Source organism: Canis lupus, chromosome 9 (genome assembly GCF_011100685.1).
Source record: "Canis lupus familiaris isolate Mischka breed German Shepherd chromosome 9, alternate assembly UU_Cfam_GSD_1.0, whole genome shotgun sequence".
Taxonomy (NCBI): Eukaryota; Metazoa; Chordata; class Mammalia; order Carnivora; family Canidae; genus Canis; species Canis lupus.
The window spans coordinates 28,107,191-28,179,279 of NC_049230.1; the positions used below are offsets into that span (position 1 = coordinate 28,107,191).

At 36.9% G+C, this 72,089-nt stretch overlaps 1 long non-coding RNA gene and 1 other non-coding gene across 4 annotated transcripts; one reads left to right on the forward strand and one right to left on the reverse strand.

Annotated features, from left to right (window-relative positions):
- The first annotated feature begins 7,702 nt into the window (after positions 1-7,702).
- Positions 7,703-58,113, forward strand: LOC111097383. Of its 3 annotated transcripts, XR_005364516.1 has the most exons (7): positions 7,703-7,762; positions 10,063-10,257; positions 10,866-10,941; positions 13,645-13,725; positions 24,309-24,375; positions 55,999-56,110; positions 57,377-58,113. It is a non-coding gene; the product is annotated as an uncharacterized LOC111097383 (long non-coding RNA). The 3 variants fall into 3 exon arrangements; XR_005364515.1 differs by lacking the exon at positions 13,645-13,725 and having other exon boundaries at positions 10,866-10,968; XR_005364514.1 differs by lacking the exon at positions 13,645-13,725.
- LOC119873536 lies at positions 40,331-40,437 on the reverse strand. Its single transcript, XR_005365034.1, has one exon. It is a non-coding gene; the product is annotated as a U6 spliceosomal RNA (small nuclear RNA).
- Positions 58,114-72,089: the final 13,976 nt, after the last annotated feature.

Consider the following 72,089-nt stretch of genomic DNA (forward strand, 5'->3'; position numbering starts at 1 on the left):
TAGAGATACGGAAATTCAAAAATGTTAGCTGTATTTTAAAGAATTCACAAAATAAAAGGAAGTAGAGTATGACACCATATACCTAAAATGCAGGGAGAAGAGAAGTAAAGAATGAGTTCAAACTTAAATGACCATCAACTTAAGATAGACGGCTATATGCAGAAGATATTATATACAAACCTAATGGTAACTGCAAATCCAAAACCAGTAATAGATAATAAAAAATAAAGAGAAAGGAATCCATGTGTATCACTAAAGAGAGCCAAATTCTGGTGAAAGAAGGGAGCAAGGGAAGAAAAAACAGAGAAGATCCAGAAAAAACACACAAAACAAATAATAAAATGGCAATAACTACATACTTATCATAACTACTTTGAATATAAATACATTAAATGCTCCTATCAAAAGACAGAATGGATTAAAAAAATACCCATCAAGACCCATCTATATGCTGCCTACAAGAGATTCACTTCAGACCTTAAGACAAATGCAGACTGAAAGTGAAGGGATAGAGAAATGTTTATTATACAAATGGATATGAAAAGAAAGCCAGGGTATCAATAGTTGTATCAGACAAAATTAACAAGAAACAAAGAAGGACACTATATAATCACTGAGGCGACAATCCAACAAGAATACATAACAACTGTAAATATTTACACACCCAACATGGGAATATTCAAATACATAAAACAGTTAATAACAAACATAGAAGAACTGATAGATAGGAACACAATAATAGTAGGGGACTTTAACACTCCAGTTACATCAATGGACAGATCATTTAAACAGAAAATCAATAAGCAAAAAGTGGCTTTGAAAGACACATTAGATCAGATGCATTTAACAGATATAGTCAGAACATTCCATTCCAAAACAGTGGGATACACATTCAAGTGCACATGGAATATTCTGCAGAATAGATCACATAGTAGATCACAAAACAAGTCTCAACAATTTCAAGAGCAAAATTATGCCATCTTTTCTGACCACAACACAGTGAACCTAGAAATCAACTACAGGAAAAAATCTGGAAAGAGCACAAATACATGCTACTAAAAAAAGAATGTAGGTTAAATAACATGCTACTAAAAAAAGAATGGGTCAACCAGGAAATTAAAAAGGAAATTTTAAAAATATATGGAGATAAATGAAAATGAAAACAAAATGATCTAAAATCTTTAGGATGCAGCAAAAGCAGTCCTACCAGGGAAGTTTATAGCAATACAGGCCTACCTCAAGAAGCAAGGAAAACCTCAAATAAAGAAACTAACATTATACCTAAAGGAGCTAGAAAAAAAATAAAAAGGAATAAACTAAACCAAATCCAACAGAGGGAAGGAAATAATAAGGATTACAGCAGAAATAAATGATATAGAAACAAACAAATAATAAAAACATAATAGAACCGATCAATGAAACTAGGTGGTGGTTCTTTGAAAAGATCAAGAAAAATAATAAACCTCTAGGAAGAGTCAGAGAGAGACAGAGAGAGAGAGAGAGAGAGGGAGAACTCAGATAAAATCATTAATGAAAGAGGAGAAATAACAACGGATCCCACGGAAATACAAAGAACCTTAAGAAACTATTATGAGAAATTATATGCCAATAATTTGGGAAACCTAGAAGAAATGGATATACCTCTACCAACAAGAAAGCTACAAAAATTGAAGCAGGTAGAAACAGAAACATTTGAACAGACTGATTACCAGCAGTGAAATAGAATCAGTAATTAAAACACTATCAACATTGGGGATTTACCCCCAAAGATTCAGATGCAATGAAACGCCGGGACACCTGCACCCCAATGTTTATAGCAGCAATGTCCACAATAGTCAAACTGTGGAAGGAGCCTCGGTGTCCATCGAAAGATGAATGGATAAAGAAGATGTGGTTTATGTATACAATGGAATATTACTCAGCTATTAGAAACGACAAATACCCACCATTTGCTTCAAGGTGGATGGAACTGGAGGGTATTACACTGAGTCAATTGGAGAAGGACAAACATTATATGTTCTCATTCATTTGGGGAATATAAATAATAGTGAAAGGGAATATAAGGGAAGGGAGAAGAAATGTGTGGGAAATATCAGAAAGGGAGACAGAACATAAAGACTCCTAACTCTGGGAAACGAACTAGGGGTGGTGGAAGGGGAGGAGGGCGGGGGGGGTGGGGGTGAATGGGTGATGGGCACTGAGGGGGGCACTTGACGGGATGAGCACTGGGTGTTATTCTGTATGTTGGTAAATTGAACACCAATAAAAAATTAATTTATTAAAAAAAAAAAACTATCAACAAATAAAAGTCCAGGACCAGATGGCCTCATATGTGGTGATTTCTACCAGAGGTGATATGTGGTGATTTCTACCACCTCTGGTGATAGAAGAAAGATTATTCTCAATCTTTTCCCAAAATAGAAGAGGAAGGAAAACTTCCAAATTCATTCTATGAGGCCTGCATTACCCTGATTCTAAAACCTGAGAGGCACTACAAAGAGAGAGAGAGGGAGGAGAGAGAGAGACAGAGAGGGAGAGAGAAACTACAGGCCAATATCTCTGATGAATGTAGATTCAAAACTCCTCAACAAAATATTAGCAAACAAAATCCAACAATATATAAAAAAAATTATTCACCACAATCAGGAGGGATTTATTCCTGGGATACAAGGGCAGTTCAATATTTACAAATCAATCAATGTGATATAACTCATCAATAATAGAAAGGTTAAAGAACATATCATTTCAATAGATAAATAAAAAGTATTTGACAAAGTATGACATCCATTAATAATAATAAAAAAAAACCCTCAAGGAAGTAGGTTTAGAGGGAACATACCTCAACATAATAGAGGTCATATATAAAAAATCCACAGCCAACATCATACTCAATGGTGCAAACCTGAAAGCTTTTCCCCTAAGGTCAAGAACAATACAATGATGCTCACTCTCACCACTTTTATTCAACATAGTACTGGAAGCCCTAGCCACAGCAATCAGACAAGAAAAAGGAATGAGAGGCACCCAAATTGATAAGGAAGTACTAAAACTTTCACTGTTTGCAGATGACATGATTCAATATGTAGAAAAGCCTAAAGACTACCAAAAAACCTACTAGAACTGATAAAAGAATTCAGTAAGGTCACAGGATACAAAATCAATGTACAGAAATCCATTGCATTTCTATATACTACTAATGAAGTAGTAGAAAGAGAAATTAATAAAACTATCCCATTTACAATTGCACTGAAAACAATATCTAGGAATCAACCAAAGAGGTGAAAGGTCTGTACTGTATAAACTATAAAACACTGATGAAAGAAACTAAAGACAACAGAAACAAATGCAGACACTCCAGGTCACAGATTGGAATAACAAATATTGTTAAAATGTCTGTATTACTTAAAGCAATCTGCAGATTTAATACAATCTCTATCAAAATACCAATTACATTTTTTTGCAAAACCAGAGCAAATAATCCTAAAATTTGTATATAACCACAAAAGACCACATAGCCAAAGCAGTCTTGAAAAAACAAACAAAAAAAAAAACCTGGAGATATCACAATTTCAGTCTTCAAATAAGAAATCAAAAAGCATGGTGCTGGCACAAAAACAGACATATGAATCAATGGAACAGATTAGAATGCAACAAAATAAAATCACAATTATATGATCAATAAATCTTTGACAGAGGAAGCAAGAATATGCAATGGAAAAAGTGTATTCAACAGATGGCGTCAGGAAAACTGGACAGCTACAAGCAAAAGAATGAAACTGGATCACTTTTTTACACTATACAGAAAAATAAACTTAAAATGGATTGAGGACCTAAATGCAAGATCTGAAATCATAAAAACCCAACAGGAAAGCACAGGCAATAATTTCTCTGACATTGGCCATAACAACATCTTTCTAGATGTGACTTCTGAGGCAAGGGAAACAAAAACAAAAACTATTGGGACTACATCAAAATAAAAAGCTTCTGCACAGTGAAGGGAATAACCAACCAAACTAAAAGGCAACCTACTGAATGGGAGAAAATATTTGCAAAAAACTTACCTAATAAAGGATTATATCCAAAATATATAAAAAAACTTATAAAACTCAATCCCCCACCCAAATAATCCAATTATAAATGGGAAGATGATATGAACAGACACTTCTCCAAAGAAGACATCCAGATGTCCAACAGACACATGAAAAGATGCTCAACATCACTCATCATCAAAGAAAGGCAAATCAAAACCACAATGAGGTATCACCCCATACCTGACAGAATGGCTAAAATCCAAACCACGAGAAACAAGTGCTTAGCATAATGCTAAGCAAAATAAGACAGTCAGAGAAAGATAATACCACGATTTCAGTCATATGTGGAGTTTAAGAAATAAAACAAATGAACAAAGGAAACAAAAGAGACAAACCAAAAAACAGACTCTTACCTATAGGGAACAAACTGATGGTTACCATAGGGGCAGGGATAGATGGGTAAATAGGTGAAGGGGATTAAAAATACACTTATCTCTCTCTGTCTGCCTGTGTCTCTGCCTCTTTCTCTGTGTCTCTCATGAATAAATAAATAAAATCTTAAAATAAAAAGAGGGACACCTGCGTGGCTCAGTGATTTAGCACCTGCCTTTTGCCCAGGGCGTGATCCTGGAATCCCAGGATCAAATCCCACATCGGGCTCCCTGCATGGAGCCTGCTTCTCCCTCTGCCTATGTCTCTACCTCTCTCTCTCTCTCTGTGTGTCTCTCATGAATAAATAAATAAAATCTTAAAGAAAAAGAATACACTTATCTCATTAAGAGCTTTGAATAATAAATAGAATTGTTGAATCACTATATTGTGCATTTGAAATGAATATAGCACTATACGTTAAGTACACTGAAATTAACATTTAAAAAATCAAATATACTTTAAGGACAAAACAAATCTTACCTGTGTTATTCACTAACAAAGAAAAAAATGATAATCAGTAAGAAAATGGAGGTGGAAAAGTCTCTAGTATGTAGGAACTGCTTTGCAATACATTTAGAATATGTCTTTAAGTAAAAAAAAAAGAATATGTCTTTATGCATTATAATTTTGAGTAGAATAAAATAATAAGTAAAATAATAAACAATAATAAATACTTATGGAAGGATCTTTCTGATCATGGTAAATACGGGAAGGTGATAAGAGAAGATGCAAATCAGCCACACACATCAGTTAAGAAATAGTTGTAATAGCTGCGATTAGTGGATAAGAACTGCATAAGGACAGTGATAGATGGGGGCTGGGAGGGGATGTTTACAAGCTCTTTAAAATTAAAAAAAAAAGAAGGAAAAGGTAGAGTAAAATCTCTGTGGTAAGTAGTTTCTAAAATGCCTCCCAATGATCGCAGTCTCTTGGCATTTAAATTGGGTAATCCCCTCTCCTTGAGTATGGGCTGGACCTAGTGACTTGTTTCTAAAGAATGGAATAGCATGAACTTACTCTAAAGAATGGCAACAGTGACTGAGTGTCACATAGAGATTGTTATAAAAGACTGTGACTTCATTCTTGATCCTTCTTTTTCTTATTCTGTCTTTATATCTGGAACTTCTTTACTCATTCTGATGGAGCAATGTGCCAGGATATGAATTGCCCTAAGAACTGAGATCCTCAGTTTAGTTGCCTAGGAAGAGGTGAATTCTACCAAGGACCACATGTGTGAGCTTGGAAACAAGTTCTTTCCTAGCTGAGCATTGAGATGGCTATAGTGCTAGCTGACGTCTTTGTTGCATCCTCATGAGACACACTAAACTAGAAGGCACAGCTAAGCTAGGACTGGATTCCTGACCCACAGAAACCATGAGATGATAAATTGTGTTGGTTTAAGCTTCTAACTTTTGGAGTAATTTGGTCTGAAATAATTGATGACTAATATAGTATCTAATTTACTTCTTCTCCCTCAATGCCTTCAAGAAATAATATATTAAATATCCTTTTGAGAATTTTGATGCTTAGGACAAGATAAATGTATCTCTTTGGTTTTCTTTCAGTCTAATTTATAATAGCATTCCATTATTTGAATAGCATGTGATGATTTTCACAGGGCTTTCACAGACATCTATAATAATACTATAACCTGGACTTTATTATCTCTATTTTACACTGAAGAAACCTTGGCTCAGTATTGTTAGAAGATACAGTAGTCATAACTGTCAGGGAAAAGAGATTAACCAAGAAAGAGCTGGTTCAACTCCCAGCCATCAACACAATAGTGCATCACCTCTGAAATTACATAACAGTTAATGCTATGAAAATCATGGCAGAGGTAACTTTTGTTCACCAAATATAGGCCTCTCCACATTGCTCAGGCTTCTTTTAGTCATATGGAGCTACTTTATTGATACTGATTCTAGCTAATGCCCTGTTAAGAGAAGTGGCCTTCCCATCTCTAGTTTTAATCATCCTAACCCTGACGCCTAAAACTTCATTGCTCTCTTCTCGAACCACAGAGAGCCCTCGTACTTCAGAGGCCCTGGTTCCAAAGGGCACAGCCACAAAAAGGTATGGCCCCTGCTAGCCTGGATCCCTGAGTACAGTATGGATCAATGCTTCCTGCTGACTCCTGATAAGTATACACCATGAGTAAGAAATCAATGTTTTGATGTTTTACTGCTGAAATTTCAGTGAAATTTAATTGCTGAATAAATTTACCTAGCCTAAATATAGCACAGAACTGAAGATATATCATCCCAAATGAGCAGGAAAAGTTCTGTTTTCTCCTTTACCTGAAGATGTATAGAGTATGTTATTCTCCCAAAGAAGATCTTTCTCCTTCCTTCCTTTCTTTTATTGATGTCGGTCTTTTGGTATTGACTGCTTCTGCGGTCTTTCGTGCTTTCTTTCGTCCAGGCCTTACGTCACGGCCTTCCTTCCTTCCTTCCTTCTTCCTCCTTCCTTCTTTCCTTTCTTTCTTTCTTCTTTCTTTCTTTCTTTCTTTCTTTCTTTCTTTCTTTCTTTCTTTCTTTCTTTCTTTCAATTAGCATATAGTGCATTATTAGTTTCAGAGGTAGAGTTTAGTGATTCATCAGTTGCATACAAAATTCAGTGCTCATCCCATCAGGTGCCCTCCTCAATGCCCATCATCCAGTTACCTTATCCCCCACCCCACCCCCTCCAGTAACCCTCACTTTGTTTCCTATGGTTAAGAGTCTCTTATGATTTGTCTCCCTCTCTGATTTCATCTTATTTTATTTCTCCTTCCATCCCCTATGATCCTGTTTTGTTTCTTGAATTCCACATATGAGTGAAATCATATGATATTTGTCTTTCTATGACTGACTTTGCTTAACATAATACCCTCTAGTTCCATCCATGTCATTGCATATGACAAGATTTCATTCTTTTTGATGGCTGAGTAATATTCCATTGTATATATGTTAAAGTAGATTTTCTTAAAGACGATTTGTTTAATGACATCACTTCATCTTCAAATTCTGACATACACCATATCACAACCTCAATTGCTGGTCACCACTCTAACATGGCTGACTGATGGCAGGAAGACCACTTCCTAAAGAAGGAAGGACACCAATAGTGGTTGCACAGAGTCTGACACCAGAAAGACTCATGCTTAGGGTTTGGTGTTCTGTTGTTGCTGTTTTGAAATTCTTAATAATTTTACCTTTAAATTTGTGTTTCAGTGTAAGAGGGTTCCCATTTCTCCACATCCTCTCCAACCATTTGCTTCAACGTGGATGGAACTGGAGGCTATTATGCTGAGTGAAGTAAGTCAGTCGGAGAAGGACAAACATTATATGTTCTCATTCATTTGGGGAATATAAATAATAGTGAAAGGGAATATAAGGGAAGGGAGAAGAAATGTGTGGGAAATATCAGAAAGGGAAACAGAACGTAAAGACTGCTAACTCTGGGAAATGAACTAGAGGTGGTAGAAGGGGAGGAGGGCGGGGGGTGGGAGTGAATGGGTGACAGGCACTGGGGGTTATTCTGTATGTTGGTAAATTGAACACCAATAAAAAATAAATTAAAAAAAAAGATTAAAAAAAGAAAAAAAAATTTGTGTTTCATGAACAGAGCCCAATAGAATAATGGAACATGAGCCTGACCCTCTTAGCTCACATGGTCCTGCCTTTACCTGTCTTTTCAGGACAAATTCTCAGCTTTCCTCATCCTAGTCCCCTGCCTTGCCTGGCCTCTCCTTTCCCATGCTGATTTCCTTGCTACATTCTGGCCCTGGTATAAACAGGGTTTTGGAGTTAGGCACAGATATTCCATGGCTTCTAAAAGCAGGAGTTAGTGGTTACTGTCTCTGCCCTGATAGCTCAGTGGAGTGTAAGTGGAGAGCTTTGGTCAGGTACGAAGGGCATACAGGTATTCAGGTTATGATATCCTTGAGAGTTGCCTATAACATCAGGCTGGAAAGGTAGACCTATGGGAAGGGGAGATACCTGGCTCAACTTCTCAAGATGCTGTCCTGGCCGGTGCATGGTAAGTAATTCTGGCAGCTGTTAGGCAGAGCAAGTATGCACATGGCCTGTATCATCTGGCAGAGACTGGATGCCTGAGAGAATCTGGCTCACCCTGCAAATATCCTCCATGCCTGAGGGGTGCTTCCCTGGATTGCTCCAGGCCTAAGAGCATCCCTTATCCCTCATTACAGCCTTCCTGAGTCTCGCTTTTAATTTTTATTTTTGCCAGTTCTAGGCATTCTCTGGGAATAAGCCACAAATAAGAATTGTGTAATTTTAGTGATTCAGCATACAAGTTAAATGCTCTGATATTTGCATGTGAAAGTGGCATTTCACAATATAAAGATGGATGGTAAGATCCATGCTAATAATTTAGAATTGTAATTTTCCTTTACTTAAAATTGAATAGCAAATAAAGGGGGGAAAACAAAGAAAGGGAAAAAATTTATATTCTAATATTTCTAATGACGCTTTTCCCTTGATTTTTGAATAAGAGGATCAGCATTTTTATTTTGCACTGAGTCCTGCAAATTGTGTAGTAGGTCTTGAGGAAGAACCAGCAATGGAAAACAAAAACAAAAAACAAAACTAAGATGTGAATAAATCACACAACAGTGTGATCTCTTCCAATACAAATCTCCTACTGTAAACTCCTGGTGCCTTAAGATGCTGTTTAGTTGTCCAAATCTCTTTAAAAATCACAACAACCTACAGCTGGCTTCACCAAGCCACTTCTGAAGTCTTTCTGCTTTGAATTGGGTCCAGGTATACACAAAAGGCATACATCCCTTCCTTAACTATAATGCTAAAATAAAACATATGAGGTCTAAAAAGGAATTGCTGAATGAGTTTATCAGATCCCGGCAGCGGTGGGAAGTCACAAAGAAAGACAAAACAGTCTTTCGCTTCATACTTGCTTTTGAAATTCCATCCCTCCAGCTCCTCTGTGCTTCTTTCTTGCAAAGGGCAGACTTTATTTCTGCCAAAATCTTTGCAACAGAGCCAACAGAATTTATCTTGAGCTTGGCAGCCAATATACATTATCCACAGGTTTCTGGCTAAACTATTAAAATTAATCAGGTGGCAAACTTTCATTTTAGCAGCTCTAATAAACAAGAGAACCAGATTCCCAGGAGGTAGAAATGTCAGTATATGGCAGCTTTAAAAGGAAGAAATTCTTCAAAATGTCTAAGGATGTACTCAAGTTTTAGTCAAGTGGACCTACACTATAGTTACAGTATAGGTACAACCATTCATTTTTATTGAGACGTGTTTCACTGCAAGAGGAATCAAGTCCATTCTCATATGGAATTTTAAGCAAACTTTCAGGTAGCATGAGAAGATGTTCCATTTGCAGGGTGGGAGTGGAAAAAAAACCCGTCTTTATGGATATTGTTTTCCTTGTGGACACTAAAATAATTCTGAAGCAACAGCTTCAAGCAATAGACCTGATGTTGGATTTTTAGAAGGCACACGTGGCAGAAACAGAGATGCTCACCAAATAATTCAGATGTTCTCTGCTTTCCAGTACTTGTGCAGTTAAGCAGATCCATATATAACTTGTTCTGAGCTAACGTGATGTGTATTACTTCCAGGCTAAAGCACAGAAGAGCCATGTGAATCCTCCAGGCTTCTCTCTTCCCCTGTAGCAGTGACAGGTTGGATTGCAGACTTCACTCAATTTGGATTCCTGAGAGACCACATGGAGCAAGCCCCTTGCCAAATTGTGTTGGATATGCAGCCTGTAAAGGAAACAAGCACTTGTTGTGTGAAGCCACTGGCATTTGGAGGTTAATGTGTAATGCAGTATATCTAGCCTGTCCTCATTAATGATAAAATTAGTACCAGTGGTGGGATGTGGTTACTGAAAAACTAAAAATGATAAAGGGCAAGGCCACTAAGAAAACAGGCTGGAGTAATGCGATCTTTGTTCTGCAGTGGCCAAACATTTGATAAAACTGTGCTCTGCAGTAAACTTGCAAGGAAGATGATACACCTGATGAACTATAGCTCTGGGGGAAAAGCGGTGGAAAACAAAATGATTGTAGTGTGTACTTGTGGTTATTTTCTGCATTTGGTTTGGGATTATAGAAAGAAAGAGATAAACCCACAAAAGAACTGGCTGGTTGCAAATAGAAATTGAAGCACATAGAAAAATTCCAGAAATGCATGACCTGCCAACATCAAAAAAGACAAATTTGAATGGCAATTTCAACCTTTGGGAAAGATTAGTTGAAGGGCATGACCTTCAAAACAGCTGTCACAATCCTTCAATGGATTAATGTACCACAGGAGAAATATCAGATTAAGGATATGATATGCAGAAAAGCTTAATAATTGATTAAATATTTCAAGACAAAGCTCATGTTAAACAAGTCATTTCTATCTACTATTTTAGGTAAACTCGATGTACCACCACTAACTGTCAGGAGACAAAAGTTTTGGTGTCAAGAAGATAAAGAAATGTAACAAATGTGAGGACCAAATTTCTAAAAAGGCCTGTATGTTATGGGAAAGGAGGTGTTCTTTGTGTTTGGAAATGACTGGAAACAAACAAATGAAGTCTACTACATCTTTGAGTGACAGAGAAACCAAGAGCTTGGGCTAGCACATAGTGGGCCACAACCTTCTAATGGATAGGGAGTAGATTACCCCAACACTCATTTTTGTATGTGGTGTGGAGGATAAGGGACAGTAGAGAACCTCCCAGTGAACAGGGATCACAGAGAACAAATGAGAGTACTCCAACCAGAAAGCAGAATTTGAGCCAAATTGAAAATTCTTTCCTATCCCTTGGGATGCTATTCTTTACATCTGCCAGTGGTGTTGCAGCACAGACCTGAGAGCTGCATTGCATGAGTCCCATTTTAATCAGTCACTGTGATTATTTGGCACTTTGTATTAGGTGGGTTCACTGGAGGACTGTGGATTTCCTGGCCACATAACCAATAGGAACTTAGACTATGAAGAATTACCACTATATTTGATGCCAAGGCTATTATGCATTGCTAAAGACCTCAGGACTTTTGGATTCTCTGTATTGGGAGGATAGAAGCATGTTGTAGGTGTGAGAAGAAGAAAGTAGAGAAATTTTGATTACCAGAAAAACAACCTGTAGCGAAGATGGTAAAACAAATATTTCAAGCATTCCTCCACATTTTCCATGTAGGAGTCATGTGACTAATTATGTGTTAAAGAATATAATACCATGTTCAATACTTTCCATTATTCTTCCTCTGCCATAGTGACCAGTGTCATATCCAGTGGTGGAAATTCTGATCAGGTTGTATCCCTGAGGGAGCACGTGAAGCAGTTCTACACCCATATAACCACATTGCCTATGTAACATGAAAAAGAGAGATTCATTGACTTAAGCTGAGATTTGGGGGTTAATTTATTACTGCCACGTAATCTAACTTAACTGAATGCAGGAAGATATATGGAATTTCTAACGAATGTAAAAATGTGGGAATGAAAGCAGGGAGTTTCAATAGTAGAGAGGGAGTTTGTCACTAGTGAAATTGATGTGGGAAGGACCTAAAACGTGGAATCCAGTAGACCTGATTTGAATCTGTTCTTTTATCTCAGTAATTCTATGACTTGAACTTGTTATTTAAACTCTTTAGGCCTAATATCCTCACATGTAAAGTGGAGGCAATGAAACCTACCTCAGGTTGTTATAAGGGCTAAATTATATAACTTTATACAGAGGAATCAATGACTACACAAGTGCCAGCTAGTTTTCCTCCACACTCCCTCCCCTGCCAGCCCTACCATACCTTATTGGATGAGCATGGTAAAAATTCATCAAATGAGGCATAGGAATATCTCCAAAAATTCAATTGCTTTTCAGAGAAAGGTCAGAAAGATAACACAAATTCTTGAAGCAGCTGGGCATAAAACTATTGAATTGGTGTCAAATTCTGGTGAACTTGAAAGCTCATAACTTTAAAGCAAATTATAAAACAAAACAAAATGAAAGGAAAGAAAGAAAACAAATAAAAGCTCCAAGCAGGTGAAAAAAAAAGAGTCAGTGGCTAGAAAATTAAGATTCAGCCATAGGTATGTCAGTATCTACCCTAGAATGAGAGAAGCCTTAGGTCTCTTACATCAGATTGCCTCATCTGAATCTCATTCTATCCACTAGTTTTGGAGTAAGTTTCTGGACATCTCTAAGGATCAGTTTCCTGTGTATTAAAATGGAATGATGATAGTTTCTACTTCATAGGTTGCATGCATTCCTCATATCTGTATCATACTGCCTGGCAGGTATGACTACCATCACCATCATCATCATTACCATGGTTCAATATGAGGTCAAAGTGAAGGGGACCTTGAAAGTTAGAACAGTGGGGATGAAATTGGTAGGCTGAGAATATGAATCTGTTAGTATTGTTTAGGAAGGTTTGAGCTAATTTTCTGATCCCTCGGTACACATTCAACAAGCAGATACACTTTCAATTTTCATTCTTAAAAGGATAGATAATCAAATTAATAACATGGAAACTAAAAGTTGAATGCTGACCATTCAAGGTTTCAAGAAATCTTTCAGTAGTTACAGGGTAAAGATAATGTTCTGAGATAGCTACTATGGCTAACTATAAATGATTGTCTTTTATTAAACATATATCTCATTTGTTGCACAAGTACTTCACTGATTACCTTAGTCATTTTATCTTAACCTAGGAGGTGAATACTATGCCATGTTCTGGGGATACATCAATAAAAAGAACAGACACTGAGTATCTTAGCCTTCATGGAATTCACAAACAAAAGCTCCAGAACAAATGAATCATTCATGATTCCCCAATATCTATTACTGTTCTTATCATCTTGCTCTCCCCTAATTTGTTTGACCTCCATGATAGCAATAGCTATCTGTCACTTGAGGGCAGTGACAATGCCTTATTCATCTTGATAACAAGTGCTAAAAATATATTATTTTTATTAAAACTTTCTTAATTAATTAATGAATGAAAATGAATTAGCCTCAGAATAATCTATATATTTATATCCCCAATTTTATGTATAAATACACAGCTTGTTTTAACCTTTGACTGATGAGTTCTGAGATTGGGTTGAAACTTGCATACATAATACCTTTAAAACTTAAATAATATTTGATTTCCTTAGTCTGAAATAGATTCAATTTTACTTTTTATATTGATTTTATGCAGGTGTAGAAAGTCTGGATATCTTTCTGTCTTATAAGAGTCAAATGATTTCACAAATTTTGTGTTGCAAATAATGTAATTAAGGTAAGGAAACCCTACTCTGAACATTCGTTCTCACTTTTAAATTAAATTACAAAACACTGGCATTGCCCATATACATTAAGAATCTTTTCTCTTGAGTATGCAATGCATTCAACAAATAGGCAAGGTTGTCTATTTACAAACATCCCTTCCCCTGAGACACCATAACCAACCACTATGGGCACAAGAGCTGGGTTAGGTAGGAGCGGGATTTAGGTTCCTACAGAGAGATAGCTGAGACAAACTCCTATCAAAGGCAACTGGAGAAAGCAAGTGTGGATATTAAATTCAAAGGAATTAGAGTAGGAGGAGATCAATATTGGCTTCTTGAGGCCAAGAGATGAGTACATCAGCAAAGCTCTCATCGTAATACAAGACTCAGGGTCTTACACCAGCTCAACCATTTATAACCCACATTATATTTAACAGATTATTTAACCACCTTGAGAACTAGTCCTTGAACCTCAGTGAATTCATTAGGGTAGAACTGTACTCTTTCCTGGTGGCTTATTGTAATCCTTCTCTGAAAACCACATAGATGATATTTTTATTATGGCTCTATTTTCCTATTATATTTCTAAATGAAACATTTAACACCAGCACTAATATGTACAACTAGTAAGAATGTAAAATGGCATGTCCTTCCCAGAAAATAATTTGTCAATAGGTTAAAAACAACAACAACAACAACAAAAAACTTAAAGTAGGCATACTTTTGACCCAATAATTCTACTTGTAGGAGTTAGACCTAAAAGCATTTGTGATCAAGGATTTATATCCAGCCTTTTAATTATAGCATTATAACAATGTGATAAAGCAGATACAATTTAAATGTTAAGTAGGAGAATAAGGGGTACCTCAATTGGTTAAGCATCTGCCTTCAGCTCAGGTCATGATCCCAGGATGCCTCACATGGCCTCCTTTCTCAACAGAGTCTTTCTTATCCTCTGCCTCACCCCCCAGTTTGTGCTCTCTCTCACACACACTGACTCTCTCTCTCAAATAAATAAATAAAATCTTAAAAAAAAAGAGTAATATAGATAAATGAAAGCATGTTATGCAGCCATCGAAAATTATATTTTCACAGAATATTTAAAGATATGTGGAAATAATTGTCATAGAGTATTATAAGAAAATAGATATTTTAAGTATTTTAATCCAAGTTCTATTTGTTTATGTGCATATGCACTTTAAATATGTATTTATGTAATACTAAAGAAAGAAATACACCAAAATGTTAAAGTGTGTTCCTATTATGGGCTAAATTGTGTCTTCCCCAAATTCATATGATGATGTTCTAAACCATAGTACCTTAGAATATAACTGTATTTGAAGATAAGTTCTTTAAGGAAGTAAAGTTAAATGAGGTCATTAAAGTACGCCCTATCCAATATGACTGGTGTCATTATAAAAACAAGAGATGCATACACAGACACACAAAGAAGAAAGACTATGTGAAGGCATCGGAAGAAGGCAGGTCATCTTCAAGTCAAGGAGAGAGGACTCAAAAGAAACCAACTCTGCTAATACCTTAATATTGGTCTTCCAGCTTTTAGCATTGTAAGAAAATAAATTCCTGTTGTTTAAGTCACCTAGACTGTGGTACTTTGGTTTGGCAGCCCTAGCTAACTAATACAATTCCTCTGGAAAGTGGGCTTTTAAGTAGTTCTTATTTCCTTTTTTGAATGTGTTTATGTAGTTCCCAGCATTTTTGCCATGAGACCAAGCCCTGAGTATAGACACTATTTACTCAGAGAGAGATACATCCTCCCCCTTTTTAAAGATTTTATTTATTTATTCATGAGGGACACAGAAAGAGAGAGAGACAGAGGGACAGAGAGACAGAGAGACAGAGATAGAGACACAGGCAGAGAGAGAAGCAGGCTCCATTCAGGGAGCCTGATGTGGGACTCGATCTCAGGTCTCCAGGACCACAACCTGGGCTGAAGGCGGCACTAAACTTCTGAGCCACCTGGGCTGCCCTTTTCCCCCTTCTTTATTTTTGCTGAGTTATGGGTCCAGATCGTACTTTTGTAAGCAGTTTATCTATGTGTGTGTCTCTACGACTTGGCTGTGAGCCCTTGGAGGGCAAAGACTTTGTCCACATAAATGTTGTAATACTTCTGCCTGCTGTTGCAGTTGGTACATATTGGACTCAGACATATTGGACACAGACAAATGTCTGTGGAATGATATTTAGGTAGTACTGATTTATAATATGTTTGGTCTGTGCTCTACAATTATAGAACAGTTTACTCTGTAGCTATGGTGAACATTCTGAGTGTTTGCATCACCTCTAAAGAAGCACCATTTATGGATGCTAAGTTGAGACTTCCCTTCAACATAAGGAAAAATTCAACCTGCTGTTCTTTTGGCTTCTTACTAGTGCTGCCTAGTTTCTACTAACTTTCCATCAGCAACCCTTCTCCTCCCATACCTCTTTGTAGTCTCTTTTCCTCCACAACCACTTAGTTTCACACACACACACACACACACACACACACACACACACACACACACACAGTCTTTGTCCAAAGGATGGGTCAAAGATACTTTGAGCTCACTAAAAAGCATTTCATATAAAAGGCTATTGATCTAAACTCTGAACTAGAATACAGTTTAGGGAAAGTAGAAGGTCAAAAAATGGGTTTCTTTGTCTATTTGGAGAGAGAGGATGGAAGTTGGAGAAGACAAAGAAATCAAGTATGAGATCAGGCATCAATACTTCCTGTCTCATTTTAGTCACTTCACAGAAGTAAATTGGTCTATTTTTTAGAAAAGAAGAGGAATCCCTTGGAGGTTTGGAATCAAGGCTAACCCTCTTCTATCCACTGAATTTTCCCTTGAAAATGTCATTATTTTAAGACATTGATATACTTTTCTAGATACTTTTGAGCACCTACTAAATCCAGGGTACTTTGCTCATATAATATTCCTAATCCAGAAATCATCCCTGAAAAATAGTAGTATCAATATTAGATAAACCAATTCCTAAAGATTAGCTAGCTTACCTAAGATCATAGGAAATGTCTTGGGATAGGCAGTCATCTTAGAGAAAGTTATTAGGATCATTGCAAGAAGAAAAGAATCACATTTATTGCAGTTCTAATATGACAGTCATTTTTCATACATAGTCTTGTTTGATTTGCCCAGCATTGCTAACAGGTAGGAATTAGCATTGCTAATCTTACATGGCAGGAAAGGTGGAGTAATCTGCCAATGAGCACAATTTTAACTGATAGAACTGAAATTTAAACCCAATTTCATCTGATTTGGAAGAAATCTAGATAGAGACTTTTAGGAAATGATTAAGAGAGTGCCTTCAAGTAGAAAAAGGTGTGAGGAGTATAATGGACCCTACACCATTACTGTCTCAAATTCAGTGAATTTCTCTTGGTTTAATAGAGATAAGAGATAGTTCCATATCTCCAGCATGGGAGTAAAGCTACTGCACATTTTGTTTTTAACAAGTTGTGCTGCTCTGCTTTTAAACACCAGCAAAAAAGACACTTAAATTCAGATCATATATTAATAATATTTTCTCTGTTCCTGAGCAAATAAGAATCTGGCATTCACTGTTATTCAGGTTATGCTTTGTCTACATCTAATCAGTCTAATATAGTAGCCACTGGCATGTGTGGCTATTAAAATTAATGTAAACTAAATAAAGTTAAAAACTCAGTTTCTTAAATGCACCAGTCACATTTCACATACTGGAGAGTCAGATGTGGCTAATGGTTACTGTATTGGACATTGCAGGTGCAGAGTCTTTCCATCATTGCAGAAAGATCTATTGGATAACACTGGTTGATATTAAAATCTTACAGAGGGTTATAATGTCTTCTTTGCCAACAGAGTATATAGTATAAAGAGCTGTTTTATTAAACAAATGTCATTGAGGTCTCATATTTTAATCTCCTCTATTCACGGAGGATGATTTTTCAAGGTTAGCATCAAGACCTACTGGTAGATGAATGAATTGTGAGAAGGAACCCAAGCAAAAATTGTGGATTGAGATACCCATATTCATCTATATTTCATAAAAATCACAATCAATGAGCTATTAAGGCACTAAAAGATGAAAATTGGAGAACTTGCAGAGCTTTGATTTACTTGTTGATTCATTTATTCTTTCAAGTAAATCATTCAACTTCTGCTACTGATACGGGTATTGTAGAATTTATCATAGAATACCCTCAAAGATTTCATAATTGGTTGCAGAGGCAGAAATAGACAACTGTATCTGAAACCCAATGGGATAACTGCTAGTGGATCATAAGCATTTTGTTCATAGTACAAATTTTTGTGGGAGCTTGATTCAGGCTTTGTCTAAATAATGGAGGAGAGAAAGGACAGATCTGCTGGAGTGCGTGCTCTTGTGGGGAAACAGTGGTTGTGCTGGTCATCCTTAGCTTGCCACCCCAAATCTGTTCTCCCCCAATTTTTGTCTTATTCTTAGCAAGAAGGGAGGCTGACCTCAATGAATATATTACCTACACCCCTTACTAGCTAGTTTTCAGTTGAGTTTGACTAATAGAACCTACCTATCAGATATCAGAGGTCAGGAGGGGAGAGAACTAGGTTATTTTCTTCTGGTTCCATGGCAGGAGCTAGAACTCTCAAAGGTTACAACTCCCAGGTTTATCTCTTGGCTGGGAATTTACAATCTCCTCACCTGTCCCTCAGCTACAGGGCGTCTGCTAGCTCTCAGCTCTGGGTGTTTAACATTGGATTTTACTTCCTTAACTCTACCCAAATTCTAGAAGGAGTTCCTTCATTAAAGTGTCTCCATTTGAAACATCAGAGTTAAATTCCATGTCCATCTGGGACACTGACTTAATACAGCAAAAGAAGAAAAGAAACTGGTAGCTGAGAGCCAGAAAATGGGGCTTTTGAAGGAAGGTACGTTTGATGAGGATTTTTAAAAGCTAGACTTAAAAAAAAAAAAAAAAAAGTGGGAAACACCTGGGTGGCTCAGTCAGTTAAACATCTGCCTTCAGCTCAGGTCGTGATCCTGGGTCTTGGGATGAGTCCCAAGTCAGGCACCCTGCTCATCAGAGAGTCTACTTCTCCCTCTCCCTTTGCTGCTCTCTCTGCTTGTGTGCTCTCTTTTTCTCTTACTCTCTCCATCTGTCAAATAAATTTAAAAAAAAATAAAGAGTTGGACTTCACATAGTGTGCTAATGCCTTTGGTGTTAGAGGGATTATTTGAAGAGTTTACAAGATCTGTGTCCTACTTCCCAGCTCCCCACCCTTCATTCCCACTCCTTACAGATTATCTTAGTGAACAATTTCTGTATGACCTTCTAAAGATTCTGCACTGCATGCTCAAACATATGGTTTGAGCACCCAACCATGCTCAAGCACACTGAAAGAAAATAAATTCACTTCCTATCTCTCAAGGAGAATGGTAAACACCATCATAACTTTTCCTCCTTTGAGTACACACTAGAGGTTCTCAAAGGGTGATGCCATGACTAGCAGCAGCAACAGCAGCAGCAGAAACATCTGGGAACTAGTTAAAACTACAAATTCTCAAGCCTTTCTCAGACCTATTGAATCAGAAACTCTGGAGGTGGAGTTCAGAACTGTAGAGTTTTAATAAGCCCTCCTGGTTGCACACTTAAGTTTGAGAATCAATGAAATACACAGTTCTGAATTCCTGTCTTCCTCACCCATCTGATGGTCATTACTGCTTCACAGAGAGTTGGGTGGTCCTCCTGAACTTAGGCTCTGACACTGTCAATTGCTCAAACAGGCATTCTGTGCCAAAGTGAGTTTTGAAGTCATGGTGTTTTGCTTTCCTCTTTAAAAGTGAAAGTCTATGTGATATTTCCCTCTGCCTTGACTTTCTTCATGACTCACACAATTTAGCTTCAGTCTTCTCTAGAAGCCCAAGACCCATTGGTTATCACATCTTACCACATCTTAAAATTGTATTCAATCTTCTAGTCCTCTTAATGTATTTCAAGAAATTTTGGCCTAAATTCAACAATCTTTCCTATGTTCTCAAACACCTCTCAGAATGATCCTAACAGATACATAGATGTTTCCTGTAGTTCTCATGAGTCAAAGCTGATTTTCATTTCATACTCCACATTCCTATAGTTCTTCCCTTTACTGTTTTCATGGTACATATTTTTCTATTTCCACCAAAACTCACAGTTTTCGGCCATTACAACTTAATATTTGGTAACCTCCCTTTTGTTTTTGTCTAGTAACCTCTTTAATTTATGTTTAGCATTTGACTCATTGCCTTTCTCTCTGCCACTAATTTCTTTCCAGCTTTAGTAACTTCAGGATCCAAATGGATTATTTTTCAAGCTCTTTGGAGCTAGCCCTAGACTCCCTTACTTCTGATTTTCTTTTCCTTTACCCCACTTCAACCACCAACTCCTGTAAGACCAGACTTAATATTTTCATCCACAGTAACTACATTCAAATAATAAATTATAAGGATGCTCATGTATAACTACAAGCTCCCATCCTTCTAGAAGGTAATTATGATAGTTCAGAAGTTCAGATAGTTGTTCTAGTCTGCCAATTCTATGGAGGTAAGACTAATGAAGGATATGATTCTTGCCAGAGCCTGGAAGCATGGAAATTAAAGGAGTGTGCAGAGTTGCAAGTGAGGTACAGCAGGAAACCAGAAAAGAAAATCCACATTGGTCATTGAAACAAATAGGTGCTCTAGAGTAGACATCAGTGGTTGGGATTAGGAAATCAGTAATCCAAAATGATACAAGCAAAGAGTGATAGATCTGATAGGCATATAGGAAGATTCATAGTAGTAGCAAATAATCATCCAGAGGTTGTTATCTCAGCTGGTTTCCATGGAGGTATGATTTTTTTTCAAGAATCATGTGTTGAGCAAATGCTATCAGAATTATTCCCAAGATCAAATACAAGCATGGTGTGGGTGCAGAGGAGCTTTCCAATGAAAATATTGGTTGTTACTACTATTCTTGATTTAAATGACCCACCCTGACATTATAGGAAGTACTGATATTGTGGTCCCTCCTTTCTCTTTAAACCCAGCAAATGTTTCTTCCCTTATTTCTTCAGTGGTTAAGAGAATTATGCAGAAGCTAGCTGGGGTTGGTTAATTATTCAAATGTGCTTATTATACAAAAGCAGCATATTTGTTCTGTCCCTATTTGTGCATATATATTTATTTTTTATGAACCTTATTTCCCGTCAGTGAAGACAAGAGAATAGAATTAGCACATCTGTCCCATTTGTTGTGACAAAATATGAACTTAAGATCTGTATACTGATTTAGGGAAGCATATTCCTAGGAGTACATGGTGAGTCTGATGGAATAAAATTTCAGTAATAAATACAGTTGTGGGAATCTGCATTAAAAAAAGCAGCACTAAAACCAAATGACATGAAAGACTGTTATGGAAGCTTTTTAAAGAGAATCTGAACAGAAATAGAGCCATCTCTAGAGAGGTGGAGCATTGGGACAAATCATTTGTGGAAAGGGGTTGGGAAGAATAGAACAAGGAGGAGGCTTCTCCCTGCCACGTTTCAAATTTGTGAATGCCAGCACTTTGGAGGAGTCATGAGAAAGATGCTGAAGAACACAGAAAGGAGGAGAAAGCTACAAGATGTATGCATTGCTTCGTAGGCAGGATATACACAGAATTCTGTATAGCTGCGGAGATAGTAAGAGAGGAGACATGCCTAAATGTGTTGGAGCTAATTGTATTTGCCAATTACATTTTCTTCTATTGACACTCTCTCACCCAAGTCACAATGCCTAAGGACAGACACTGCTATTGCTTTTTGAGACAGCCAGAGGAGTGTCCAGAGCACATGCTGGGCTCCTTGCTGCCTTATAGGGAATATATCTTCCTTGGAAAGCAGGTCCATTTGCAGCATACCCCAAATTCCTCCTTGTAAGGTATAATTAGGAACAGGAGGGAGGATGCCCTTTGAGATATTTTTCAACATAGATTGATTGTTCCAAAAAAAAAAAAAGATTGATTGTTCCTCGGTGTGACATACGCTAGACCTGAAATACGGATTTAAGTAGGACACAAACAAATAGTGTTAATTTTAATATCTGTACATTCATCTTTTGCTTATAGCAACTGATACTGGTCTTCCATTTTCAGTAACCAATATAAATATTGTTATTAAAGACAATATACTTAAATGAATAAAATGAACTACCTACTTAAAAAAATAATTACCTATTTAGTATTATTAGGTCAGGCAGCATTATATGCAAAATTTGTGAAGGTAGTTCTCAAATGACTGACATTTGAGAATCACAATAAGAAAACATGCTGGGGCAGAAAGAAGATAGGACAGAGAATCAAAAGTTATGGGTGCTCACCCTCACTTATAATTACCTGTGCATTTTGGACAAGTAGTTTAAATCTTTTTTTTTTTAATTTTTATTTATTTATGATAGTCACAGAGAGAGAGAGAGAGAGGCAGAGACACAGGCAGAGGGAGAAGCAGGCTCCATGCACCAGGAGCCCGACGTGGGATTCGATCCCGGGTCTCCAGGATCGCGCCCTGGGCCAAAGGCAGGCGCTAAACCGCTGCGCCACCCAGGGATCCCTGGACAAGTAGTTTAATGCATTTTGGACAAGTGGTTTAAACTTACCTAACTTTGTTTTTAAAATATTAATAATAAAAAAAATAAAAATAAAATAAAATATTAATAATAATTCCCAATTTAGCCAATTTACAGTATTTTTTGGTGAAGATTCAATGGAATAGTGTATTTGATAGACTCTAAAAAAAAAAAAAAAATTACCCAGTGTTGCAATGGGGAAGTATTTTAAAGGTGGAGTCATGGTCTTAAGTGTCTCCTCATCTTAGTATGACCAGAACCTCTGACTCACTTCTAACAACAGAATATAGATTTCAAAGGTGATAAGATTTTACTCATTGATGAGGTTTGGTTACAAAGGTTTTAGCAGACTGTTGGCGTTGAAGAAGCAAATAGCCCTATTGTGGACTGCCTATGGAGAAGGCCATGTGGCAGAGAACTGTGGGCAGTATCTAGGACCTAAAGTGGCCTCCAGCTGACAGCCAGTAAGAAACTAGAGCCCTGGGACATACAACCACAAGCAACTTAATTCTGCTAACAACCTCAGTGAGCTTGGAAGTAGATCCTTTCCTTTGAGAATTAACCACCCAGATGAGAACACAATCTGACCAACACTGATACAACGTTATGTGTTCCTAGGAAATTAAAAGAAAAAAATCACTTCTTCAGCTATACTAGCCACATTTCAAGCTCATACAGTACAGATACAGAACATGTTCAACATTATACAAAGTTCTATTGGTCAAGACTCCTCTGGAGCTCCCTGAAGAAACAAGCTGAGTTTGAGACTTCCCCTAAAATGTAACCCTGGTTTGGCTGCTTCCTTTTACCTGTTCCACTTCCCCTGCTCTCTTACTGCTATCTCCTTGGCACATTTCCTTCATAACGCTCTTGCAGGCAAGCCCTTATTTCCACCTAAATTTAGGGAATTCCATCTAACATCCCAGAGAAATCCATCAGAAGAAATTTCAGTTCTTTTTATTTCTGTCTCTGTATGCTAAATGCCAAAATCGACATTCATTACTACTGATTTTTTAAATCTTCATTCCTTCATGGTATTCCCCTTCAATTGTTCAATATGGAACTACTGGCTACTACATTTGTAGTTTACAAAGCACTTTCCTCGACATTTTAAAGGAACAATATTTAAAATTTTAGCATGTTTGTGCTGATTTATAGCAGGTGATCGATAACAAATAGTTATTGATATCCTTATATTAAGGATTGTAGAATTAAAACACAAAATGGTTTTAATAATTCTAAGATCATATTTCAAACAAGTGGCACATTTGGAATTCATGGCTGGCTCTTTTGACCAAGAACTCAGGGCTCCTTCTATGCAGTGCACTCACCTTAGAACTCAAGGGATATATACCACATCTAGCATGTGGTGCATGCATCCGTAATGGACAACAAAGTGTGTGTTTTGTGAAGGGAGACTGTGCACTGGAAATGTAAGTAGTAGTTGGTTTCAAGATGACTATGGTTCTGCATGGTTTACTTTAAAATACTGATGATTGTTTAGTGCCCTAATGGTTTACATCTGCTTCAACCATGTAGTTATTCTGACCGATTTCTCTACCATGCATTCACAAAGTGACCTAAGAGGTCAAATACACTTAATTGTCATCATCATCTTCCTCCTCCTCTCACCATGAGCAGCAACAGTATCAGCATCATCTATTTATTGAGGCAGGCAACATGCTAAGATTTGACAGTCACTATTTTATTCAACACTCATAACAAACGTAAGAGTTCGTGACATTATTATTATGTCCATTTTGTAAATGAGCAGAATGAGGTGAATATCAAAGACCTATAGTAATGACAGAGGGTATAACTTATTTCCTGCCCATCATGATCCCAATTCAACACAGTTATCCTGGCTAGGCAGGGAATGATGATTCTTAACCAATACTACTTGGTTGGTTAAGTCTGTGTCCTTTTTACCCAATATATTGTCAGTAGCAGTGGAGTAGATTACTAAGAATAATGCCAATGTCTTTTCTTTCAGATTTTCTGACTTATGCTAACTTGGAAAGCAGACATCAACAGATATGGTTCCATTACTTAAAAAACAGGTATCATTTTTTTTTTTTTGCGTCACTTCCAAAGAGCTGTTATTATTGTTTGAAAATAGAGCTAATTAATGCAATACAGCACTGTAATTAGATCCTCTTTGTCCTAGAAATTGGCCAGACACTGCAGGTTTATCCAAGAGAAAGTTCTTGGGAGAATAATGAGTCTCATTCACTCTTAGCCTAAGCCCCATGTGAGCTAGTGACCCAAGGGTGGATGGCTCAGAGGCCCATTACCAGACTCCCAAGCAATCTACTGTGACAAGGGTGTTGATGGATCCAGCTTAATGCCACCCAGATATTATCTCTGAATCTTAAGCAAAAGACAAACTGTGGCTACAAGGCAGATATAAAAGTCTCTTGCTGAGATTTGTAGAAAATGTTGTCATTTTAATTAACATTTCCAAACAATAATAATCATTATTTAGTGCTGTAAAGCCAGCCACACACCAAATGCTAAATTTCTGAGTATTTTAAAGCAGAAAAATGCTCTTCTGGGAAATGCAGAGAAAATTTGCTTTTCTGTTTTTAGACTGGGAATATCAGATCAAGGCATTCTTTTTCTCTTTTTAAATAAAAACTGTGTGACTTATTCTAAAATCATTCTTCCTTTGCTAATTTGCCCCCTGACATGTAGCACCTTGGCAAAAATTCTTACAATGGATTAAAATTGTATTTTTAAAAATGAGCTTGAGATCTTGGGCTTTATGGGCTGCTAAAATACAAGGTAATTGGGAGTGCTTTGGAACTTGGAACATGAAGGAATAAAACCAATTTCTGCAAGAGATTAAATGTTCTTTTCATGCAAAAGAATCCCACCACTTCCCTTCATCTGTCTCCCTATCCCCATAGTCTATGAACCACTGATTTATCTCACAGATTGATCCCTTATCCCCTGCTATCTCCCAAACAGAAACAATGCTTAGTCACAGAAGGCAAAGTGCTCTGATCCTTCTAGCCCTTCACAGCTGGTCTCTCTCTTGAACCCGGGTTTTTTTCTTACCTTTTCTTTTTGTCTGTGTTGCTTGACCCTCCCTGCTCAGCAATAGACCTCAATGCTGTACATCTCCAGGCTGAACCCCACTGAGCCCATAAACGCATTCGGACTCAGGCAGAGCAATTTTAGATTAGCTGAGGGGTCAAAATATTAATAACAGCTAACATTTACTCTTCTCTTGACATGTGCCAGGCTGATACTCTGTATTATTCATTTGGTCCTTTTAGCAACCCTATGAAGTAATTACTATTATTATTCTGATTTTACAGAGGAGGGGACTGAGGTACAAAGAGGTTAAGCAACTTGCCAAAAGTAAATAACAAATTCAGGATCTGAATCCAGACAGTCTGGCACATTTGAGCCTCTTAACCTTTATGTTCCATTCCCTGTCCCTTAGCCAGAGTCACGTGGATCTAGGCAAGGCTAGAATTTGCCTTGCTCACTCTCCTGCCCAGGTCTTAGCATTGCTTTAATTAAAACCCCTGGGGGGGGGGGGGGGAACCCTGGGTGGAGCCAACTTTCCCTCAGTGTTTTACTTTGTTCTCTGGCTCTTCATGGGAACTAGGGAGGGGTCTCGCTTTGGGTCCTAAATCTCAGCCACTTGATGGTTCTTTAGATTACTCAGCCGTTAGAAACGACAAATACCCACCATTTGCTTCAACGTGGATGGAACTGGAAGCTATTATGCTGAGTGAAGTAAGTCAATTGGAGAAGGACAAACATTGTATGTTTTCATTCATTTGGGGAATATAAATAATAGTGAAAGGGAATATAAGGGAAGGGAGAAGAAATGTGTGGGAAATATCAGAAAGGGAGACAGAACATAAAGACTTCTAACTCTGGGAAACGAACTAGGGGTGGTGGAAGGGGAGGAGGGCGGGGGGTGTGGGTGAATGGGTGATGGGCACTGAGGGGGGCACTTGAAGGGATGAGCACTGGGTGTTATTTTGTATGTTGGTAAATTGAACACCAATAAAAAATAAATTTATTATTAAAAATAATAATAATAATAAAAATAAAAAAGAAACAAAACAAAACAAAAAAAGAACCTCTTTCTGGTTCTCACCAGTCCTTCAAGCAACGAAAATTCCAGAGACATTCAACTGTCCCTCAGTGGCTGACCTATATCTCCATTTAAACAGATGACATCTTGCCTCTTTGTATTTAATTTGGCAGTATTTCTCTTGAATATTCCACTTTACTTCATTTCTACTACCTTCCTGGGCCACCGTCTCCTCTCACCAGATGAATGCAATCGATTCCCTGAGTCTCCCAGCATAAACTCCTGGCCTTTGCAACCTATTTTCCCTCCTCAACCAAAGAAATCTATGGACTTTGAAAACCTGGTCATTTTCATGATTAACATCTTTACTCTTGGATAATGGGTACTTATCAAGCCCTAAATCTCTGATGCAGTTTATGAAGCTCTGCCTGACAGGACCTCACCTTTATCTGATGGTGATTCCTCAGTGCACTCTCTCCAGATCCCATGCTCTCTCCTACTATAGGATTTTTGCACAAATTCCCTCTGCCTTGGAGCGATCTTCCTATCGTCTCCACACAAATCACAAACTCATCCTTCAGGTCTTTGCTTACAATTTTCTTCCCTAGGGAATTCTCATCTGTTCTTACAGATCGGATCAAGCCTCTTTTTATAAACATTTATAGCACCTCCCTTCTGGGCGCTTAATATTAATTGAGCATGTACTGTGTGCCAGATACTTATCAGTTGTAATTTGTTACCACGTGATAGGACCCAGTGGTGTTAAGGCCAGATTTGTCTTGTTCACAGCTATGTTCCCAGGTATCTACAGAGCACTATGTTCCCACAGCATGTATTAGATAAGAAATGAATGTATGAACTAATGAGCACATCGCTACATGGAATTTCTAGTTTCTGGCAGATTGGGAGGCTTCCTAAAAAATAGCATCTATTCAGCACCTACTATATGCTAAACCTTGTCAGGGACTTAAATATTTTATCTCATTTTATATTCACAACAACCTTATAAGGTAGCTTCTGATATTAACCTCATTTTACAGGTGAGTAAGAATTTTAACTGATAGACCAAATCGCTATGTATATATCATATAATCTATGTATGTATGTATATATGTACATATACACATGTATATATATATGTATACACAAGAGCAAAAAGCTATTTGTGTATTTCCTCTATACATGCATATGCACACATATATATACATACACACAGGCACACACATGAGACAGAGGGAGAGAGAGGAAGAGGGAGAAATAGATATCCACCTACCAAATGTATTACCAGAAATGTAGGTCCTACAAACAGAGTTTTTTTCCTTATAATTACAGACCTCTCCATTCCTAGCTCTATTATACTTACACTCATGTACTGTATTCCCAACTTGTACCTTGATTTATGATGCTTCTGATTCTATGGCCAACGTCAGGATTGGGGTGAAGATAAGAAAAGAAATATGCTCAAAGAGGACTTCGCTCTTTTCTGCTCCAATAGAAAGATCCCTCTTATCCATGTGTTCCCCTTATTCTCTTGCAAATCAGCTACAGGGCAGGGGAGTGACCAATAAGAAGAAACGGAAGAAGGAAACAAAAATGGGCTTTTGTTTTTCTCCTGAGGCAAAAATCCCATTTATTTTCAACAAGGAATTTCCCTTTTGGAGACTCCTCAAGTGACTTCCCACCTCCTCATTAGGCCCTCTGAGTGAATGTTCTTTGGTACGCTAGACATTCTCTGTGGGTTTAGCTCATTAAATAATCAAAGTGTGGGTAGCATATGCTGTGTGATTGAAGTGAAGAGGGCAGGAATTGGGTATATACTTTGCAAAATATTTCTCTATTGATGAATTCAGGATTTTATCTGAAAACTGAAAACACTTGGTTCTTAGGATTTTTCGATGACAATGAAAAACATTTTCTTTCTATCAGAAGTGAAAACATTCAGAAATTATTTGATAAATACAGCATTTGAAAGAAAAAATGTTTATTTTTAGTAAACATTTGCTAATTATGAGAATTGCCAAATGAGAAAACTGCAGACACTGTTTTTTGTTGTGTTATTTTGTCTTTTCTTATTCCCTGGGTTAATTAAGTTTTAAAATCCATAATTTGGAAATTATCAAACTGCAGCATGGATGCTGGAATCCTCCAACATATTTGTAAAACACAGGTTTGATTAATTTGGGAAAGTTAAGCTCAGGCCAGCACATTTTATTATGGCTTCAAGTTTCCTGCTTTGTATTTTTTTTTATAATAAATTGTTGGGTTTTGGTTCTTCCCCATTGAGAGCCATATTTTCACTTTTGACACCAGCTAACTCAGTCACTGGATAATGCCTTCAAGAATTATCTGACAAGATGCACTGAAATCTTGATGACAGTTAGGTAGATGTGTTGTGCAATTAAATTATATCTAACAAAGGACCAGTGGCTTCTCTACATCTAAGAATGATTGGACAACCATGCTTATGTTTGATCATTCATCTCTGCTAAAGTTGGGATGACTGGCTCAACCTGATCAATGTGATATCATATAACTTTTACCATTCTTTAATGAAATGCTTTCTAGGGTAGATTCTCAGGTTCTTGACAGATTATATATTTAGCAATCTACAGAATTTCATTCATTAAGGTGTTAGAAGGAATTTTCTTAGTGAAACAAGATACATGCCTGTTAATGTTAGCTTTTCGTAGGAAACATCAGTACATGCATTATAATTTTTTAAACCTCTCAAGGTGATTTGAATATGCAATTTTGTATTTTCCACAATATGCCATTAAGCTGATGTAGGTAGGAAGGAGGATGCCTTTGTTAACACAATCAATTGAAAGATGTATAAAGAGGAGGGACAAAATTAGTTTATACTAATCATGACTCCTTGATAATAGACTTGTCGCCATTGTAGTTAGAGAAAGATTCCTCTTCAAAACCAATTCTTCCAAGATAATAAAAACAACATTTCAAAAGCACATAGAGGAGTTCTTGCAAGAAGGTAAAATAATGAATTATTAAAGGTACTGCAGCTTCTTGATAAAAATTTTATGATAACTGTAGAGTGTTCGTCTAACCTTGCCTTTTAGCAACATGGAAACATGAACTCTGCTTATTTCAAGTTGTAAATTGGTTTCCTCTTATTGTCTCATTTAAACAATCTTTTCCAGAATAGACCCAGAGGTGCCAAATGACTCCCGATTGTAAACTACAGGTTTTTTTTTTTTTCCTCCAGAATTACTGTACCCATTATATTAACACCTTCCACTTTGTTGTAAAACTCCTTGCATTTACAGAGGTTATTATGCTTCTCCAAAACAATGTGCCAACAGATTATATGCATTACTGAAGAGAAGGAGAATCTGAGTGCTGAGCACAATCTTAACTGGGAAACATCTACAAGTACAATAATTAGAATGCACCAAAAAGGAAAAACAGAGTAAAATAAAAATTTCATATTGGCATCTGCATCCATTATAGAACTGACAGAGGTATCTGGTGAACATAAGGAATGCTTACACTGGCCTTTTCTGTCTTTGGGTCCCCTAATTGCTTGCTTTCTCTCTATCACAGACACATAGAGAAGGTGGGGGAAAAGAGGGACATACTCCCTTTGGGCACTTTTACATGTAGGTACCACAAAGCAAAAGTTTTTGTACCAGTTTTGCATGAGTTAGGATCTTCAGGTATGGTGACTATTGATTGCATGTATGTCTTTTACAGATTATTTATTCTAGAGGAATTGAAGCCTGACATCATAAGAAGGGATAATGCCTCCTTACATTGCTAGTAGATACTACTGTCTCTCAGTCTGCCAGCGCTCCACCATAAAGCACATGGATTAAGGTGTTGATTAAAACTTGGTCAAAGGCAGCCCTGGTGGCCCAGTGGTTTGGCACTGCCTTCGGCCCAGGGCGTGATCCTGGAGACCCGGGATCCAGTCCCACGTCAGGCTCCCTGCATGGAGCCTACTTCTCCCTCTGCCTGTGTCTCTGCCTCTCTCTCTCTCTCTCTCTCTCTCTTTGTCTCATGAATAAATAAATAAAATCTTAAAAAAAAAAGAAAACTTGGTCAAAGCCACCCAACATCCTAGGGACTGTGTTTTATGGAAATAAACAAACTGGAAAGCATTTCACTGAGCAGAGTACTGAAGAAAGCCCAGCTTGCACAGACAGGAGATCACACTATTATCACTTATTATTGAACTTAAGTAAATGCTTTTCCTTTTTTTTTTTTTTTTAAACTTCTTCTATCTTTCTATAGGGACTGAAATTGAGATGATTCCATCTAAAAGTAAATGATTTAAGATAGGTGAACAGCCTAGTATAGCGCCTATCTCAAAGATGATTCTCAATAAGTAATAGTAAATTCACTTTGATTTATCTCTGGGGATCTGTTCTGCACTATAGAAGAGTGACACACATTAATTTTGCCTCTGTAATTATGCTGATTGGTCAGAATGGCTGCTAATTCTTCATTTTTAATATCATGAAATTTTAAAGATCAGGATAATCTGAGATTGTTCACCATGTAGAAAATATGGATATGTTAAAGTAAGCTAGGTAAGCTTATTATTTAGCAGAATTTTCTCAATAGAAACCCATAGTCTTGTAGTAACCATCAGTTGGGTTCTATATGGCCAAGAGATGTATATATGTATATACATTTGCTTAAGGAGATAGATGTTTCATTAGGAATAATTAATCCCATAGTTTGTAATGAAATTCAAAACAGTTGACCCCAGGGGTGGCCTGGGTGGGTTAGTTGGTTAAGTGTCTGATTCTTTATTTCGCTCAAGTCTTGATCTCATGGTTCTGAGATGGAGTCCCATGTCAGGCTCCATGCTGGCATGGAGCCTACTTAAGATTCTCTCCCCTCACCCTCTCCCTCTGCCCCCGTTTGTTCACTCTCTCTCTCTGAAAACAAACAAACAAATAAAAACCAAAAACACAGTTGACCCTATTGTATATACATTGGAATCTAATGGTGGCTCCTAAATTTCCCTTATGAGGAAATGATACATGTTCTCTACGAGCATTCAAACAGGAATCTGTCATGTTTGGTTCTAGGCATTAATCTGAAAGTAACACTCAGGCCCTTTTTCCTGAGAAGGCAATCTCCAAGCACAGTTAGCATGAACTTACATAGTGTTCACTACAGGCATTTTCCAAGTTTTTATATTCATTTTCCTTTACTTATCACACACGAACAATAAGGAGATATTTCCTTCTAAGGAAAAAGGGAAAGATTATTGTTTGTTGAGAAGAACTTAGTGTCTTCAACTTCTATGTCTCAATCGTCCTCTTCAATATAAGAGTTACAGGAAGGAATGCCTGGGATGACCCTGAGTTTGTACATGTTGTTACAGCATGAATTAGTCATGCTTCTTCCTTTTACATTCCAGTCTGAACAATAAATTACATAGTCTCCTGCTTATGGGATCTGTATTTGTCTCCAGTTTGCCATGCCCTACCTTCTTCCCATGCTCAGCCTGAAGGTAGCTGCTGCTTTGGTCCACCTGTCTTGCCAGAGCCTTCTTTGCTTTGCCAAATAGCTCTACCCTAATCACACCTCAGGAGTGATACAGAGCAATAAGATGGTCAAAGGCTTTTTTTCCAACAGCTTGTGTTGTGGGACAGTCACTTTTTCTTTAGAATCTTAAAAACTATTTTAAAAATAGTTTATTTTATTTGATTTCATATTATCTGTGTAAAACCAATAAATACCCCCCATATTGTATCAAGAATATTGAAACTTAATGAGTTTGTGTTCAACAGCATATAAATAATTATGTTTCAGATAAGGGTGGCAACCAATTAGTGGGAGGTGAAATCTATTTAATGGCTCAAAAGAAACATTTAAAAGTAAAGTAGAATAGAGAATATTAGAGTATGTTGTACATATAAGGCTATATATTACTTTGGGAAAGTTTGGTTTTAAGTGTGTGTGTGTGTGTGTGTGTGTGTGTGTGTGTATGTGGTGTGGGTATGGGAAGGAGAGGTTGCTAGTCTCCAAAGTGGTTCTCCATTATCACTGCCTCTTGGTATTCATATCCCCGTATAGTTCCCTCCCATACTCATTCATGGCTGGTTTGTGTCATCAATAGAATATTACAAAAGTAATGGTACATGACTTCTGAGGCTAGGTCATAAAGAACTGTGCATGGTCTCCTAAGGATCTGCATTGTTTTCCCTGTGTGAAATCATTGCCATATCATGAGGATGCTCAAGCAGCTGTGTAGAGAAATCCATGTGAGATTGAATGGAGCTTCCTATCAAAAGCTGGAACCAACTTGCCAGCCATGTGAATGGACCAAATTGGAAGTAGATCCTCCAACTGCATTTAAACCTTCAAATGACCACAGCTCCAGCCTACATCTTGACTAAAACATTCTGGGATACCTGATGCCAGAACCATCCTGCTAAGCTGTTCCCAAATACCTGACCCATAGAAATTGTGAGAGATAATGAATATTATTGTTTTAAGCTACTTAGTTTTGAAGGCATTTTTTTATGTGACAGTAGATTACTACATATATTCACTTTCAGGGACATGTGCACATGCACACACACATATAGAGAGAGAGGAATTTTAAACCTGTTGTGACATAAAATGTATTTCTTACTACTTATTGTGATAAAAAAGATTTTAAAATACTCATATAGAGGAACAGGAAATCTTATTGCTGATGGGAATGTAAAATGGTACAGCCACTTTGGAAGATAATTTAGCAGTTTCTTACGAAACTAAACATGTTCTTACCATAGACTCCAGCAATAGTGTTCCTTGGTATTTATGTGAGGGAACTGACTATGTATATCCACAGAGAAATCTGCATATGGATGTTTATATTTTTGTTCACAATTGCCAAAATTGGGAAAGTAACCAAGATATCCTTTAGTAAGTGGATGGATAAACTGTGGTACATCTACAAGATGGAATTTTATTCAGCAGTGAAAAGAAATAAGGTAAAGACATGGTGGACACTTAAATGCATGTTACTAAGTTACGTAGTGACAACTATATGACAGGCAAAGCCATGGAGACAAAGAAAAGATTAGTGGCTGACTGATTAGGAGGGATGGATAGATAAAGCACAAAGGATTTTTAGGGTAGTAAGACTACTGTGTATGATACTATAATGGCAGAGATATATCATTATACATTTGTCCAGGTCCACAGAATGTACGCTGCCAAGAGTGAAGCTCGAAACAAACTATGGACTTCGGGTGTTGATGATGCACCACTGCTGTTTCAGCAGTTGTGACAAATGCTCCACTCTGGTGAAAATATTGATAATGAGAGAGGCTGTGCATGGGGCACAGGGAGTGCATATGGGAACTCTCTGGACCTTCCTCTCACATTTTCTGTGAATCTAAAACTACTCTAATACAATAAAATCTTTTAAAAATGCCAGTATATATTAGAAATGAAAAGGAAGAGAGAAAAGAAATATGTGAAGCCCTCCAATGTGCCTTTGCTGTGCAAAATTAAGATGTTTGTTAAAGATTATACTCTTTATATACTATTTATATTTAACTCTTATAATGTTGTAATCATTATAGACCATTTTTAAACAATTAGACATTCTTATAAACACTGTTGGACAAATGGAAAGGCTGTATCATTTTATAATACAAATAATTGGTGTGGAGGGAATGGTTCAGTCAGTTCAGTGTCTGCCTTTGGCTCAAATCATGATCTCAGCGTCCTGGGATCGAGTTCTGCATCAGGTTCCCTGCTCAGCGGGGAATCTGCTTTTCCCTCTCCCTATGCTCTTCCCCCTGCTTGTGCATACGCACACACACTCTCTCTCAAATAAACAAATAAAATCTTTAAAAAATAAATAAAACAACAAAGGAATTCCACTTAATTGAACAATGGTGGTTAACATTTAAAAAGATTATGAGGGATCCCTGGGTGGCGCAGCGGTTTGGCGCCTGCCTTTGGCCCAGGGCACGATCCTGGAGACCTGGGATCGAATCCCACGTCGGGCTCCCGGTGCATGGAGCCTGCTTCTCCCTCTGCCTATGTTTCTGCCTCTCTCTCTCTCTCTCTGTGTGTGACTATCATAAATAAATAAAAATTAAAACAAAACAAAACAAAAAAAAAACCAAAAAAAATATAAAAAGATTATGAGAGGGGCACCTGGCTGGCTCAGTCAGAGGAATGTGAGACTTATGACCAAGTGGTCATGAGTTCAAGCCCATGCTTGGTGCAGAGATTACTTAAATAAATTAAAAAAATTATAAGACTAGAAACTAAAAATCCTAAAAGAGAAGGAAGCTGAAGGGAATATAGAAAGCTTTGGTGAAAATACACATAACTGGGAGATAATAGAGAGTTCCTGGATTAGGCAAAAATGATGTTAACACCTGTGCGGAGCTTGATACTCTGCCTATATCTTTCATACCCTCTCTCACTTCCCCTGTCCTACCTATGAACTGCCTTCAGTAGACTTTGAAAACTGTTACCCTCTAACTGGCTGACTCCTGCTGGCAAGAATTATCTCCCACGAAAAAGTCATTAAGTTTCTTCCACAAAAACATTAACCTTGAATATAATTCATTACATTTCTTCACCAACTTCCTCACCATAGAACACAGCAAGACAAAAAAAATTTAAATTCAGAGTAAGATAAGGGCTTCGTCAAAGCAACCCCCAAATAGCAATTACACTATTTTCCAAAATTGTGTAATTTCAACAGAGATTCAGATTTTTAAACAATGATATAATATTTTAAAGTGAAACTCAGTAAAAGATAGCATTTTTAGGAAACTACACATTGTGAACATAGCCATCCCTCACTGATTGTTTTTTTTTTTTTAATTTTATTTATTTGAGGGCAAGAAAGAGAGAGAGAGAGAGATAGAGAGAGAATGAGTGGGGAGGACAGGGAGATGCAGGAAACCAATGCGGGTCTCCATCCCAGGACTCTGGGATCATGACCTGAGCTGAAGGCAGATGTTTAACTGACTGAGGCACCCAGGCGCCCCTCCTTTTGTGGTTTTAAAATCCCATAGTAATTGGCTGGGTTTGTGGAGGTAAGAAAGCACTGTCAAGTCAGCTTCCATTTCTTCCATTGCCTTTACTCTTAGTAAAGACATCAGTGGACTAGTTCAATACTAACAAACCATTATCTGGGCCCCAGAGCACTTCACATCTTTTCCCTGACATGGAGAGCTGCCATTTCTGTTTTAGCACAGTGATTCTCAAAGTTGGCTGCACATGAGAAATGTTGATGACTGGGCTCCATGCCCAGAGAATCTAATTCAATGTTATATTTTGCACTGCTATTTTTTAAAAGCCACCCAGGTGATTTTGGTGTATGATCGAGCTTGAGAAACATTGCTGTAGAGTAAGTTATCTGGCAAGTTTGAAAATAACTTTCATGGTAGCTAGCACACAGAGATCTTTCTAAACAAACCATACGTCTAATTGTGTATCTCCACATCCTTAGCTCTTCCCTGGAGGATGAAGTTCAAGTTCAAGTTATTATTTCTCCAGCCTCACTACCTGATAGCTTGCTCCATTTGATTTATATTCCAGGCATACGGATGGCAGATTCCCAATTATATTCCTGCATATCATGCTTCCGTGACTTTTCCTCACTGAAAATACTCTTTGTCTTCCTACCCCCTTGTTTCTTATATTTATCCCATCAAATCACATTTCAGAGGTTTCCTTGCTGGAAAACTTTTCATGATGCTTCCTATGGCATACCTGCCTTAGTAACGTTAAACCTTATGCAGTTTTAGAGTTGTATATATATTTTGATGTAATTTATTTACTTCTGCAACTGTCCTAGGTTGTAAGTCCCTTAAAGATAGGAAGATGAAGGGCCTTTTCTCTGTATCCATGCATGAATGTGCACATACATATTTGTGAAATGGGCTATAGTCCCTTTCTCCCAAATTTTACCGTAAAGAAATAAAAAGGCACTTTTCATCAGATCAGTGCCTCCTGCCACCTAAACTCACCATTCTTTGTATGACATAAATTGAACCCATTGCAAAAATCCAAGGCTTTTCTTTTGCTTTTAACCTACTCACATTCTCTTCATTCACTTCAAAGGTAAGTATCTTAAAATGAACATTGTGTAGGGGACAGAGACAGGGCAAAGGCAACCACATTATCTTGTGTCTAACGAGACTCTCCTCAGTTACAAGAGATAAATGATTTCTATATATGCTATGGAAAGATTTTCAAAGAATAAGAAAAATTCCAAATATGGTCTAATATAGCTAAGCTTAAAAATACTTTGAAATTCTAAATAAGTATTAGTTACTCTGCATGGGAATTTTACAACAATACATAAAGTTTTCCACTACAAAGAACTGCTACTAGACTACATAGATCAACATGATTCTGTTATTGTTTTTGTCTTTCTGTCTTCCCACTCATCTATTTTTTCCTTCCTCCCATCTTCCTTCTTTCTTCTTTCCTTACTTCCCTCTCTTCCTTTTTAATTCCACTGGTTCTGTTATTCTTTTTTTCTCTAAATAGGAAAAACAATCATACATTTTTTACTTATTTATTTCTCACAACACTATATGCCATGACTGTACTAAGTACCAGTTAAATCTAAGATAAATAAGTCCTAGCCCCTACCCTCAGGGAACTCCAAGTTTCATGAGGCAAACACACCAAAAAAAACAAACAACCGTCTTGTATGATATGTCTTAAAATAGTTGCATTGCAAAGTACTATAAGAACACAGAAAAGCAAACAGAATGCCTTACAAAGTATAAAATATATTTAAAAGATCAAACCAAAGATTAAGTAAAAACTATTTTGAGCTGCAACCACATACAAACCTCTTGCTAAGCACTGGTTTCTTCACATAAATGAACTCACGCAATCCTGATAATTAACTATCCAAGATAAGATTATGACTCTTACCATTTATTTAGATCTGAAACTAAATTTCAAAAAAGTTGTACGACTTTTCAAGGGCACACCTCTAGTAACAGAGGAAGTCTTATCTTAGATAGTGTTATAAATATAATTATTATTTGCAGCTTGGAGGTACCCCATACTACTGGGATAGAAGATAAAGGTGTAAATTGGTAGCTAAATTTATGGAGAGCTAAATCTGTGCTAAGTGCTATTCTAGTTGTTTTTGATATTAACTCATTAATAGTTACATGAGGTAGGCACTGTTGTTACCTATCTTAAAGGTCAGTAACTGAGCCATGAAGAAATGAAGATCATAAAGTTACTTAGTGGTTACTGGGCATTGGACTCAGCCATTCTTGAGCTGGCAACCCAAGACAGACAACTACAAGCACAAGTCAGGATATAAACTGTGAGTTCTAGGTGCCAATGAATGGCACAGATGATATGGGGTTTATTTTTTATAATAAATTTATTTTTTATTGGTGTTCAATTTACCAACATACAGAATAACACCCAGTGCTCATCCCGTCAAGTGCCCCCCTCAGTGCCCATCACCCATTCACCCCCACCCCCCGCCCTCCTCCCCTTCCACCATCCCTAGTTCGTTTCCCAGAGTTAGGAGTCTCTATGTTCTGTCTCCCTTTCTGATATTTTCACACATTTCTTCTCCCTTCCCTTATATTCCCTTTCACTATTATTTATATTCCCCAAATGAATGAGAACATATAATGTTTGTCCTTCTCTGATTGACTTACTTCACTCAGCATAATACCCTCCAGTTCTATCCACGTTGAAGCAAATGGTGGGTATTTGTCGTTTCTAATGGCTGAGTAATATTCCATTGTATACATAGACCACATCTTCTTTATCCATTCATCTTTCGATGGACACCGAGGCTCCTTCCACAGTTTGGCTATTGTGGACATTGCTGCTAGAAACATCGGGGTGCAGGTGTCCCAGCGTTTCATTGCATCTGTATCTTTGGGGTAAATCCCCAACAGTGCAATTGCTGGGTCGTAGGGCAGGTCTATTTTTAACTCTTTGAGGAACCTCCACACAGTTTTCCAGAGTGGCTGCACCAGTTCACATTCCCACCAACAGTGCAAGAGGGTTCCCTTTTCTCCGCATCCTCTCCAACATTTGTGGTTTCCTGCCTTGTTAATTTTCCCCATTCTCACTGGTGTGAGGTGGTATCTCATTGTGGTTTTGATTTGTATTTCCCTGATGGCAAGTGATGCAGAGCATTTTTTCATGTGCATGTTGGCCATGTCTATGTCTTCCTCTGTGAGATTTCTGTTCATGTCTTTTGCCCATTTCATGATTGGATTGTTTGTTTCTTTGCTGTTGAGTTTAATAAGTTCTTTATAGATCTTGGAAACTAGCCCTTTATCTGATACGTCATTTGCAAATATCTTCTCCCATTCTGTAGGTTGTCTTTGAGTTTTGTTGACTGTATCCTTTGCTGTGCAAAAGCTTCTTATCTTGATGAAATCCCAATAGTTCATTTTTGCTTTTGTTTCTTTTGCCTTCGTGGATGTATCTTGCAAAAAGTTACTGTGGCCGAGTTCAAAAAGGGTGTTGCCTGTTTCTCCTCTAGGATTTTGATGGAATCTTGTCTCACATTTAGATCTTTCATCCATTTTGAGTTTATCTTTGTGTATGGTGCAAGAGAGTGGTCTAGTTTCATTCTTCTGCATGTGGATGTCCAATTTTCTCAGCACCATTTATTGAAGAGACTGTCTTTCTTCCAATGGATAGTCTTTCCTCCTTTATCGAATATTAGTTGACCATAAAGTTCAGGGTCCACTTCTGGGTTCTCTATTCTGTTCCATTGATCTGTGTATCTGTTTTTGTGCCAGTACCACACTGTCTTGATGACCACAGCTTTGTAGTACAACCTGAAATCTGGCATTGTGATGCCCCCAGATATGGTTTTCTTTTTTAAAATTCCCCTGGCTATTCAGGGTCTTTTCTGATTCCACACAAATCTTAAAATAATTTGTTCTAACTCTGAAGAAAGTCCATGGAATTTTGATAGGGATTGCATTAAACGTGTAAATTGCCCTGGGTAACATTGACATTTTCACGATATTAATTCTGCCAATCCATGAGCATGGAATATTTTTCTATCTCGTTGTGTCTTCCTCAATTTCTTTCAGAAGTGTTCTATAGTTTTGAGGGTATAGATCCTTTACCTCTTTGGTTAGGTTTATTCCTAGGTATCTTATGCTTTTGGGTGCAATTGTAAATGGGATTGACTCCTTAATTTCTCTTTCTTCAGTCTCATTGTTAGTGTATAGAAATGCCACTGATTTCTGGGCATTGATTTTGTATCCTGCCACGCTACCGAATTGCTGTATGAGTTCTAGCAATCTTGGGGTGGAGACTTTTGGGTTTTCTATGTAGAGTATCATGTCATCGGCGAAGAGGGAGAGTTTGACTTCTTCTTTGCCAATTTGAATGCCTTTAATGTCTTTTTGTTGTCTGATTGCTGAGGCTAGGACTTCTAGTACTATGTTGAATAGCAGTGGTGAGAGTGGACATTCCTGTCTCGTTCCTGATCTTAGAAGGAAGGCTCCCAGTGCTTCCCCATTGAGAATGATATTTGCTGTGGGCTTTTCGTAGATGGCTTTTAAGATGTTGAGGAATGTTCCCTACACTCTGAAGAGTTTTGATCAGGAACGGATGCTGTATTTTGTCAAATGCTTTCTCTGCATCTAATGGGATCATATGGTTCTTGGTTTTCCTCTTGTTGATATGATGAATCACATTGATTGTTTTACAAGTGTTGAACCAGCCTTGTGTCCCGGGGATAAATCCTACTTGGTTATGGTGAATAATTTTCTTTTCTTTTTTTTTTGTTTTTTTTTTTTTTTGTTTTAAAGTTTTATTGTAGGCTTTGCTGCTGGATATAAATAAAGGCATGCAACTGTCCCAAGAAGGGCAGTGTGTACAAAGCCTAAGCTGTAAAAACCATTTCAAAATATAAACTCGTTTTTTGGAATACACTGTGTCAAAGGCTGCCCATATTAATACCTTTGGTATAAAACAGTAATGTTTCCCTTGAAAAGAAAAATATGGAACGCTTCACGAATTTGCGTGTCATCCTTGCGCAGGGGCCATGCTAATCTTCTCTGTATAGTTCCAATTTTAGTATATGTGCTGCTGAAGCGAGCACGAATAATTTTCTTAATGTACTGTTGGATCCTATTGGCTAGTATCTTGTTGAGAATTTTTGCATCCATGTTCATCAGGGATATTGGTCTATAATTCTCCGTTTTGGTGGGGTCTTTGTCTGGTTTTGGAATTAAGGTGATGCTGGCCTCATAGAACGAATTTGGAAGTCCTCCATCTCTTTCTATCTTTCCAAACAGCTTTAGGAGAATAGGTATGGTTTCTTCTTTAAACGTTTGATAGAATTCCCCAGGGAAGCCATCTGGCCCTGGACTCTTGTGTCTTGGGAGGTTTTTGATGACTGCTTCAATTTTCTCCCTGGTTATTGGCCTGTTCAGGTTTTCTATTTCTTCCTGTTCCAGTTTTGGTAGTTTGTGGCTTTCCAGAAATGCATCCATTTCTTCTAGATTGCCTAATTTATTGGCATATAGCTGTTCATAATATGTTTTTAAAATCGTTTGTATTTCCTTGGTATTGGTAGTGATCTCTCCTTTCTCATTCATGATTTTATTAATTTGAGTCTTCTCTCTCTTCTTTTTAATAAGGCTGACTAATGGTTTATCTATCTCATTAATTCTTCCAAAGAACAAACTCCTGGTTTTGTTGATCTGTTCCACAGTTCTTCTGGTCTCGATTTCATTGAGTTCTGCTCGAATCTTTATTAGCTCTCTTCTTCTGATGGGTGTAGGATCTATTTGCTGTTTTTTCTCTAGCTCCTTTATGTGTAAGGTTAGCTTTTGTATTTGAGTTCTTTCCAGTTTTTGGATGGATGCTTGTATTGCGATGTATTTCCCCCTTAGGACTGCTTTTGCTGCATCCCAAAGATTTTGAACGGTTGTATCTTCATTCTCATTAGTTTCCATGAATCTTTTTAATTCTTCCTTAATTTCCTGGTTGACCCTTTCATCTTTTAGCAGGATGGTCCTTAACCTCCACGTGTTTGAGGTCCTTCCAAACTTCTTGTTGTGATTTAGTTCTAATTTCAAGGCATTATGGTCAGAGAATATGCAGGGGACGATCCCAATCTTTTGGTATCGGTTCAGACCACATTTGTGACCCAGTATGTGGTCTATTCTGGAGAACGTTCCATGTGCACTTGAGAAGAATGTGTATTCAGTTGAGTTTGGATGTAAAGTTCTGTAGATATCTGTGAAATCCATCTGGTCCAGTGTATCATTTAAAGCTCTCATTTCCTTGGAGATGTTGTGCTTAGAAGACCTATCGAGTATAGAAAGTGCTAGTTTGAAGTCACCAAGTATAAGTGTATTATTATCTAACTATTTCTTCACTTTGGTTATTAATTGATTTATATATTTGGCAGCTCCCACATTCGAGGCATATACATTAATGATTGTTAAGTCCTCTTCCTGGATAGATCCTTTAAGTATGATATAGTGTCTCTCTCAATCTCTCACTATGGTCTTTGGGGTAAATTTTAGTTTATCTGATATAAGGATGGCTACCCCTGCTTTCTTTTGAGGACCATTTGAATGGTAAATGGTTCTCCAACCTTTTATTTTCAGGCTGTACGTGTCCTTCTGTCTAAGATGAGTCTCTTGTAGACAGCAAGTAGATGGGTCTTGCTTTTTTATCCAGTCTGAACCCCTGCACCTTTTGATGGGGTCATTAAGACTGTTCACGTTCAGAGTTACTATCGAAAGATATGAGTTTAGTGTCATCATGATATCTATTCAGTCCTTGTTTTTGTGGACTGTTCCACTGAACTTCTTCTTAAAGGGGAATTTTAAGAGTCCCCCTTAAAATTTCTTGCAGAGCTGGTTTGGAGGTCACATATTCTTTCAGTTCCTGCCTGTCTTGGATGCTCTTTATCTCTCCTTCTATTCTGAATGAGAGCCTTGCTGGATAAGGTATTCTTGGCTGCATGTTCTTCTCATTTAGGACCCTGAATATATCCTGCCAGCCCTTTCTGGCCTGCAAGGTCTCTGTGGAGAGGTCTGCTGTTACCCTAATACTCTTCCTCATAAAAGTCAGGGATTTCTTGTCTCTTGCTGCTTTAAGGATCTCTTTATCTTTGGAATTTGCAAGCTTCACTATTAAATGTCGAGGTGTTGAACGGTTTTTATTGATTTTTTGGGGGGGGATCTCTCTATTTCCTGGATCTGAATGCCTGTTTCCCTTCCCAGATTAGGAAAGTTTTCAGCTAGGATTTGTTCAAATACATATTCTGGCCCTCTGGCCCTTTCCGCACCCTCAGGAACCCCAATTAAACGTAGGTTTTTCTTTCTTAGGCTGTCGTTTATTTCCCTTAATCTATCTTCATGGTCTTTTAATTGTTTGTCTCTTTTTTCCTCAGTTCCCCTCTTTGCCATCAACTTGTCTTCTATGCCACTCACTCGTTCTTCTACCTCATTAACCCTCGTCGTTAGGACTTCTAGTTTGGATTGCATCTCATTCAATTGATTTTTAATTTCTGCCTGATTAGATCTAAATTCTGCAGTCATGAAGTCTCTTGAGTCCTTTATGCTTTTTTCTAGAGCCACCAGTAGCTGTATATTAGTGCTTCTGAGTTGGCTTTCTGCCCTTGAATTGTAATCCAGATTTTGTAACTCTGTGGGAGAGAGGACTGTTTCTGATTCTTTCTTTTGAGGTGAGGTTTTCCTTCTAGTCATTTTTTTTTAGTGCAGAGTGGCCAAAAACAAGTTGTATTGGGAAAAGGAGGAAAAGAGAGGAGAAAAAGAAGAAAAGAGAAAAAGAAAAAAAAAAAGGAAGAAAAAAGAAAAAAAGGAAGAAAAAGAGAAAAAGAAAGAAAGGGAAAAAAGGGTGGGGGAAGCAATCAGAAATCAAAAAGAAAAAAAAAAGAAAAAAGAAAAAAGAAAAAAAAACCACGGGGGAGTATCTTCTGATTCTGTGTACTTGAAGTCCCTTGACTTCCCCTGGAACTTGGCCGTCTAGCTGGTGTTCTGGGGGAGGGGCCTGCTGTGCTGATTTTCAGGTGTTAGCAGTTGGGGGAGCTGCTCTGCCCCCTGCCTGGTGCAGGGCTCAGTGGGGGTTGTTTACCCCGTGAGGCCGCAGGAGGAACAGCCCCAGTGGCGGGGCAGCTCTGGAGCCCTGGATTCAGCCCCCGCAGGAACTCCGGAGCTCTCCGTCTGCAGGGCCTGGAGGCTCCGGGGCGGGGCCGCTGATCTGCTCAGCTGGGGCAGGAGCGTCCTTGCTGTCCTGGGCCCTCCCGGCCTCTGCCTTTCCCGGGGGGAGGCCTGATCCTGGGCTGTGTCCCGGCGCCCAGTGCTCCGGGGCCTGCGCTGTTGGATTCGCGCTCCCGGGCCGCGCAGCCCCCTCCGCACGGAGCCTCTTCCTCCGCCCGAGCCCCTCGAGCTGCTCCCGGTCCCGCCGTCTGCTGCAGCCCTTAGGGAGCTCGGGGCACTCTCCTGGGCGCGCAGGTCCCTGTTACTGTCCCAGGGAACCCGAGGGCATCCCCGCCCTCCTGGGGTCCTGCTCCACCTCCCTGGGAGCCCCTTTCCTCCCGGGAAGGTTGGTGCAGCTCCTGCTTCTCCGGGACGGGGCTCTCCTGTCCTGGGGACACTCGCCCCGGCCTCAGCCCGGCTCCTCGCGGGGCCCCTCCCCCTTGGAGGACTTTGTTTCTTTATTTATTTTTCCCCGTCTTCCTACCTTGATAGAAGCATGAACTCTTCTCACTGTGGCATTCCAGCTGTTCTCTCTTTAAATCTCAGGCCGAATTCGTTGATTTTCAGGATGATTTGAAGGTTATCTAGGTAATTTGGTGGGGACAGGTGATTTGGGGACCCTACTCTTCTGCCATCTTGCCCCTCTTCCTGTGCTCGATATGGGCTTTAAATTAAAAGTTATCCTTGGAAGCAAGAGCTCTTCCTTCTTTTCCTAGTCTGACCTGCTAAGGTAGTAGAGCATGGTGTGAGGCAAGTTGCATGGGCTCTGAAATCAGCACAGGGTTTCAATCCTGCCTTTGTTCATGCTTGTGTGATCCTGGGCAGATTACTTAAATTGCAAAGCCTCAAATTCCTCATCTCTCATTTAATAATGAGACTGATAAACATTCCAACCGATTGATATGAGGGCCAATTGGATCCTTTGTTAAAAAGTGCCCAACACATACTAAATGCTCAGTAAACGTCTCCCCTGCCCTCAGTCATGCTTTGTCTGACCCCAAAAATTTACTGGTGTTTTAAATAATAAATGTAAGAATAAGAAAGGTAAATAATAAGGGTAAAGGTAAGGCAAGACAGATCTTGCTTTGGCAAGATTCTAAACCTCTTAAAACCCCTTAAATCTCCATAGCAGTTTTATCCTTCAGCCAAATTCAGCATTTATTTCTCTAAGAAAAATGCCCTATGTTTTTAACTTTATAATACTCCAGAATTTAAGCCACCTACCACTGTTGTTAATGAGTCTACTGACATCATATCATAGAGCCTTTACTTCAGAGCCATTATTTCAGTACATGTGGCTGGAGTAGATGCCTCTACTCCATTGTATCAAAAGCTCAGAAAGAAGGCTTCACTTCCTTAGCTCTCAATCCCATCTATCTTCAAAGAAAGAAAGAAAGAAAGAAAAAAAAAAAACCCTGCTAAGCAGGAGCTGAGGGAGATGGGGTGGCAGAGAGAATTTTAATGAAAGAAATTGATTTAGGAATATAAATCAGCTGACGATTTAGCTTCTTGTAAGGGGGTAATTTTTGGCACCTGAGGCAACTGCCATGGACTCACACCCGTGCTATCTCTTGCTTTATTTCTGTCTCTAAACTTCTAAGCTATGTTTTATTTCTTTCCTGCAGCTTGTCTTGTGGCATATCCTTAAATGGCATCAAGGTTTTCTCATAGGTGTGTACTGTAGCCCATCACTGCCTTGGGAACCAGCAAACCAAGAAGCAAAGGATAGTAATGAGTCTTTACATAACACTGCACTATTTGCTGTTCCCAACAGCTCTGTTCCTTGCTAAGGCAGTGTGGGGACCAATTACCACTACCCATATAAAGTCTGACTGCCTTAATCATTCTTGGAAAGACAATTTCAGTACACTCATTAGAGCCAAAAGAGTTCCCCGTTCTCCAAAGGGATTTCTGAAATGGGAACACTGAAGTAGAATCTGACAGAGCAGAAAAGCAGAGGGAGTTCAGAGAGATGAGAAAGCAAAAAGAAGAGTTTTGTTTCAGTTGTGTCTTTGGTTATGAAATAAGCCCCATTTTGATTCAGGTGTTTTGGGTTTTTTTTTGACCATTATGATAGAGATAGCCACTTGAAAATACTGAGATTTCTTCCTATGTGTGTAATAAAATGATAAATTAATAGCCCAGCTCTTTTTTTTAAAGATTTTATTTATTTATTCATTAGAGTCACAGAGAGAGGCAGAGCCACTGACAGGGAGAAGCAGGCTCTTTGCAGGGAGCCCATTGTGGAACTCGATCCCGGGACCGGAATCATGCCCTGAGCCAAAGGTAGACGCTCAACTGCTGAGGCATCCAGGTGTACCAAGCCCAGATCTTTGAATAGAGATGCCAAAGTCAGATTGCTCTTCTTTTGTGATTATCCTTTGAGAGCTATGGGGGCAGGATGAGAGAATCTTCTACTGCTGTCCATGTTAGGGCAGCATGGATGAGGCCAGAGAATGCCTGACTTCAAGGACCAGGTGGGTCTGGGAAGATTCCTAACAGATTATGGAGAAAAGCATGCTCACCCACCCTGTATGGGTAGTGGGCATGGGGCTTCTACTTCCAGAGACATATGCCTGACACCCAGTCCCACCAAGCAAGGGGGAAAAAACAGTGACCTTTTGATTTAAAGAAAGGCAAGTTTCAGACAGTGTATTCATACTGCCAGATTTTGCCCTAACTTAGCCACTCTGGCACCCCTGCCATATCTTGGAAAAATGTTGTGCATGTTTGTATGCATGCACTTAAAAAGTAGACTCACCAAAGACACATACGATGGGGACATCCAGACCGAGGCATAGAACACTCTAATCTTATGTTTAGCACAGCACTGAAGAGGAAGGACTTTTTTCCTGCTCCCCTACCCTTCTTGACTGTCATGCATCCACATACAAGGGAACCTTTACTAGGCCAGAGAAGGAAATCAAACACTTTGGGCAACCCCATCTAACAAGTACTGTATCGGTTGCCATGCAGCAGTTATACAGATGGCAACAAAGAACACAGGATTTGGTGAATTTGGAGCATTAAGTTTTCTTTTCTTTCTTTCTTTGAGGAACTAGGACTTAGGAGTTAGCTCTCTAGGGTTCGTGGACTCATCTTAGGACCAGGGCGACTGAAGGAAGGAAAAACAGCATTCCTATAAATAGCCTGATGGAGTCATGGTGTAATTTAACCTGAACACTAAAAAAAAGCATGATCCTATTTTGTATCCCTCACTGGGGATTTTCACCTGTTGTTTCTCAATATAAACATCTTTAAGAGCTTGAGGAGACTTTGAAGGGAAGAATGCCAAGACGAAGGGAAAGGAAATAACATTTATTGAGCATATTCTATGTCTTAGGTACTCGTAAGCTTTCTAGATATGTTAGTTTATTCAATACTAGCAAAATTCCGTAAGATTTATGGTTGGGTCCTATTAATGAACAAAGAGTTAAGGCACAGGAGATGCTAAGTAATTTGCCTTAAGTCATGTGATTGCTGGAAGGCAGATGTAGATTTGGGAAGTGAACTAGCTCCAGAGCAGTGCCTTCTCTTTAAAGGTGGGCAAAATGAGCTGGAAGAAGAAGGGAAAGGGATGCAAAACCAAAACTAGACTTCTGATTTTCTCACTCCCAGCAAGTGCTCTTTATAGCCCAGTCTTCCCTAACACTGTTCAATGCTTAGAAAAACTGTAAGTAGGCAAGTAAGGAAGAGAAATAAGAAAGGGAAAAAGTCGAGAAAATTGTACTTGCCACAAGTATCCAAGATTATGACTCCTCCTTTCTCCCCTCTATGTGGTTACATAACTTAAGCAAAAGAACTTCAAGAATTTTCAGTCACCACCATAATGTCCCTGGTAATGTTTTTATGTAGCTTTTATTTTTCCCATGCATTGCTTTTATCACCTGCTGGGTATTATTAGATTTTACACACTATTTGACATGAAACTTGGCCCCTGATGAAACGATGCTATTTTGGATTCTCGTGAAAGCCTACAAGACTGGAAATAGATTTATTATGCCATTTCTCCTTACCTTACTTGAAGAAATCTGCATGAATATACTGTAACTTTGCTCTTGAGACTGGAGATTTTTTTAAGGGATACATAGATAATAAAAGATAATGCCATTTTATCTTTCCATTTTTTAGCATATGGAAGCATACACGAGCAAAGAGTGCTTTAAGAGGACAAAGACTTGAAATGATTGTTTCTTAATGAATCGATTCATTTAGTAACTGGTAATATTTTGCCTTATGGACAATTCAAATCACATAACACCTTGTTTTCTCTTTATGTTTGTAATTAGGGAAGCCTGAGATCAATTTGCAGTCTTCTTAGATAAATGTAATAATCTAATGACCTGAATTCTTTATTACTATTTGTTCCTCTGGTCCTAACTTACATATTTTACTTTTACTTTCTCATCATCTGTTTTAAAAAATATTTTTGTTATTTTTTATAATTAATTACATTTACTTTCCTTGTTTCAAATCCTTTCAGAAAAATGGAAGGATATATGTAGAGAATTAGCAAGCAAGCAAGCAAGCTACACTTACTCAATGGCATCGTGTCAATAAGAGACAGTTTCTTTTTTTACAGTTTAAAATGAGAAATTTCTTAAAGGGATTTAAAATTTCATCCTGTTTGGCATGGCTCCTAATACCTATAAAGCACTGCCTGCTTTCTATTTTGAAACAAGAATGATAAATTGGGTTAGGTTGGTGGAATTGAGCAGCAATGCATGTGTGATATGTTGCTGTCATGTTCACAGAATATAAATTTTACATTGTGGTTGAAACTAACATATGCACTCTAATGCAGAAATGTCTATTCAGTTTGACTATTTCACTTTATATGCTGATCAGTTTTCTTATGTTTTTCATTTTATTAGTGGTTTGATCACCTTGATTTGAGTTTTTATTTTTTTTGAAATGGTTATTAAAATATATTTGAAACATTTTGCAATGACTTTCTTAGCTAGTCTAACAAATGTTGTTAAGCAAATATTAAAATTAACTCATAAAATCTGAATTGTGTAGAGTAATCTACAAAATAAAATCCTACTAATTTAGGAGCTCAGTTATCAGAATCACTTAAGAGTTGTTTTAGCTCTTTCATTACTATTCTTTCAAAATACAGTCTGAAGACAAATCTTAAGAGAAGAAATAGGTCAGATTTGGAAGGTCTTACAATATTTTCAAGATATTCATCTGACTCTGGCTCTTACAATAAAATATACCCAATTCTAACTTCATCCTTTCTAATATTAAGCAAAAAGTTGTAAGACATAACTCTAGCCTCATTTATAATTATACCATCTAAAAGGAACCCTAGTGCTAGTGCTAATCTTATTTAAAACCCTAATATTAATGCTAAGCCTCGTTAAAGGCTCTCATACTAGATTAACATTTACTCTCAAGATAAAGCTAAATCCTAACCTTCTCTTAACTCTATCCTTAATACTGCATCAACACAAAACCCAGAAAAGAAGTAAGTTTCAACTCACATACATTCAGACTGGTGGTGTTTTCTCTGGGTCACTTCTTTGGAGAATAATTTCAAGGCTCAGGAGGAAAGAGTTCTGAAATGCATTAGCAATGTTTGCCTTAATCTATGAGGCAGGAATTGCTACATGGATACCAAGCATTTGCCATCCCTGGTAATACTAACTCTTGCCCTGGTCTGGCCTTAGCTCCCTGAAGGAGGGATGGCCAGATTTGTGTGGCAGATCATAAGTGACAAAAAAAGAGTTTCCTGCTTTTATCTTAATTATAATTAACAGATAGGACTTGAGTTCCTCACTAAGGGTTTTTTTTTTTTTTTTCCTAGAGGGGACTGTAGGAATCCTTTAAGGAGGAAGATAATAGATTTTTTTTTTTAATTTTGAGGAAGATAGATTAAAATTTTTCTTTTATTTTACAGTTTGTCAGAATGAGTCATTCATTCCCTAAAAATGAAAGAATTCCAACAAAGAGTTGAAATTTAAAAGCTCAATACTATATTCTAATTAGAAAGTGACCAATTTTCAAAGAGGCCACCTAATGATCATTCTGCTACCGAGGGAATAAATTGTCCCATTTCTCTAGGACTTTTATTTAATATATCCAGTGTGCTTAATCTCTGCCGATTGTTAATTTGACACAATCGATGGTATATTTCACAATATATAAGGATCATTCTTATAGGGCAATGTTTCTCAGCACATGGGGCAAGATCTTCAAATAATGGTTGGGAAAATTATTTTCTTAATTGGTTTTATTGAAAATTTAGAGCATAGACAAAACTTGAAAGAATAGAATGATGAACTCTCAGATACTTCTGACCAGCTTCAACAATTATCAACCTACGGCTAATCTTGTTTAACCAATTACATACCTCTCTGTGGATTTTGACTCAAATTTTAGACATAATTTTATGTTATTTGGACATCTCTCTGCAACTTAATGACTTGATTTTTAAAATCAGCCTTGAGATATATTCAAATACCATAAATTCACTAATTTAAAATGTACAATTTAGTGCTTTTTAATGTGTTTGCTGGGTTGTTCTAGAATCACCACAATAATTTTAGAATATTTTCATCACTCCCAAAAGAAACCCAAGACATGGGACACCTGGGTGGCTCAGTGGTTGAGTGTCTGCCTTCCGCTCAGGTTGTGATCCCAGAGTCCTGGGATCAAGTCCTGCATCAGGCTCCCCACAGGGAGCCTGTTTCTCCCTTGCCTGTGTTTGTGTCTTTCCCTCTGTGTCTGTCATGAATAAATAAATAAAATCTTTAAAAAAGAAAACAGAAACCCAAGACATTTTGTCATTCCTCATTTTACTTCTACCCTCCAGCCCAAGTCAACCACTCATCTAATACTTCTCAGTATAGACTCATCTATTCTGGACATTTTATATCAAAGGAATCATAATATTTTATCTTTGTGTTACTTTAACTTAACATAATATTTTCAAGACTCATCAGTGTTGTATCAAGTATTAGTACTTCCTTTTTTAAAAATCAAATAATATTTCATTGTTTGGATAGATCACATGTGGTTTACTCAATCATCATTTGATGGACATTTGGGTTGTTTGCATTTTTTGGTTATTAGAAATAATACTGCTGTGACTGTTCATGTATGGATTTTTGTGTGGACTGATATTTTCATTTTTCTTGGATGTATAATTTAGAGTAAAATTAATAGGTAATATGACAATGGTGTTTAAAAAAAGTTTAAGGAGCATCTGGATGGTTCAGTTGGTTAAGCATCTGCCTTCAGCCCAAGACATGATCCCAGAGTCCTGGGATGGAGTCCTGAGTGATGCTTCCTGCTCAGCAGGGGGTCTGCTTCTTCCTCTCCCTTTGCCCCCTCCTACTCCAGCTCATGGTCTCTCTCTCTGTGTCTCAAATCAATAGTTAAAATCTTTTTTTAAAAAAGGTTAAAAACTTTTTGAGGAACTTATCAAACTCCTTCCAAACTGGCTGCACCATTTTACTTCCTCACCAGCAATATATTTAAGTTCCAATTTCTCTATATGTTCACCAACACTTATTATTGTTTTTTTTATTTTTTATTATAACTGTCCTAGTAAGTGTGAATTACTGTGGTTTTTGTTTACATTCCCAAATGATTAATGACCTTGAGCATCTTTTCAAACATTCGTTGGTCTTTGTATATCTTCCTTGAAGAAATGTCTATGCTATTCTTTGCTCATTTTAAAATTCAATCACTTGTCTTTATATTATTGAAGTGTAAGAGTGATTTACATATTCTGGATACAATTCGCTTACTGGATATGATTTGCAAATATTTTATCTTATCCTGTGGGTAGGATTTTCATTGTTCGGATGCTATTGTTTATGAACAGTTGCTTGTTTTGTTTTTTTTTTTAAATTTTAATGAAGTCTGTCTATGTATACTTTCGTTACTTACGTTTTTGGTGACATATCTACCTAACCATTTCTAAATCCAAGGTAAAGATTATTTTGTTTTCCTAAAGATTTTATTTATTTGACAGAGTGAGAGAGCGAGAGAGAGAGCACAAGCGATGTGTGTGTGGCAGAGAGGGATAAGCAGAGAGAAAGGGAGAAGCAAGCTTTCCACTGGGTAGAGAGCCTGATGTCGAGCTCAATCCTGGGATCAATACCTGAGTCGAAGGCAGACACGTAACTGACTAAGCCACCCAGGTGCCCCAAGGTAAAAATTATTGACCCTATGTTTTCTTAGAAGAGTTTTACAGTGAGATACTCACTCTCTACTGAATTTTTTTTGATATCCTTATCAAATCTAATTGACCATAGATGTAAAGGTTTATTTCTGGACCTTAACTTTTCAGTTCATTGATCTGTATATCTCTCTTTATGATTGAACCACACTGTCTTGATTAGAGTAGCTTTGTAGTAATTTTTGAAATCAGAATGTATGAGTCCTTTATTATAATTTTTGAGCATTGTTTGGCTATTCTGAGTCCTTTATTTTCCATACAAACTTTAGAATCAGCTTGATAATTTCTAAAAAAAAGGGGGGGGGGAAGAAAAGAAAAAAAGAAAGAAAAGAAGAAATGTAGCTGGTATTTTAATGGGCATGTTGAATTTATAGATAATTTGGGGAGTACTGCCAACTCAACAATATTAAGTTTTCCATTTAATGACATAGAATATTATTCCACTTATTTAGCTCTTCTTTAATTTCTTTCAATAATGGTTTGTAGTTTACTTTTTACAAATCTTGCACTGCATTTGTTAAACTTATTAGTAAGTACTATTTATTGATGCCCTAAAAATAAAATAGTTTTCTGTATTCCATTTTCAGATTGTCTTTGTTAATATGTAGAAATGCAATTGACTTTTCAATATTGGTTTTATATCCTGCAACCCAGCTGAAGTCAAATTTTTTTGGTGGATTCCTTATGATCTTCTATTATTTGTTCCTTTCTTTCCAATATAGATGCTTTCTATTTTTCTTGCCTGCTTGGCTTTTCTAGAACCACTAGTACAATATTGTATAAAAGTAGCAAGATCATTCATCGTCATCTTGTTCCTGATCTTAGCAGGAGAGCATCAAATTCTTATTCACTATAATCTTAGCTATTGGTTTTTTATAGATGCTCTTACCAGGTTGCAAAAGTTAACTCCTAATCTTAAAACTAAGATTGTTGAGTGCTTTTTTTATTATGAAAGACTGTTGAATGTTGTTAAGTGTTTTGATAAAAATCAGATTAGGTCCTGCATTCTATTAATAGGGTATATTACATTAATTGATTTTCAGATATTAAAACAACCTTGAATTTCTGGGTTAAGTCCCACTTGCTTATGGTATTTTTGTAAGGTAGCTGATCATTTCCCCTTTTCCATTCCTAATTTTGATTCCCTCCCCCTCCTTTTTTGCTACCAGTGTGTCAATTTTGTTGATATTTTCAAAGGACAAACCTCTGGTTTTGTTGATCTTTTTCAATTTTTCTATTTCATGTATTTTTGTTTTGTTATCATTTCTTTCTGCTTATTTCAGGTTTACTTTTCTCTTGATTTTTTGGCTTCTTCTTCTTCTTCTTCTTCTTCTTCTTCTTCTTCTTCTTCTTCTTCTTCATAGAAGTTAACCATAGTTACTTGCAGCTACTCGTTCCCCGTCTAACACTGCTTTAGCCACATTCCATATATTTTGTTTTGTTCTGATGCCTCAGTCTTTGAATAATGAAAGATAGGAAAAGAAAATAACCCAGCAGACAAAGTAGTCAATCTCCCTCCTCCACACATCAAAGGCTTTGACATACAGTGATACTGTATAATATGTTTTAGAAACCAGAGTGACTGAAAAACTGAGCTATGGTTGCATTTGCTTGAGAACTGGGGCCATCAAGAAGCTCATGTCCTTATGTTTGTTTTCCTTCTTTGACTTCCCTTTATCCCTACTCTTGCTACACTAGTTTCCTCTGCTAAAATATTATCCTGCAAATGTTTCCTCAGAATTTGCATTCTAGGAGACCCCAGGCTAAGAGAGCATAATTAATGCATCTGCTAACAGTCCTTAAGTGTTGTGGCCATTATCTGTGTGAGAAATTGGAATATTATCTTAGATTTCCAAATTTGATTTAACATCCAAATCCAATCAGAAACATAGGAATATTTATTCTGCCATCTTACTATAGCTGATATTCGTGTTCTCCTCTACATTCCTACAAATTCTACATCAGCTTACTTTTCTCTCTTGTTTCATTCTTTTTTTTTTTCTTTTTTTTTTATTTAAGTAAGCTCTGTCCCCAATGTGGGGCTTGAACTTGTGAACCCAAGATCAAAAGTCACATGCTCTACCAACTGAGCCAGCTAGGTAACTCTCTCTTGTTTTATCTTAACTGGGCAGTTGTATTACTTTTCTAATCAGGGTCCTGCCTCTAGTTCTATCCTGTTCAAACTTTGCTAAAATGATCTTTCCAAAAAAAAAAAAAAAAATTGGTGCACATTATCTTACTTTATATCTCTCAATAACTTCCTACCCTTTGAGATACATTTCAAATTAGGATGGAGTTGTATCATATATCCATTTACAAATTAAATAATTTTAGTTTTGATAAAAGAGAAAAAGGATATAAGAGGAAAAGGAAGACAAATAATCAGAGTATGCCTAATGCTCATCATCTGTCTCAGTCATTTATATCAACACATTGCTGACCAGGGTTGGATGGATAAAAGCCAAATATACCACACTTTCTGAGCAATTTTTGGGATTTTAAGAATAAGGTTGGCTATATGCTATGCTCAAAATCAACTCATGAAGTGACACAGGTACTCATTTTAGCCAAAAATATTCCCTCATAAGTGATCCTATCTCTCCATTCTAATTTCTTACTGCTTCCCTAATTTGTGCTGTAATCTGCAGTCATTCAGAACTATTTGTACTTCTTGAAGTGTCACACACATGCCACAAAAATTCACAAAGTTTTGTTTTTGCACTTACTATTCTATACTATTTCTTACAACACCTTACATAGATTTACATGGTATACCCCTATTCACCCTTTAAGGCTTAGCTTAAATATCAAACTCCATACATAACTTTTCTGTTCCCCTTATTCTTTTTTTCCCAGTGCTGCTATACTATAATATTTGTTTCAGGTGTACAATATAGTAATTCAGCAACTCTATGTATTATTAAGTGCTTATCAAGATAAATGTACTTTTAATCCTGTCTCCCTTATTATGAGATTGGTTCTCTTTATTGTGATCCCTTAGGGCTATGTGCATAGCTCTCTCATCACATATCATAAAACCATCTCTGTCTTCAAACTGTAAGCTTCCTGAAGGCATGGCCTCTGTCCTGTCTGCCTCTATGTTCTCTGAGTTTAAGAAAATACTTGGCAAATAGAATCACTAAAATGTTTATTGAATTAAATTGGTCCTTAGCTATAAGTCATACATTTTTATAGAAAATCAACTCTAGTTACTATTGTAAAATTGCAGACCTAAAGCAGATAAAATGAAGATGTATTTGTGGTGATTAGAGAAAATAGATAAATCTGTAAATATATACCCCAAAGTAGCTATCTTGTCACATTTCTCATGGCTTTAAAGGAGATGGTTGCTTAAAAAAGTAGAGAACAACGTAATAGAGAAATGTTCCACTTTTTGGATTCATTCGTGCTTTGGTAGTTGCAGATAAACCACCGGAAAAAATGGTGGTAATGATAATAAAATCATTGAGCCTAAAATTACTTGGGTGTATGATTGCAAAAGCCATGGGGCCTTTTCTTCCAATAGCACAAGTTAACAAAAGATACTCTGATATGCTGCATAGTTTACCTTAGAGTGTTTTCAAAAGTCTATCTAAAGAAACTCTCAAGATGACTGAAGTATAAAGATTTTAAAAGAAATGATAAGTAGATTTTAATGATTAATATAATTTTTTATACTATACTCCATGTCTTCTGACTTCAAAATTGTAGCATGTTTTTATACACCATTATGCAATGGTACGAGATCAGAGAATACTTTTAAAATAAGCATATCATCTTACAGTTTACATTTTTTATTCTCTTTAAGTACTACTATGGGATATAAAAATGCACTGTAGTCCCTTTATAGCTATATAAATGCTGTGGGTTAAATTGTCCAAAGGATGTATGTCTCAACTTCTTGATATGAAATGTATGCCTATTTATTCCTGTAGAATATAGAGGGAGGTAAATATTAACTCAAAATTTTTATTTTGATAATGGATAAGAACAAAATTTTTTTATTCAAACTGAGATAAATAGTGTTAAGAAAGCACTTTTCCTTTATGATTAAAAAAACAGCTCTTCAATAGAATGTTTTCAATTATAACTGTAAGTTAAAATTTATATGTTGTAAAAAGGACATGATAAGCTTAAGGAAACATTTAGACAGAGTTTGGACAGCCAGTGAGATGGTGAAGAATCAGAGAGAGGATTAGTTTTTAAAGCATTATTATTATCTTTGCAGAGAACAAAGATGGACAATGCTGTTTGGAACTGAGTTTGCTTTTTTGTGCAAGTCTTCTCTACCTTGAATAGAAATGTCCATAAGCTCAAGACCACTAGGTACAGCTTTTGGAGTAAGTGGATTTTTTTTTTTATATTAACTGTGAAAGGTTTTAGTTCTACTTCAGCATTGATATGGGTGAAAACAGGGGGGACTGATAAATCAGTTCTCAAGGTTGACTCTTCACATCTTTAGTCAACGCCCCTTGAAGGCATATACTCTGTCCAGCCATTCATTTCTTGGCATGGAGAACACATTGATAAGCAGACACCATCCTAGACCTCAAGAGGATTCTGACCCGAACCTAGCTCTGGACACTCGTAAATTTACAGATAAAGTAAAAGAACTGCAAAGAAGAATACAAAAGGCTAACAAAGCCATAGGCACTATTCACTCTAGGTAGATACAGTCAAATCACACATCCTAATTTTGGCATGCATCTCAATTCTCTAAATAAATAAATAAATAGACTACTTTTATTACATAATTTGATTTAGAGGTCCTGAATCAAACTGAGTATGAATATATACAAAATTATGTATTATTTTTCATATATTAAAATACATTGAGAAAGGGTATAGGCATTGGTGTTAGACATTTGTGAATTCCAGTATTTCCAATATCTTTTGATTATTTAGGTGAATTTAGGAAATTACTTCACCTATTAGTTTCCTGACCAACAAAGTAGACATAAGTTTTGCAAGTTGTTAGGATTAGACCTTTAAAGTAAGCTAATACAGTGTCTGGCACCACCTAGTCAGCATTTGGTAAACAGGAGTTATTGCTGATCTTTTAATAAGCAAGCATTATATTGTGAATTCCAAAGAGGTGTATGTAGTTTGTGGCATTTACTATACTTATTTAAAGAATATGAATTAAACCTTCAAAAGAAGTGAGTCACATTAGCAAGTTGGAGGAAGAAGTAGCCCTTCCTCTCATAAACACACCAATTCAGCAAAAACTCTTGGATAAATTCTTTGTGAGGACACAGAAACAAATTGAAACTCTCCCACACCCTAGGAAAATGCAAAACCAGACTCACCAAATAGAGGAGAGATTCAAAACAATCTCTCAGTAGAGATTTTGTCACAGGCATTGCACCATATGAATAGGAAGAAGGTGGAAGATTTGGGTATTGAGAACTACAAAACATTGATGAAGGAAATGTAAGAAGACAAAATCAAGTAAAAAGATATCCTGTGTTCATGGATTGGAAGACATAATATTGTTAAAATATCCATACTACCAAAGTTATCTATAGATTTAATGTAATCTCAAAAAAAAAAAAAAGATTTAATGTAATCTCTACCAAATTCTAATGTCCTTTTCTTTTTCACAGAGAACAGAGATAGAGCAACAACAACAAAAAACAATTCTACAATTCATAAGTGCCACAAAAGACTAAAAACAGACAAATCAATCTTGAAAAAGAAAAACAAAACTGGAGAAGTTGTTTTTCCTGATATCAAAATATATTACAAATCTACAATAATCAAAACAGTATGGTACTGATATAAAGACATACTCATAGATCAATAGAACAGTACAGAGAGTCCAGAAATAAATGTACACATAGATGATCATCTGATCTTCAACAAGTGTGTCAAAAATACACAATGGGGAATAGAGAGCCTCTTTGACAAATTGAGACAGGGAAACTGAAAGACTCTGTAAAAACCTGTTTTGCTACTTTTCCTGCTTCTATTCTTGCTAGGACCTGCACCCCACTTTATACATGCTTCAGAATGTAGATAGAATATGTCCTCCTTGTAAGGGAAAAGGAGGTAATGATTTCTTTAGAATAGATAACATCTAAGGTAGGACCAGGTGAGAATGATCAGACAAAGTGTATTCCATACCACCAGAGCTAGACTTCTTGAAGCCAAGACTCCCTGGCTCCAAGGATTAACACTTGGACCCTTGTTTTTGTTCTAATCAGTTTCTGGATGCCTGAGAGGACACATACACCAGGCCACAATCCTCAATAAAAGCATCCAGACCCTGAACAAAGCCAAGACTTGCTTCTTTCCTTTCTGAGTTTCCCAGACATTGTACCTGTCTAAATAAGCTTTCAATAAACTCTGCTTATACTTCCTGATGGCTTACATTTGATTTCTAATCTGCGCACAGCCAGGGACCCTCTTGGCTGGTCCTGCAGGACCCCCTTGTGCTTGGACTCAGCCTTACTGGCATCAAAACGATGTTGGTAAAATTGGACATTGACCTGCTAAAGAATGAAACCAGACCCTTATCTTACACCATATACAAAAAATTAACTAAAAATGGGTCAAATTCTTAAATATAAGACTTGAAATCATAAAACTATTAGAGGAAAGCATAGGGGAAAAACTCAGGACTTTGGACTTGGCAATGATTTCATGAATTTCACACCAGAAATATAGGTGTTAAAAACAAACAAAAAGAACAAGTGGGACTACATCAAACTAAAAAGCATCTGTATGTCCCAAAGAACCAATCAACAGAGTGTAAGGCAACTTACAAAATGCGAGAAAATACTTGCATATCATGTATTTGATAAGAAGCTAAGCTCCAAAATATGTAAGGAATTCTTGCAACTCAATAGCCAAAAACTAAAAGATAACAGAAAATAATGAAACCTAATAAACCAATTTAAAAATGGGCTAAGAACTGGAATAGACATTCTTCAAAGAAAACACACCAGTAGCAAACAGATATGTTAAAAAAATACACTAGACACTGCTATCAGGGAAATTCAAATCAAAATCAGAAAATCACCTCACACCTGTCAAGATGGCTATTTTTTAAAGATTTATTTTATTTATTTTTTAAAAGATTTTATTTATTCATGAGAGACACACAGAGAGAGGCAGAGACACAGGCAGGCAGAGGGAGAAGCAGGCTCCCTGCAGTGAGCCCGATGCAGGATCACACCCTGAGCCCAAGGCAGACACAACCGCTGAGCCACCCAGGTGTCCCTAAAGATTTCTTTATTTTAGAAAGAGAGAGAGAACATAAGGAGCAGAGGGAGAGGGAGAGAAAATCCCAAGCAGACTCCATGTGGAGCACAGAGTCCAATGTGGGGTTCCATCCCATGACCCTGGAACCAAAGCCGGAGCAGAAACCAAAAGTCAGAGGCTGAGTCACTCAGGCACCCCTAGGATGATTATTATCAAAGAAATAAAAGACAAAAGTTGGTATGTATATGAAGAAATTGGAACACGTACTCACAGTTGGTGGAAATGCAAAATCATGCAGCTACTCTGGAAATCAGAATGAAAGGTCCTTGAAAGGTTAAAAATAGAACTAAAATATGATTCAGGAATTTCACTTCTGGGTATTTATCTAAAAGAATTGAAATCAGGGGCTGGCTTAGTTGGAAGAGCATGTGACTCCTGATCTTGGAGTTGTGAGTTCAAGCCCTATGTTGGGTGTAGAGATTACTAAAATAAATAAATAAAACTTAAAAAAAATAAAATAATTGAAATCATTATCTTGAAGATATATTGGCACTCTTATGTTTATTGCAGCATGATTCCTGACAGCCATGATGTGGAAATACATAAATGGCAGATGAATAAAGAAAATGTGGTATATGCATACAGTGGAATACAATTCAGGGTTCAGAAGAACCAATTCTTCAATATGCAACAAAATGAATGAAACTTGGAGACATCATGTTAAGTGAAATAAGCCTGTCACTTTTATGAGGAACCTAAGTCAAATTCATAGAATCAAAGACTGGAATGGTAGTTGCCAGAGGCTAGGATTAGGGAAAGATAAGGAGTTACTGACCAACATGTATTAAGTTTCAGAAAAGCAAGATGAATAAGCTCTAGATCCCTGTACAACACTGTATTTAGTCAATAATTTAGCATATACTTAAAAATTTGCTAAGAGGGCAAATCTCTTGTTGAGTGATGTTACCACAATTAAAATTTAGCAGTAATATTTAAGAAGAGAAATACTAATTATGTATGTATCCAGTCTATCATAATTAGATAAAAAGCTAAATTTCTATTTAATTTATAATAAACCTGTCAAAATTATTTTTTTAATTTAAAGCAGAGAACATAAAGAGTTGCCAGGCTTTACCTGCTAAAATGTATGTAATAAAAAAGAGAGGCACCCCATGTAATGAGAACTAATTTTAATTATCTATAGAAAAGACATAAACAAACTGGAAAAGAACTTTGTAGAATGACAGTCATTTAAAAACAGAAACACCTCAATTATAGAATAAGAAGTGTAAAACTAGTTCCACTTTTACATTGTTTCTTTGACCTTTGTCAAGGTTTTAAACCCACATGTTATACAAATGAAAAGTTATACAAATGAAAATTCCAATCTAAGGCCCTCACCAGTATTCATGTTATAATTATATATATATGTAATTATATATTACATAATAATTATAGTTAAATATAATTATACAAATTATATAATTTTTAATTATAATAAAGATTATAATAAGGTGTTTTCTAAAAGATTTATTTATCTATTTTAGAGAGAGGGAGCATGTTTGGAGGGAGGGGCAAAGGGAGAGAGAGAGAGAGAGAGAGAATCTCAAACGGACTCCCCACTTGAGCATGGAGCCCGATGTGGGGCTCAGTCCCACAACCCTAAGATCATGACCTGATCTGAAATCAAGACAACCAACTGAACCATCCAGGCACCCCCATCCTGCAGTTTTTATGAAGATTCAAGTAATCACACTATTGTGGTATTTTTCTTCTGCATCAATAAGTAGAAAAAAATTAGATATAATTTTTTTTTTTTAAACTCAACATAAAACACAAAATACTAACCTGCTTTTTCTTCTTGGCCAAATAGAGAGTAAAGCAATCTTACAGCGTATAACATCAAAACTCTCAGACTATCTCCCAGTTCCATAAATTTTTAAAAATCTATACAACACGGATGCAGTTTTCATAGGTAAATGGTTTTATAATAATTATAAGCAAAGATGAGGTGGTATAATCCTGCTTGATACTTTATAAGTAATTATACTCTGTGATATTTTACAGCCATTTAAACATTTTATGTGTTAATATCATTTCTAAATGCTGACTTCCAAAAACCCGGCTATATAATACTTTGTACTTTGCTACCTCTGCATCCATTCTGAATTAATGTACTTCGGAAATGCATTTGCAAAACAGGATGGCATCTTTATTTTTAAGATCTTTTAATTGGTTACAACAATTAAAATAAATGGATACTATCAAGTATAAAATAATCTTATCCTATGTGTCTACTGCTCTTGTTGTTCTGATTAAATTACTTTCTCACTTCATGTATATACTTTAGGTATTCTAGAATGACTGCTAGAATACATCCTTTGCTAGTTATGCCCGTCTGTGGAGAGAAGGCAAACTCATGATAATTGTCTACCATGAAACACTAGGAAGTGATGCTTGGCAGTTCAGAAGCATGTGTTCTATTTTTGTTATGTTGTTTCCCTTCACTCCCTCTTCATTTCAGTTTAAGCAGCATGATGGTCAATCATGTAGCTTTTTCCAAGCTAACAGTACTAAAATATAACCTGGTAAACTGTAGCCTGTCAGTCTACTAGTTCAAAACAAATTTTAAACCACCAACCAATGCTTCTCATACAGGAGATTCTGCAGTTGTCACTTTACAAATATCAATGCCACGTTGACTGAGTGATCTCTTTCTTTTTAGTCTTTTCTCTACTGCACCTTATTTAATTAGCTGTTTGACTATTTCTCTTCTGCCATGGCAACTCTGCTAGACAGGACTGCAATAGTCTTCCAAGTGCCTAAATGTACTCAGTGGGGCACTATTCACCTCCCTAAACCTTCTTGACTCATTAGTCAGGATCTGGGATTTGCTTTTGTTATGGTTTTCCAGCATACGTCTCTTGTGGAAGTCTTAGAATAAGTGTTCAAATTCAGTGCAAAAATTTTAGTGTAAAGCTGAACATACTTGCAGGAATTTGACCTGAAGAAAAAAATTGAACAAGTGTGAATTATCTCAGTGGAACCACAATGTACACTCCACAACCGCATTGTTTGATGATTTAAGAGATCCTAATTGTTTAATAGAATAATAAAATAGATTGTGACAACTATATTAGAAAATATGATATAGTTTTGTTTTATTTAAAGATTTTATTTATTTATTCATGAGAGACACACACACAGAGAGGCAGAGACACAGGCAGAGGGAGAAGCAGGCTCCATGCAGGGAGCCCGACTTGGGATTGATACCGGGTCTCCAGGATCACATCCCGGGCTGCAGGTGGCGCTATACCGCTGTGCCACCGGGGCTGCCCAAGATGATGTAGTTTTAAAGATAATGTACATTTATTGAGTGGCCAGATTTTCAATATACATTTTTCATTAAAAATATGTTACACAACAATATGTATGACATAACTCATGTTAATGAAAATTAATCATGCATACATGTTTATGTGTTTACCTATGTATATATGTATTAAAAACTGCAATATTAGACAACAAAATTACCAGCATTTAAATTTAAGTAGATGACTTGTACAAATAATTCTTTTTGCAGATTTACATTTTTTAAAATGAACATTCACTACCTATGTAATACCAACTTGTAGAATACTTGAAAAATTTTAATCATGTTCTTGTTGTTCATCCTCAAAAGTACTTTATAAAAAAATTACAAACTCAAAGCATTCTCTGCTATCTACTTTAGTTAGCACATTTCTCCTTTCTTCATTTAGACCTAAACCTTTAAAAATATTGTTTTTATTTTTGTTTTAGCTAACCTTTGACAAAGTAGGAAAGGATATCCAATGGAAAGAAGACAGTCTTTTCAACAAATGGTGCTGGGAAAGCTGGAAAACAACATGCAGAAGAATGAAACTGGACCACTTTCTTACACTATACACAAAAGTAAATTCAAAATGGATGAGAGACATAAATGTAAGACAGAAAAAACGTCAAAATCCTAGAGTTTACAGGCAGCAAACTCTTTGACCTTGGTTAGAGCAACTTCTTACTAGATATTTCTCTGGAGGCAAGGGAAACAAAAGCAAAAATGAACTATTAGAACCTTATCAAGATAAAGGACGTCTGCACTGTGAAGGAAACAATCAACAAAACTAAAGGGCAACTGATGGAATGGAAGAAGATATTTGCAAATGACATATGAGATGAACGGTTAGTATCTAAAATCTCTAAAGAATTTATCAAACTCAACACCTCAAAAACTAATAATCCAGTTAAGAAATGGGCAGAAGACATGAAAACACTTCCATTTCCTCACTTTTTTTAAAAATTTTTATTTATTTATGATAGTCACACAGAGATAGAGAGAGAGAAGCAGAGACACAGGCAGAGGGAGAAGCAGGCTCCATGCCCCGGGAGCCCGACGTGGGATTCCATCCCGGGTCTCCAGGATCGCGCCCTGGGCTGAAGGCAGGCGCTAAACCGCTGCACCACCCAGGGATCCCCATTTCCTCACTTTTAAATTATTTTTCAAACTATTCTCACACTCATCACTCTATTGAAGTTTTCCCATGGAAGTTATCAGTAAGTACTTACGGCTAAATACATTCAATTAAAAAAATTTCTTATCTGTCCATCCTAAACTCTTCTGTCACACCATGGGTGAAACTTTGCTTGTTTAATTTTCTATCTTTCCAATTGAATAATAAGCTCCATGAAAGCAAGAAACTATATACAATCAATTTGGCTTATAATCCCTGGACTTAGCCTGGTATCATGCATAGATTATATGTCCAACAAATATATATCAAATAACTAATGAATAGATGAAGAATTTTTAAAATAATCTGACCATCCTGAAATGATAGGTCATTGATATTCTATTCCAGTTTCAAGAACTTAATTATTTTAATGTTATGTTTTTCAGTAAAGACCCTATTTCCAGGTTATAAAGAAGGAAATAGTGTTCAGAGCTTTTTGCTAAAAAGTGGGCACAGTGAAGTCTAGTTTTACAACAACTTAATAGAGAGGAAACTGAGCCACAGAATGAATATATCAATTTCCTAAACTCACTGGTAGAACTAGCAAAAAACCTCTTTGGTTGATTTCCCTCCCTATCCCCAACCTGTGCTATCAATCAAATATGTTATATAAGCTTAACCCACACACCAGAAGATGGGAAAACAACAACAAAAACACAGAGCTATTGTGATTTATTGAACTAAACCACATCAAAGACATATAGCTGCAAAGAATCTAATTAAAATTGGATGTTTCAGTTTGCCAGCTGTATCTATTATTTATAATTAGGGGTTGTGATCTCATTTAAGCTGAGTTCCAAGACTCCCTCCCACTCTCAGGTCACTTGGCAGTTGGGAGGAGCAGGCAGTCAACCCTTCCATGTTCTCTCTGGACTCTGCATTTGGCTAAAAACCTCAGCTTCTGCCTGACACATGTGATGTCTGATTATATATTTAGCTACAGAAAGGGAATTCCTTTTTCTGATTTCTATGTTAGTGATTATTGAGTGTAGAAGGAGCGGTGGTTTCTGGAATAACCAGATCCTGCCTCCCATGTGATCTGTGGGCTTGAACTGATGACCTTGCAGTCTTCTTTAATGAGTTTCTCAAACAAGCATTAGAAAGTGAAATAAAATTGCATTTCAGCTTTCTTCAAAATTCTAGCAATTTGTTCTATGGCACAGAGTGTATAGGGCAAAGTGCTATGAATAATAGCACTCCATCCATTCAAGATGAAAGCAGGAATACTGTCTTGTTCACTGACTATACTTCTAAGAAAAGCTTTGTTTGTGAGACATGTAATTCATAGAGATAATGCTTACTAATTTAACATTATTCACAAATAAAAGGAGTGTACTTCATTCTGTCCTCCCTATATGCAAAAGAAAGACATGCTATATGAGACGTTAACATATGAATAACGACAACTATGGACTTGCCCTTGGAAATCAAATAATTATGCCTTCTCTGAACCATCATAGGGGTTTTATGTTTATGGGTTTTATCAGGTATTTTAACCATAAAGTCAAAAAGGAAAAGGGATTGAATTCATTTAGCTACAAATTATTTTAGAGTACAAGTAGACAATGCCAACAGAATGAGCAACTCAATTGGTAAAATAATCAGTCAAAGCTGTTTATTTTTTCTTATGGCAAGAAATTGGTTAAATGGCAGAAAAGCTTCCCTTCGACTCATCAATTTTTGTAATTAGATAACATTGGGTCTCCCTTTCAATAGGCTATGACACAAAATTTCATAAACATTCTTATCATGGAGAAAGAAAAACAACCCCCATGTTGTTTACGTCTTGCTTTATGCTAGTCTCTGCATTAGACAGCATGACATACCTTCTACCATTTAATTCTATTAATCATCCAAAATAGACATGTTCAATTCTGTTGTTCAGATGAAAAACTAAGGTTTAAAGAATTATGTTACTGACCATGTTTGCCCATTCAGTAAGTGGTAGCTACACAACACAAACTCTTATTTCCAACTATTAAGTCCATACTCTTTGGACTATATACTACATTGCAACTCAAGGTCAGAGTGAAGATAGAACATAGGGAAGGAAATAGGAATATACCTACCATGAATAATGTAGGGAAGGGGAAACAAATTAAAGTCTTAATATAGGTAGTTTTACTTTGATACATGGTCTAGTTCCTTAACAACTGTTCCAGTAACCTAATCAGGACCTTCTGAAGAGCTGGATGTGTAGGCTTGAAGTTCAAACCAGAGTGAGGAAGTGATGCTGAGCATTCATCATTGATCAGCTTGTTTGGCACCTGCTTTTTCTCTTTGTCATTATTTCTTCCACCAACTTTTTAACTTTTTAAAATTTCTTTCCATTCTTTCAGTTTTCCTTTTTCTGTTCTTTTTTATCTTTTCTCTATTTTCTCTCTCTAGGATATTCTAGAGTGTTTTTAAAATGTTTATTCTGCTCTCTGCAATGTCTTTCTTCCAAGGTCATTTGTTCTTCTCTAAGTTTTGTTCTATATTGGTCGGTTATCTCCTATGTATGTTGATCCTTGGCTGATGGTGCAGAGTTCAGAAAAGAACATATTAAAGATGATTGGAGATTTGGAATGAGAGCACCCGTCATATGAGCAAATCTTATCCAGAGAGTAATTATATAAGAAAAGGGCATTTTTAATGTCTTCTCATAATTGAATGTCTACAGGTGCTTAATATGGAACCTGTGCCCAGAAGTAATATCCATACAGCTGCTCTGGAGGTGGACATGGTATTTCCTAGTTGCTAGTGTTTTTTTTTTTTTTTTTTTTTAACTTAATAAAGGCAAAGGGGCTACAGTAGTCCTCAGCATTATGTAAAATGACTTTCAAACATTACATTATTTCCAGTATGGTACCTCTTTTCTATTCTCAGATGTACAAATATATCCATGAAATAAACTCTGTTATTTTTATGGAGTTGAGGGTGGATAGTCACTTGGAAGGTATTTGGGAGTTCTAATGCCTATGTAGGCAAACATACTGATCTCTTTTCAGACCTGCCATACATTTATGTTTCAGAGGTATTTAGTGTCTCCAATTCCTGAAACTTTCTGAAGTTCTGGAGTTTAACTCACTTTAGTCCTTCCTCTGTCTTGTTTTCTCCCTTTCCTTCTGCCAGAGTTGGGTATCTGCTTCCTTTTGTCTTCTAAGTCAGTTACGATTTATCCATCTGTTTCTGACATCTTGTAGCAGAGATAGGTTATCTCCAAGCAAACTTATTATCTTTTTCCCTTGACATGCAGACTATATTTCTGAGCCTTCCTTACAACCATGCAACTGAGTTCTGGTAATAAAATATGAAGGAGGTTGTAAGTGTCATGTCTAGGTCTGGCCCATCGTAGCCTCTCACATGTAGTTTTCATTCTCTTTCACACTTTCTTCTGTAATGATCTAGGAAGTCATATAATAAAGATAGAGGAGTAAGAAAATATAGTTTTCATGACTGAAAACTATATTTAGATTCAAAGTCATTGAAAATATACAGAGTTTGGTTGGTTATAAAAGAGGGCCATGAGAAAGGAAAAGCAAGCTCTAGTTCTCAGGATTCTAAATATGATTGAAATAATATCATCTTTCAGCTTCATCTAGAATATTTACATTGGTGGAATTTACTGAATCAGAGTGAAAAGACAGGCATTTTTATCTTCAGGGTCATATTAAGCACTAGGAAGACTGATTCTGATAAGATTTTAAAAAGGATTTAAAGATTTCTTTGAAGGATGTCTCACAAATAGTAAACATCATTTCAGTTTTTACAGTCTTCTCATAGGACTACCTGAAGAGGCACCAAGGTTGTATGCTTTTGAATGCTGTGGTACATGACATTATTCCCACATACTCATGGAGGAGAGACCACAAAAAAAAGAGATGCTCGCTCCCTTTTTTAAAGGTGTTTGTATTGGGCACTATTCTCTCAAAGGATATTTTTTTAAAACAGTAAGGATTAACTCATAGTCTATCTCCTCTGCTAGGGGAAATTATCTCTTTAATCCATAATCTTAATGATGAGTGTGTTATTTTCCCTCAAGAGTCAGTTTAAAGAACATCCAAGCATCTAGCCCCCCTGAATGAACCAGGCCTGGAAATGAGAGAAATGATGTGGGCTGGGGATATCTTCTGCTTTTCTCTCCCTGTGATTAAGACTAGCCATTTGCTCTGTGCATCTTTATTTTCAACTCAGTGATGTACAGTCCAATAAGATGACTTCAAATCCAAGATACATTCTCCAACCTAGGTTTACAACAGATTTTTTTTTAAAGCTGATGTAAATCCCTCTTTTTAAATTTGTATGTGTTGTCTTCATTAGATAGACCCTATAAAACAAAAACAAAACAAAACAAACAAACAAACAAAAAACAGTTCAAACTCCAACAAAATCATTAGATTTTTATTAGTTGCCACTTCCTAAAGTGACTTAAATCCCAACATAGAATTCCTGAAGTTACCAGATCCTTGCTAATAGAAGTGTTCCAGGTTTTTAAAGTGGAAAGTCTTTCAGTAAGTGAAAACTAGATTCATAATCATTGAAAATACACTGAGTTTCTGTTGGTTATAAAGGAGGAACATATAATGATAGGGAAGGAAGAACGCTAAAAGCTTACTATAGTTCCACTCCCACAGATGGGGAGAAGCTTTCATACATTTGATTGAAACCTCAGGCATGGATAATCTCTTTTTTGAACATGATGATAGATTCAACTTCCCCCCACTGCATCAGGTAACTGTAAAAAACTAGAAAACAAACACCTGTATTTCTAACCAGGGAAAACATGATTGTAGCAAAAGCATTTTCATCCTCACTGCTAACCTCATGCTAAGGCATGCAATCAACTGAAACCTAAAATGGATAAGAATCTACATCACTTTTAAATCATAAATAATGTGCCATTTAAATGTGCCATTTAATGTGCCATTTAAATAGCTCTATTGTAAAATATTTTCTTGGGTACAGATGCACTAAGTCGCTTGAGAGGATGAAGCATGACATCTAAGCTAGGCTCTAGAAATTAAGAAAAATAGTGGGGGTACTCATGAGATAGTAAGAAATGGATACCACTGTTATTATGTAATTCTACAAAACTTATCAATGGCAAAGGAATTCTGAAGGAAGCTGAAAAAAAGAATAAAGACAGGCAGTGGAGATGGTGGTGATAATATAGATAGTATCAAGTTAGTATTAATGAGATAATGAGAGTAATGAGATAGTCTTAAGATTGAGATAGTACTGAGAGTGGTGGTACAGCTGAGGACTGTGTTGTTGTTATTGGATGCAGCAATATTCAGTGTATTGCAGTGGTAACAGCAGAGTGGGTGATAGAAGAAATAATATGGTAGGAGGAAACTCAGCCTTGCATTCTCTATATAGGTACATACGAGCTTAGGGTATCCTATCATGTTAGTAGGAAATAAGCCTTATAAGTATTAAATTCAAATATATCTGTAAACTAATTGCTATTACTTTGTACTGCATCTTAAATAAAGTCTTGCTTTGAGGGTTGGTGCTAAATGAAGGTGTCAAATCGCTGTATACAGTATGATATAAATTAATGCTACAGAAGATGATCTGTAAAATGTCTAGCTGAAGATTTGTTGTTTTGTGGCAAGATTTAACATTGCTCCATGTTTGAAATTGATTTCCTTTCAGGAATTCTTGTTTCTCAAATCAGTAATGTGAGCAAGTATGTGGTGCCAGTTTGATAATGTATAAAATGCCTGTTTCCATCCTTCAAATGGCACATAAAAGGCAAAAGTAAACAATAGAGTATTTCTGACATGTTTGACTTAATTTTTGACTCTCGGGCTCAAATTACCAAAGGAAAAATAGTTCAAACTAGTGCTTACCCCCTTGTAGGGGAAGAGGAGGCCTATTTATCTGACTGCCTTTTGTGCTCTGTTTCTTTGGACTATGGTCAACATAAACAAGACATCCAAAGTCATTCTGTTCTAAATAGAGATGGGCATGAGCCTTAAAGCCCTTTATCTTCCAAAAAGTGTAGTTAGAAAAGTACAATAGCTAAAATTTGCTCTTGCATCTACTAGGTGGATCTTGGTTTATTTCATTCAGCCTTTATTAAAACTTTGAAAAGTAAATAATAATCCTAACTTTGCTTTTGAGGAAACAGTTTTAAAATATCAAGAACACAGAGACAGGATTTGCGTTCTCTTCTAAAAGTAAGGTTCATATTCCTCCTCTGTGTTCTTTTTTCTTTTTTTTTTTTAGAGATTATTTACTTATTTAGAGAGAGCACGCACATGTGAGTGAGCTTGTATGCCTGAGTGGGGGAAGGGTCAGACAGAGAGGGAGAGAGAATCTCAAGCAGACTCCCCACTAAGTGCAGAGCCAAAGAAGGGCATGATTCCAGGACCCTGAGATCATGACCTGAGCCAAAATCAAGAGTCAGATGCTTAACGGACTGAGCCACCCAGGCATACCTTTTCCTTTATATTCTTAAAAGGAATGATGCATAAATGTAATTTAAAAAGAAATAGCATGGGAAAGATTTCATAGTGTAGATTTCAAACTTGTTTTGTTCTTAATGTCTATCTCATTGTTTAAATTGTTCATGAATTAATAAAGGCATTTAATATTATCCTATTTTTCTATATAGTTAATTTTAGATTCTTTTCAATTATTACAGGTCATAGTCAAAATAATTAATTACCATACAGCTCCACTATACCAACTAACCACTCAAAATGGAAACCAACTGCACATAATTCTTAGGGGTCTGACATTGTTTACAGGGTGAATGTCAGCCTTGATTTTATGTTCCCTTTATGGTTGTTAGACAATGGAGAGGCCAGAGCATGAAGACTTGTATTTCAGGAATATCTGCATTCAGGTGAGGTTTCTCCCTCCAATGTTTGTTTGTTTTAAGATTTTATTTATTTATTCATGAGAGACACACAGAGAGAGAGGCAGAGACACAGGCAGAGGGAGAAGCAGGCTCCATGCAAGGAGCCCGACATGGGCTCAATCTCGGGACTCCAGGATCAGGCCCTGGGCTGAAGGTGGTGCTAAACCGCTGGGCCACCCGGGCTGCCCTCTCCCTCCAATGTTAATGAATCACAAATCTCTGTTAGTCACAGAGAAAAGAAATGAAGAGTTTATAAGAAAAAAATATAAGCAAGAAATCTGAATATGGCCCTTGAGGGCAAGACTTTTCACTTTCAGACCTGTGTTTCCATCTTTCCCTCCATAATCTTGTTTTTCCTATCTTTCCTGAAAGAGTTTATTTCTTATTATGGTGTGTAGTTTTCATGATAATTAGAAGGCAGGTATAATCTGGATTATGTTGCAGAATGAGAGAGTGGCTCTTAACTTTTATGTAAATTTTGTGCATGTTTACATTTCTGAACTGACTTTAAACATCACATTCCCTGTTTTCATTATACCAGCAGGCATCATGAAGCTGATTTATTTTCTTTAAGATTCTCCAAACCAGCCTGGTCTATCTTCATATGTTCCTCAGATTACTCTAAGATCCCAAGGATGTTGCATGTATTTGGTGGTTGGGAATAAGATAAAATGGGAATGACCAGTTATGAAAAGATGCATCAAAGAAGGAATAGGAGATTGTCGAAATGCTAGAGAAAATATTAATGAAGGGCAAATTATAGAAGAGGGAGCAGCCTAGGAAAGGCTAACATGTATAGCAAAAGAAGCAATGTTGTTGTAGCATAAAAAACACCAAAAAATTGTATGGGGGTCCTTTGTTACTTTTTAGCAGTATCTCTTTGAATAAGTAACTAAACACCATTGATTCCTCATTTTCTCATCTGTAGGATGGACAGGATACTTAACTCACAGGATTGTTGTAAGGGTTGGATGAAATAACACGTGAGAAACATCAGAGTTCTTGGTGCATAGCCACAACAAATTCCAGTTGAATGATATAGTCCCAAACGCCCTCACTGCACTGTGAATTACAAAACACAAATAGCCAGTACCTTTTTTGGAGGGTGGGGAGAGCTCTGATAGATGCAAATATTTAGATAATTTCCCTCTACATGCTGTCAAATTAATTGCTTGGTGCTTGAATTCATTGTAGACATTCCCAATTTCTTTTCTTCTCTGAATAGCTTTCGTTTCTATCTGTAACTAAATACACTCTTTTTCGAGTGACAAGTTTATCTCTCTTGATGAACCCAGTCATCTGATTTTAACATCTGAAAGCAGCTCTTAAGCAGTATTCCAAATAGGTATGTCTTTTAAAATAGATAAAATGGAATTTGTTGGGCCTGAAATGTTCTTATGATGACACAGACTAACTTCAGTTTAACCTTATTAATTACATTCATGGATTAAAAATCTGGAGACAAACTATTGCAATTGGCCTTCAAAAGTTTAGTGGCTATGACTTATTGATGGTACAAAATGGAAATAATTTGAATGACTTTCAGGTTGGACTTTCTTCCTCTCTCTCTCTCTCTCTTCCTTCCTTCCTTCCTTCCTTCCTTGGTGGTGGTAGTGGTTGTGGTATGGTTCCAGATTCTGTAATTTCAAACAATGGTTCTCAAATTGGCTGGATATCAGAATCACCATAGTAGTTTTTTTTTTTTTTTTTTTTTTTTTTTTTTTTTTTTTT